The following is a 56290-nucleotide window of genomic DNA, read 5'->3' as shown; positions in this document are numbered from 1 at the left end:
GAATTTTCCTTTTTTTCTGATATTTATATATATTTTTTCCCTTTAATGAGTACACTGACTAATGCATCCAGTATGTTGTTAAACAGTGAACATCTCTGCATTGTTCCTTACCTCAGTAGGAATGCTTCCAGTATTTCTCCATCATAACATTCTCTCTCTTATCATATATATATATATATATATATATGTCATACATATATAATATGTATAATCATGTTGGGGGAATATCCATTAATTTCTATTTCATCTAATACTCTCATTAGGAATGCATACTGTATTTTATTAAAGGACGTTGGGGCATCTATAATTTAAGTTATGCATTTCTCACTTGAGAATTTTTAAGAACTTTACACATGTTAATATTCTATACACTATGAGGATAGCTTCTTAGGTTGACATAACACATGTATGTTTTCTCAGATCCAGAAAACCAACAGTATTGAAGATCATATGTTACAACTTTGAAAAACTTGCTGAACAAGCTGGCTTTCTTCTCCAAAAGTGTCTTATACCTTGCATTTATTAAGTACCTTTTATGTGGCCATTTACCCATAAAACAGTCTTGAAAGGTAGTCTTTTTAACATTACTATTTTAAAGATGCAAAAATCAAGGCTCATAAAAGCAAAGTAACTTGAATAGTATCAAACAGCTTTTACATGGAGGAGAGACACCCTGACCCTAGGTCTGACTCAAACTGTTTCTGCCGCACAATCCTTGAGAGCTGGTCAATGCTAACCGGCTGCCAGCAGAGGGAGCAATGTTTCTATTGAAACCTAGACAGACAAAGAACTTGAGTCAGAGAGCACACAGCTCATTTCAACCCTGTTTGCTGATTGGAAAATTTCAGACATCAGAATTTGTCCAAACGCTTTTAGTTGCAAATGACAGAATTAAAACTAGTCCTGCCCATCCCAGGTGAGAGGGATGGACTGAGAGTGGAGTGGAGTCTTTCCTGGAAGAGAACATTTGTCGATCCAAAAATGACAAACAGATTCTACAGCTAGAAAGTTAAGATGTCAGGAAACATAATACTCCAATGAAGAGAACTCTCATCCTAGACCATCCTCCACTCCTGGCCTGACCATCCAAAGGGTTTCTACCTTAATCTATCTAGAAAGGCACAATTAAGAACATTTGAATCCAACTTTTTTTTTTGGTCAAAAAAAAAAATGTCCAAGTCATTATTCCGTGTAGATGTTTTTCCATAGGGGTATTATTTCATTTTCCATGCGTTTGTTCTCCAAATCTCCAGTTCAGTGCCTCCACTGATTCTGTAGCTCTTTGAGGTTGCGCTGTAGTAGTGAGTATATTATACTGAAGTAATGAATACAAGCTCTGAGGTTGTTGGCTCTAAGAGCTTAGAATTAAACATTCATGGTTTAACAGCCTTTTAGGTGTAAAGAAATTTCTCACCATTTTACTAACATTGTGAATAAATTCCGCTCCCATATATGAAAAGACTATAAAAGGAATTCACCCAGAGGTCAAAACACGTCCAGAATCATGTTTGATTCTTTCCCTTTGAAACTTACTTGGGCAGATAGAGTGAGCCAGGGACCTTGAGGGGCTGAGCAAGGCGATCAAAATTCACATGCAAGAGTCCATTTCGTTTGAAAACACACCTATCATGTGTAAGTTCTGAAATTCATCTCCAGAATTACACACTTTATTATGTATACAATATCCACATCTCAAAAGGGAAAGCAAATGTGCCCAAGTATGATGTAGAATTTCGTCTCAATATGACTTAGTTTTGACTCAATATGACTACTTTCCTGACCTTGCTTAAAGCACAGTGTATTTGTGATACAAAAGTCACCACTCAAGTTTAATGCATAGATATTTATAGCTACCCTAAGGTGTGTGCTTACTATGGAGAAGGTATCCTCCCAACAACCCTTGAAGGTATTTCATTCCTGCAACTGTCCCCTATTAACTATGTGGGCAATTTGTGTATACTTCTGATTTTCATCTACAAAATGAAAATTACAAAAGTGTCCACCTCATGGAGCTGCTATGAGGGTTAGCAGTCATGTCCCATCTCCCCAAACTTCCTGCTCTGCCTCAACCACTACGAATCTACTTTCTGTCTCTATAGCTTTGCCTATTCTGGACATTTCATTTCGAGTTAATTTCTTGATACAGTTGACCCTTGAACAACATGGGCTTGAACTGCAAGGCTCCACTTACACTCGAATTTTTTTACTAAATATGCACTATAGAACTGCATGATCCAAGTTGGTCAAATCCATGGATGTGGAATACAGAGGACAGACTATAAAGTTTTGTGTGGATTTTGGGCTGTGCAGAGAGGGGGCACCCCTAACCTTTTCGTTGTTCAAGGCAACAGTATAGTATGAATTAGGGGACTTCATTCTTTTGCACCTCACTCTCTGGTTGTCTGGGCACCATTTGTTAAAAAAACTGTTTCTTCCCCATTGAGTGGTCTTGGCATCCTTGTTGAAAATCAGATGACCATAAAAGAATGGGTTCATTTCTGGACTTTCAATTCTTCTCCACTGATCTATCTATCCTTATGCTTTATCTTTGATTACTGTAACTTTGTACTAAGCATTGAAATCAGGAAGTATGAGTCCTCCAACTTTGTTCTTTTTAAAGATTGTTTTGACTATTCCGTGTCCCAGGAGGATACTTTGTTTTTGTTTTTTGTTTTTTTAACTTCACCTTAGTTGGCTGAGTGTTTCATAAAGAGGAGAGAGAAAAACTGTCCCCCGAAAAACAAAACAAAAAAAACTTCCAAGTGATTGAGCTGTCTTTCCCGCCAATCTCAACCTCTAGTATATCTCTTTTGTAGCTGAAGTTGCAAAGTCATTAACAATTCACTGATACTCAAGGAATATTGTCCTTCTGGTATTTTCTATATTACACACTTCTGTGCAGTAATAAATAGGAACAGAGTTAGGGCAATACAAATATTACTAACACTAGTTCTTAGTGACACTTCAGGCTGATTACTTGCTGTTGACCGATAGCTGCTGGCACTAGAGGCACTTGAGGAATCACAGACCCTGACAATTCAGGCCATCTTGACCTTCTAGATGCTGTGCTGGAGACCCCAGCCCACGGGAGTAACTTCAGCCCAGAGGTCGGTCACTTTGTTTTTTTTTTTTTTTTAAGTAACGGGAACTTACTTTTCCAGACCTTCATTCCACAAATACTTGGGAACTTGGAGTTAGATTTTAACAGGTTTTAACATTTCGATTTTATACTGTATACGTCTTCCTTTGGTCTTTTGTCACCTTTTTATTTTCGTTCTCTGTGTTTATCATTTAGCTTATTTTAGCTTTGTCATGATTTTACCCTTTTAAATCTTGGGATCTAGAATTTTTACCTTTTACCGTGTCTATTTTTGACTTTATAGTGTATATTTTATCCTGTTTATATTCTTTTTTATTTAGCCCTAATTTTTATCCTTAATTTGTGCTTCACTTTTAGTTATGTCCAATTTCATCTTTCCTTTTTATTTTTTAAAAATTTCAGCCAAATATATTACTTTAATTTTCTGATTCATTCTGGGCTCAGACCTCTTATTTATAGTTCTTTTTTTTTAAATTCTTTTAACTTAAATTTCTGCTCACACGTTTTTCTTTTTAAATGTTTTCTCTTGTGTCCACAGTAATTTTTAAATCTTTTATTCTTTTTTTTAACTCTCAAGCTATAATGGTGGGCAGGATTTATGGGTCTAGGAATAACATAGCTGTGGCGAGGTCCACACCACAAACAGAAATGTTGAATACTCTTTTCCTTCTAGCTGTCTCTACGCTTACCTCTCGGGCTCTGCTCGGCAGATCATCTGTCTTAGTCAGTGTTTTTCTCCAAAAACAAATGTTAACTGGGTTATACCAGAAACTCAGGAACGAGAACTCCTTCACGTGCCTCTAAACTTCCTACTTATGTAAAAAGCATATTTGAAATGCTGGAATGAGGGCCCTTTATAAGGAGTTACATGTTCTAAAATCTATGGTCTATGACATATATAGCTAGTCAATATATGGGGTAGAGATCTAGGCCGAAAATACCTCTTCTTCCTCCAATGTTCCCTTGAGCAGTAAATCAGGTACCAGATGCTCAAGCCAGAACCCCGTGAGACATCCCACAGCAAATTCTATCCGTTCTGCCTCCATACATCGCACATTTGTCCCCTTCTCTTCAACTTCACTGCTCACCTGGGCTACTGTCATATCATCCCAACTTTGCTTCTAAATTTGACCCCTTCTATTCATATAGCAGCCAAAGTGATTTATTAATGTATCAAATCATATCACTCCCTGAGTAAAACCTGTCAGTATCTATTTTCCCATTGTACCTCAAATAAATCAGTACTCTTTACGACAGCCTCCACTTGGTGACCTGGTCCCTGGCTGTCTCTTCCCCCTCAGCTTGTTCTTTGAGCTTCCTCCCTGCACTGACTCTTCCCTGACTATGCCAAGCTCTTTCCCACAGCAGAGCCTTTGTACTTGTGATTCCTTCTTCCCGGAGTGCTTGTTTCCTACCCTTTGTAAAGCTGGCTCTTTCCCATCCTTCAAGCATGGTGAGCAGCCATCCTGGTTTGCCCAGGTCTAAAGGGATTCCAGGGATGCAGGACTTTTAGCTTTAAAACCAAGGAAGTCCTGAACAAACTGTGTCCGTCAAATTGATCACTTATTTTCAAGTCTCCGCTCAAGTATCATTCCTTAGCAAAGCTTTCCAGGCCCATGATGTCCTCAGCGGGTTCCCACCCAAACGCCCATTAGTTCTCATTTCAACGTACTGTTGCCTTCACGAGGAGGACATACTGCGTATACTTTGCACTTACTCTATGTATGTCTCTATTTGCTTTCTCGTTGTCTCATTCCCAAATGTCTAAGTATCATGGGGTACCAACATGCCTGTCTTACTCCTCATAATATCTCCAGTGCCCAGCACTGGCCAGGCACACATTTGTTGAATGAAAGAATGGAAAAAGGAAGGATGAAAGGAAAGAAGAGGGCGGACCCCTTAACTTAACATCAGGCTTACTTTTGTAAGGAACCGTATCATGTTTAACCTTCCCCCAAAGCCCTATGGAACCAGGCAAACCCATTCTTCACAAGCCTACTTCTGTGTATTTTAATTGGATTTGTGTCCACTTTTTAGGGAATTACTAAAAGAACCTTTCAATGTCTGAATTTAGTGTGTGGGTTTTCTTCACTCTCCGCCCTTTGAATTCCTTTCAGAGTCAAGTAGCTCCTGGAGAGTCATTTGATTTCTTTATATACGGAAATTATAAACCCCAAATGCCCTCAGGAGCCAACCCGGCAATATACAGGAATGAAGCAGACCGAACGCAAGAAAAGTCAACTGAGGAAACACATACTCACACATATTTTGTTTTTATTCAGCTGTGGCTTAAGCACACAATCTCATACACATTTTTAAATATTGGAAATTTTATTTGAAAAATGAAATGGAAATCCAACCCAAACAATGAAACATAGAAATGTAATTATCCTGAATACTGCCACAGGTTTTACATAACTTATATACACCTAGAATGGTGTTTTTCCTTTATTTAGCTCAGTGGTCCCCAACCTTCTTCTAGGGGGGGAATGGTTCAGGTGGTAATGCGAGTGATGGTTCAGGGGATAATCTGAGCGATGGGGAGCGATGGGGAGCTGCAGATGAAGCTTCGCTCACTCACCCGCCGCTCACGTCCTGCTGTGCAGCCTGGGTCCTAAAAGTCTGCGGACCAGTACCGATCTGCGGCCCAGGGGTTGGGGACCCCTGATTTGGCTGATATAACTGTGTTCCTTGCAAACCCCTACCTCTGAGTTTCGGAAGGGGAAAGATTTACTATCCAATCCATTGTTTAAACCTTAGACCAATCCAATAACAGAAAGTATTATTAAATTTCAGACTTTTGAGAAAAATGCTCATTACCTTGTATTTCCATTGCTTTCTACCCTACTGTCATTCAAAATGGTAAAGGATTCTTGGGGACAGAGGGATTCACGTGATTTTGCACCAGAAGAAGTCATGTGACATCTGTTCTCCTGTCGTCCGGTCTTATGGCTGCTGAAGCATGCATAGTTGACTGGGACGGTCCAAGGGCTTTCTACTGGCATCTGCTACTGACATACATCTACTGCATGCATGGTCTTTTCTCTGCAGTCTCATGCTGCTCAGGTCTACCTTTGGTCATCGCTTGACTGTAGACCTGAAAGTCTCCTCCGGGTCTTCCACACAGTCTCATAGCCAGTTGGTGTCCCACCCTCAATATCTGCTGTGGGGCAATCTGCTCCTACCAATGGCAGGCGTGATGACAAGCGCCCTAGCTCTCAGCATGGAACCAAGAGAGACTTGGGGTCTAAACTAGAGCTACTGTCTTCTTGGCCATGCCCAGCAGCTCTCTTGGACGCTTTGGTTCCCCCATATTGGCATGGAGCCTCTACACAGGAGTCTCCTCCAGCATCTCAAACTGGGAGCAGGAAAAGCCACTCTCCCTTCAATTCATCTGAGTCTTGCCACTGTCCACACCAAGACCCAAAGATGGGCAATCACAACACTCTCCCTCTATCCCTCCTGATTCTTTCTCTCTGCCTTTCCGCACAATCCCAGAGCTAGCATGGGTGGGTTTCCATGACCACCAGTGCTTTCTGTGCTCCAGCTTCACCACCTCACCATCCCAGCAGTGTCTTCTTTACAGTAAAGTCTTCTTTGCAGTGTTCAGACCTTAAAAAAACTTAAACCCTTTCTCTCTCACCTTTAACTGGATTTTAAGCCTGCTGTCTGGCAGTAAGTTTCAAAGAATGTCATGAAAGGAATATTACCTTATTCTTACTCTCACATTGCTTCTGTAACAGATCAAGGTTAACCAGGGAAATGATCATATACTAGAAAAGGCACAATAATACTTTTCTCTAAATGTCACCTCTGTTAAATTACATTTTTTAAAAAATACGTTACTCCTTTAATTTGGAACTAAAATCTCACACATTTCCTTCCTCACTAAGACATCACTGTCAGGTTTGTATTTCTTGTTACGGTTCGCAATGCAGAATTTAGCCTTAAATCCTTTAAGTAAGGGAGATACTCATTTTTATTCATAATGAAATCTGCCGACCACAAAAATAGGTATTTCCAAATATGGATATAATTTTTGCCCCATGGTTTTCATATCTAGACTAACCACTCAAGAGATTTGTAAAATTCTGTTCTTCTGAAATCCCCTTATTTCTTCTTTATGATTTTGTTTAACTGCAATTTAGTAACTTCCCTTTGTAGCAATTTTCCACACTATCAATATTCAGTTAGATGGTAAAAATAACAGTTTTAGCTCATTTTCATAAAGTTTTAAATCAGAGAACTTTTTGAAATTTAGTTCTTGGTTTCACAATTATACTTCATATGATGATTTCTATTTTTGGAGACTGAATTCAGTGTAGCAAAGTGGGTCAGATTATTATGCACCAGTTGAGTTTCCTCAAGAAAGACTTCTCCAGGAATGAGTAGATTACATAATATGTTTATGTCACCACCTAAGGATGCCCAGGCAGGATAATATTCAGTGTGGTGAGTTGAAATGTCAACTAAATGACCAAGCCTTTGATCCAATCTTGCTGGTTATTTAAGGTAGGGATTCTTTTTTAAAGGCATAAAACAAGTTGGTTTGTTTGCTTTGTTTTGTTTTACATTTTAAACAGTCTCTTCAACATTTTTCAGAACTAAATCATTCAATTGCTGCTGTCACATTGTGCAGCTAATTTATTAAGCAGAGTATAGAATTCTTTGGGTATTAAGCAATGGGGCCATGTTAGTTCATAGTGATGCTTTCATAATGTTTTCCATATTTTATTTTAAAGACACAGTATTCTTGATGACTCTGTAATGGACATCCGAATGCATCAGATCCATGCAAAATATTTTGTCTCTGAATTTAAGGTTTGTAATAAGTCCAGCATTAACACCAACCTTCGCAGGAGCATAATCATTTGATCAGCTTACATTGAAACATTTAATTCACATTAAAACATTAATTACATTAAAACATTTTCACAACACAGGATTAAGTAGATAAGGTCCAAGGATTGAGCCCTGAGACACCCCATGATTCAGAAATGAAGAGGATGAAGAGGAGACAGCAAAGGAGACTGAGAAGTGAAGTAGAGGGAAAACTAGGAAGTAAAGTGAAATACTTTAAGGAGGTAGGTGGAATCAATGAGGTCAGGTGCCACTGATAAGTCAAATAATAGGACCACTGGGACCATTGGTTTGAACAATGTGGAGGTCACTTATGTGTCTAAGAAACTGATAGGTGTAATTTATTGCATTTATAAATCTAATTGGAAATATTGTTGCTCAAGAGTTGAGAAAATGCCTGAGAACTTATAGGACACATTGCATGGAAATTTTCACTTATTTGTGGTATTTCCTAAAATGGTCCCATATGACCTGGACTCCACTGATGCTCTGACCTTAACTCCAGGACCTTTTTCTCCCCCACCTCCCACTCATATTTGCCTTTGCTGTACTGGCATCCTTGATGTTCCTCAAGCATACTCCCACCTCATGGCCTTTGCACTTGCTGTTCCCTCTATCTAGAATGTTTTTCCTCCAGATATCACCATGGCTCAATTTCTTCCTTTATGTTTCTGCTCCAATGCCGTCTTATTGAAGAGGATTTCCCTGACTCCTTTCCCTAAAAGAGTACGCCTATCCACTGACCCCCCAACCGTTTATTCCTATTAACTAACTTTTTATGTAACCATTATTGCCATATTATAATTTATCTATTTATCAAGAATATAAATTCAATGAGATCAGAAACCAAAACAGTGCCTGACACAGTGGTTATTCAATAAATATTTTGAATGAACATTAATTAAATAAATGAAATGAATGAAAAATAACTGGCCAGGATATTTTCACAGTAACTAGATACAGCATAATTATTCATCTGCTAAGAACGGTGAAAACACCAACTTTGGTTAAGGGGCATATTTTTAGAATCTACAAGGCAAATGTCTTGCAAACATCCCCCCACACACACACTTTTATCTATCAAGATGTAAATGGCTACCTGAGAACATTCTCTTCAAAGCTCTAGTGTGAATTCTTCCCCATTTTCTGAATACCATCCAGTAACAACTGTTTCTGAAGTTTTTGATTCCATTTAGAATGAATAAGAAAATATATACTATATAAGCTTTTGTTTAAACACTGGTTAATAGAAGAATTATACAATAATAATGCCTATATATTCCTTTCAATTTTCTTTCTTTTTAAATGGTAATTTGCCTAAGTTAACTCTTTAATAAACTATACATCCAATATCTTATTTCGAGGCTTCACTATAATAGCTTCCCTTTAACTTTTTACTTCACTTTTTTTTTTTAATGCGGTACGGAGGCCTCTCACTGTTGTGGCCTCTCCCGTTGCGGAGCACAGGCTCCGGATGCGCAGGCTCAGCGGCCGTGGCTCACAGGCACAGCTGCTCCGCGGCATGTGGGATCTTCCCGGACCGGGACACGAACCCGTGTCCCCTGCATCGGCAGGCGGACTCTCAACCACTGCACCACCAGGGAAGCCCATACCATAAGCTCTTTTAAAAAAAGAAGTTTAAGTCAAATCCAAGCTTAGGATTTTTTCAGCCTTCATCCCATTGCCTTATTTGTGATCAAACTGCGTGTTGGTTTTCTACTTCTAAATTACACAGGATTACAAAATTACCGTCATAATAGCGGTGCTTCACCAATGGAACATTCGAGATTCTATGTAGTTAAGAGAATGAGGACCAGTCAACCTTGCTTAAAATTAAATGCAGCATAAACAACCTTAATTGTGTGCCTTATCTTACCCAGAAAATATGTTTGTTGTTGTTGTTGTTTTTTGTTTTTTGCGGTTCGCGGGCCTCTCACTGTTGTGGCCTCTTCCGTTGCGGAGCACAGGCTCTGGACGCGCAGGCTCAGCGGCCGTGGCTCACAGGCCCAGCCGCTCCGCGGCACGTGGGATCTTCCCGGACCGGGGCACGAACCCGTGTCCCCTGCATCGGCAGGCGGACTCTCAACCACTGCGCCACCAGGGAAGCCCCAGAAAGTATGTTTTTTATAAGTGTTGTCTAAAAATTTGGAAACTGCCCCATATATACTGAATCATTACCATTGAAGAACTTTTGCTGGACTGTCTCACCAGGAGAATGGCATAACAGGCAAAGGGCAGAAGTCTCAGAAGACAAAGGCCCAGTCCACACCAAGGACAGAGCCAGCCTTCTGGGTTAGTCAAGGAGGTCGCTGAGTATTTGTGATGCTTCTGGAAAGGTCCTTCTCCATCAAAAGGAAAATGAAACTATTTGAGGGTTGAGTTGAACTTGGTGTTTCTTGAAATGGAAGTCACAACCGATTTTTCTTTCTTGATGTATATTTTGCCATTCTTTTCCCCACAGAAACGTCTGTTTCTTATTCTTTATAGCTGAATTTTCTCTATCATATTTCAAAGAATGGCCAGGACAAGGAGGTTGGATCGTCATGAGGCATGTTATCAACATGAGAGCACTAAGTAAGGGGACTCTTTTATCCAAGAATAATCGGTACTAGGAAAAGCCCATTGAAGGAGATGCCACTTGAAAATGGGATCAAATTTGATGGTGAATAGTTAAGAAAGTTTTTTGATTGGGACTTTACCTTGAAAACTTTAATTATAAAGTAAGAAACTATCATAGAATAATAATTGTGGTAGGCAGGATAAGAGCCCCTTCAAAGACATTCATATCCTATTCCCTGGAACCTGTGAATGTATTAGGCTACTTGGTGAGACTCTGAAATAGAGAGACCACTGGATTATTCAGGTGGGCCCAATGCAATCACAAGGGTACTTAACTGGGGAAGCAGAAGACAGAAGAGTCAGAAGCAGGCAGATGGCGTCAAGTGGCCATTTTTGGCTTTGAAAATGGAAAGGGATTCTGAGCCAGAGAATGTGAGAAGCCTCCAGAAATTCAAAAAGGCAAAATAAAACACAGCTTGTCCCCCTAAAGCCTCCAGAAAGGAACGCTGCCCTGCCAACACCTCGATTTTAGCCCAGTGAGGCTCATCTGGGGCTTCTAACCTCCAGAATTATAAGATAATACATTTCTGCTATTTTATTTGTTTTGATTTTTTTTTTTTTTTTTTTTTTTTGCGGTACGCGGGCCTCTCACTGTTGTGGCCTCTCCCGTTGCGGAACACAGACTCCGGACGCGCAGACTCAGCGGCCATGGCTCACGGGCCCAGCCGCTCCGCGGCATGTGGGATCTTCCCGGACCGGGGCACGAACCCACGTCCCCTGCATCGGCAGACGGACTTTCAACCACTGCGCCACCAGGGAAGCCCTGTGCTATTTTAAACCATTAAGTTTGTGGTAATTTATTACAATAGCAACAGGAAACTAATATAATAATTTTTTATTGAAAGACAACATACAATTAAATTCAAAAAGCACATTAATCTTAAGTGTGCAGATCAAAATTTTGTCTTCCACATATTAATACACAACTCCCAGTTATAGAACGTTCCAGCATCCTATAAGATTCCGTCCTGCAATTTCCCAGATTATATACCACGCCCCTAAAAGTAATCAATATTCTGACTCTCATGAACATTAATTTTGTCTGATCTTAGACTTCACATAAAGAGAATCATACAGTATATATTCTTTGGGGGCCAGTTTCTTTCATGCAACATAATATCTATGAGGGGAATCCATGCAGGGTAACAATTTGAAATATTGTCAGAGCACATTTTATTCCTGGCAATTTTTATTACTCCCTTAGGCTCTTCAGAGGGGTGAGCAGAACCCAGCTACAGAAAAGGGAAACAGTGTTCAGCTTTTAGTTCCAAACTAGGCTTTTGATACCCATTTTCGAGATAATAGTTACGAAAGCCAATGTTTTCATTAGCAAGTGCTCGGTTTTATTGGGAGAAGAAAGGAATTTTATGTTCAATTGAGTCAAAGCTGCAAGACGAGATGGAGTTCATTTAAAAGTTAACTAGACACAAGGGAAATCTCAGGGTAAGATATAGTAGGACATTTTCTGAAATGCTTTTTCAAAAATCCATATAGGTAGGCCAAATACTTTTCCCCAACTGCTGTGATGGTGCATTGACACCACAGCCCTCACACAGGCAGATATCACCTTAGGGAGAGGCAGGGAAACAGCCCTGAGTCTGAATCTTGAATATTTAGTGCAAATGAAAAGAGAATCCAGGGATGATTCTTTTTTAAGGACCTAATTTTTGTGACTAAAGAGTATGTTTGCATAACACAAGATCCTTCTTTTCAGTTTACTTTTTCAGCATGAACATAAGGTGTTCTGTAGAAATCTTTGTGGCCTCAACATTTTGATCTTCAAATCATTCTCTCTTGAAGAGTCTATCTCGCATCAACACCGCTGAATTTTGCATCTTCCAATATAATCTTTTTTAACACCTTTATTAGAGTATAATTGCTTTACAATGGTGTGTCAGTTTCTGCTTTATAACAGAGTGAATCAGTTATACATACACATATATCCCCATATCTCCTCCCTCTTGCATCTCCCTCCCTCCCACCCTCCCTATCCCACCCCTCCAGGTGGTCACAAAGCACCGAGCTAATCTCCCTGTGCTATGTGGCTGCTTCCCACTAGCTATCTACCTTACGTTTGGTAGTGTATATATGTCCATGCCACTCTCTCACTTTGTCACAGTTTACCCTTCCCCCACCCCATATCCTCAAGTCCATTCTCTAGTAGGTCTGCGTCTTTATTCCCATCTTGCCCCTAGGTTCTTTACCGCTAGCTTTCACATTCTTTGAGCCACTGTTGAAACGCTTTTATCGGTTTCCTAGAACCCTGCATCCTTTGGGATTCCTGCAATTTTTTTTTTCACTCTATTACCAGATATTTATCCCAGCCAACATCCTGGCTGACCAACAATACACTCATGTGATGTGAGGCCATGGACATTAATATTAAGTGGGAAGGATGTTTGAGAGGCATAATTTTATAAGCGGTCTGCTTTCTAGTTAAATTTTTGTGTTGTATTGGGTTTGTATCCAGTAGAACCTTCTGGATTTGGTGATTGAAATAAGCAGTGCTTGACTAACGAGGACTCCCCATAGTTCACTAGTGTTTATCACAGAGTTTAAGCAAGGGAATGGTTAGAGATGAGGCTGAGACTTGGGAAACAGGTGGGATTAAATTTTCAAGAGTCCTTCATCCTAAGTGGAGGACTTTAGAGTTAAAATAATTGACTCTGTAGGTACAGAAAATATGTTGAAGGGAGCCAATAATAAGACAGCAAAACCAGTTAGGAGGCTCTTCACAAAATCCAGGCAAGCTAATGACAGAATTGTGAAGATGGAGAAAAGAGGGTGGCTTCAACGTACATTAAGGAGTTGGCAATAGTTGGACTAGGATAGGCTCAAGAAGGACAAAAGGGGTTGGGGGAATGTGTCAGTTATCAATTTGTTCACTCTCAGCCCCAGATCCACCCTTCATTGCCTGCTCCGTGAAAATGGAATGGTCCCTTTAAATGATTTTCTTTGCCAGCTGGTGTGATGCTAAACTTTATCAGCAGAAGGGAGTGGACACTTAGGTTTCCAGTGTGTTCTCTCTGCAGGTTCCTGCCACACGCACCCTATCTCTAGCACTAGGCACCTACGTGCAAGATGATCAGCAGTACCCTTTGGCCAGCATCTTGCCCTAGAACCACCTGCAGGCCATACCCTAGCAGAATCCCTCCTCTGAGACCTCCCTGTGAACAGCTTTCCCCAGCACCCTGGAGGGTGGATTTCCAGCAAGTTCTACCAGTGGGGCACCTGAGTGAGGAGTGAGGTTACTCCTCTTCCACCCCTTGGTTCTCAGACACAGCATCATATAGATGTCTCTGATTCAGTTGATATTTGGTATCCTTTTATGGACCCCATCTTTGCAGAGTATTACCTCTGAACTGTCATTTTCAGCTATGTTTTAGCAGGTCATTCCAATGTTCTACCACTCCAGCAGCTTCTGGATAGTATAGCATGTTATATGACTAATGGAGCCCATGGCCATGGGCCCATTTCCTCACTTGCCCCATTGTAAAGTGGGTCTACTGGTTGGATGCTATGTTGTATAGGACCCCATGCCTCTGATCAGGTACTTTGTAAACCCTTGGATAGTGATGCTGGTTGAGGACTCCAGGGTCAGAAAAGGGAAACCCACACCCAGAATCAATGCCTATTTGTATGAGACTAAATCATTGGTCCTTCCAAGATAGAAGGTGTCCAATTAGTCAACTTGCCCAGTGGCTGGTTGGTGTCCTTGAAGAATAGTGTCATACTGGGCACACAGCATCATTCTCTGTTGCTGACAGGTTGGGCATTCAGAGGTGACATTAGCTAGCTCAGCCTTGGAAAATGGAAGTCAATACTGTTGACACTACGCATAGCCACCATCTCTGCCACCATGGCCACCATCTCTGCCACCATGACCACTCTATTCATGTGCCAGTTATGCCAGTTCTGTAGTGACTTTAGACAAAGACAGGCAAACATCAACTGGCCAACTAATTTTAGGGTGGATGCTCTTGGGGTGTTGACATACGTACAGAAATCTTCCCACTTCAGGCCACTCCCATATGACCATACACCACTACCCCAGAATTTCTTGTCTCTGATCTTCCAGTCTTTTTCCTTGCAGGACCCTGACTACCTGTACAGGCCATTTGCCACTGTTCACGAGCCCATATGTATCATCACCTTGGGCTGTTTCTTCTTCCACATGAAGCTCAAAGATCTGTCCATCGACCACGTCTTTCAAGGCCACCCTAGTCAGATTTGCATTGCAGTCTGAAGGCTTTCCTTACCCAGCTCTGCTTTCTTCTCCTTTTATCTTTCATGAGATTCCGCCCCCTCCTCCCCAGTAAACCTCCTCCACTCCTGATTCTGTCTCAGTTATCTGTTTTCCAGAGAACCCAGCTGATGCGTTAGACCTTTGGCAGCGGGGTGTGTGAGGGAGTGGAGGAGGAGGAACTGTGCGCACCTGTAGGATGAGGCTGTATGTAGACAGTGAATAATAACTGCTGTATTTTAGGGGGCAGGTGATGAGAACTAAGACAGGAGAAGAACTCAGAATGAGAAGGGATGAAAGAATGGCAGTCTTCTCCCCTACCCTTGAGAATTTTTGGAAAAATTGGTGAGGTTGCTAAAGAAAGTTATACAGGGTTAAGTCATTTTATTTCGCTGCTAAAAGAAAGGGTAACCCTAGAGGCTAGAGAATTCCTGCTACAGTGGAGGCTAAGGAAAGCGATGCATTTGAATGACATGCCCAGGAAGAGTGTGAGGGGTAAAAAAAAGAGAAAACGTAACATTGATGAAAAGTGCAAAATCTGGGTTTGAATCCCATTTCTGCTAGTCTAATCGTGTAACCTTACTTCACCCTTCTGTGCCTCAGGGCCCTCACCTGTAAAATGAGCATCATAGGAGGAACTACCTCAGAGGTTTAGAGGGAGTTTGAAATAAAACAATCCTTGCAAAGTCCTTAGCAGAATTCCTGACCCAGGCTACATATTCTGTAAATGGCTGTTATTTTTTCAAACCCTAGGAAACTCCAGTATCACATGTGTCACACCTCAAGGAAAAAAATGATAGCGTGCATTTTCCCCCAGAAGAACTGCAAGCATGTGCTTAATATAGTGCCCACCCAAATTGTACCGCCTTTGCCCTTGCAAACAAATCTGCCAGTCCACAAAATAACTTCAATCCGTCGTTCGTCCCCCAAGGAAGACAAAGGACGTTAAAGAAGCAAGACCAGCATCCTTCATCATTCTCTCACGCATATACACAGTATCGCTATAACTCAGGCAGAACCTATAATCGGAGGAAATTTCGAAAAGAAGGACATATTCACTAAATGTCTTAGAAGGTATGCATTCTTTCTACCCTACATGTGCCACATGGCAATTTAAACATTTCATGTAGCCTCACACATCATTACTTTGAACACGTAACATAGTGTTTCATCAGTGCTCATTTAAATGTATGGACACGCCACCATCAGGAAATGGGAGATTTCCAAATTGCTTACCCTCTAGTCAAGGGCGGTGGAGGGCAGCTCATCCCCTTACTTCCTGATTTTTCTGGTTTTCATTTGTAACTGGGTTACTACAAAAGCGATTGCATTGCTGCTATGGGCTTCTGTAACAAAAAGAAAAGATATAACAAGTAAAAAGTGGAAGAGGCCCCAGGAAAACCTTGAGTTCCATCCCAGGACCTGGGCTTTCCCTCTGTTGCTTCTAATTATCCACATCAAAATTTCCACATCTTGTTCGCCTTTGCATAGACCTTGGTTTTTGTTTCCTGACCAGCGCCTTCAGATCAGGGGTGTATCTTGTCTCCTCAGTCCTCCAGGGTTCCAGGGTTCTCCTAAACTGGCATGGCTGGTGAGGACCTTCAAGGCAATAGTCTGTACCTGAAGTGGCCAAAGACCTCCAAGCAGGAGCATCTGTTACATTGTGCTAAAAATTTGCTTTGCTTAGTGATTTCTCGTCCTGGTACAGTCTTATTATATAATGATAACTTTTTTTTTTTTTTTTTTTTTTTGGATTATGTGCTGGGAACTGTCCTAAGGCATTTACATGAATTTTTTTTTTTTTTTTTTTTTTTTTTTTTTTTTGCGGTACGCGGGCCTCTCACTGTTGTGGCCTCTCCCGTTGCGGAGCACAGGCTCCGGACGCGCAGGCTCAGCGGCCATGGCTCACGGGCCCAGCCGCTCCACGGCATGTGGGATCCTCCCGGACCGGGGCACGAACCCGTGTCCTCTGCATCGGCAGGCGGACTCTCAACCACTGCGCCACCATGTAGGAAGCCCTACATGAATTTTTAATGGAATTCTTACATTTATCCTATGTGCTATTATTTGCATACCCATGTTTCTGATAAAGAAACTGAGGCTGGGGTAAGTAACTGACAGAAGGTCACCTACCAGGAAGTAGCTGCTCTGCGGCTATACCACCTTCCAGGGATACTTCTTGGGGGAGACGGAACATCTGAGAGACCCTCCCAGTTATTATTCTGTTCATTCTACTGCTGGAACAGGCCCTAAGAATGTGGCTGAACGTCCGCCTCTTCGCACATATCCATATTTCCCGCTTCTAAAACAAGAGTGTGTTCTTTTTTTGTAAATTTTTATTTTATATTGGAGTATAGTTGATTTACAATGCTGTGTTAGTTTCAGGTGTACAGCAAAGTGATTCAGTTATACATATACACATATCTATTCTTTTTCAGATTCTTTTCCCATATAGGTTATTATAGAGTATTGAGTAGGGTTCCCTGTGCTATACAGTAGGTCCTTGTTGATTACCTGTTTTATATATAGTAGTGTGTATTTGTTAATCCCAACATCCTAATTTATCCCCCTCACACCTTTCCCCTTTGGTAACCATAAGTTTGTTTTCTCCATCTGTGAGTCTGTTTCTAATTTGTAAACAAATTCATATGTACTATTTTTTATATTCCACCTAGAAGTGATATCATATAATATGTGTCTTTCTCTGTCTGACTTACTTCGCTTAGTATGATCATCTCTAGGTCCACCCATGTTGCTGCAAATGGCATTATTTCATTCTTTTTTATGGCTCAGTAATATTCCAGGGTGTGTGTGTGTGTGTGTGTGTGTGTGTGTGTGTGTGTGTGTGTGTGTATACCACATCCTCTTTATCCATTCATCTGTCAGTGGACGTTTAGGTTGTTTCCATGTCTTGACTATTGTAAACAGTGCTGCAGTGAACATTGGGGTGCATGTATCTTTTCGAATTACGGTTTTCTTCACACATATCCATATTTTCCACTTCTAAAACAAGTATACGTTCTTTTTTAAAATCAGAAAAACATAGATATATGTAAAAGTAGAATATATTAACCTATAAGAAAGATCCTCTGATCTGCAGCAGAAATACACAGATCTTATTTTTAAAAGTGTTTAACCTTTGAAAGCTCATTCCCTAGAGCAGCTCATTACAGATTGTAATATGCATAGGACATCACCTGATGAGTCTAGTTAAAACTCATGTTCTGACTCAGAAATTTGCGTTGGAACTCTAGCTTCTGCATTTCTAACAGACTTCCAGCGGTACTGATGCTGCCAGTCCGTGGACCACACTTGTAGCCACACTTTCACATCTCTACCCCACAGAGGATTCACCCAGCATTTGCCTACATCAGGAACCTAACCCCTCAGCCCCACTCAGCACACTAAGGCTCTTCTGGCTACTCCAGATCCCCTCCCCGGATCCCACACATGTCCTTAACCTAGTCTATCAACACACCCTTGACCTCCTTCTAGTGTCTCTACCCCAACCTGTGTGCCCAGGTCATTTCCATTGGATTCCTTGTTCTTGTCTAGGGTCACTAAGGACTTCTGAAAGATGTCAGTTGCTTTCCTCCCTCCTTGCACTACCTAGAGATTGATGCTCTTTACTCTCAACTGAGTCTCCAAAGTACCTCTTCCAAACCTCTCTCCTCAAGCTCCCAACAGTTCCTCTCACTCAAATCCCCCTCTGCAGATGACTTCCTCTCTTGCTTTAGAGAGATGGCAAGGGCAGTCAGCATAAGCTCTACCCTCTTTCTTCCTCATTTCCTCCTTTCTTTTCCTCTCCAGCATATTCCTACCCCCAGTCTACGATTTACAAATATTCGGTGTTCCTCTAAGAAAAAATTCTTTCACTTGGTTTTAACCAGTCCTTCGGACCTCACCTCTACTTTGATGACTCAGAGCATGCCGCATGTGAGCAAAATGAAACCCCTGATGCTACCACACCCCACATCTGCACTTCCCCCAGTCTCCCCATATCAGCAAATGGCTCTGCCATTTGTCCAGTCTCTCAGGTCAAAGACCTAGGAGTCATCCTTCATTTGTCTTTTCCCCTTATCCTAACGTCGTTTAGCAGATCTTAATTGATCATCCTACCACCAAAACATATCTCAAATCTGACCCTTTCTCTCCATTTTCAGTGCTACCCGTCTGGTCTAAACCAACCTTACCTCTTGCCTGAACTAGCCGGCAGCTTCCCATGTCTGCAAGCTTTAATTCTTGCCTTCTGTAGTCCATTCTTGATGAAGCCAAAGAGAACTTGAGAGTTGTCAATCTGATCATGTCACTTCTGTAAAATCCGTCAGTGACGTCCTCTTGCACTTAGAATAAAACCCAAGTTCTTTCCCTGTCTCTCTGATGTCTCGTATCACTTCCCCCCAGTTTATCAAGCATCAGACACACTGGCCTTCTTTTTGTTCCTTGATCATGCGGCGCTCAATCCTGCCTCAGGATCTATACACTCTCTCTTTCCACAGACTGGAATGTACTTATTCCTTGCCTTGTTTTATTTTCGTCAATAGCGCTTTCAGTATCTGAAGTTGTCTTGATTGTTTATGGACTATCCCTCCACAGTAGAATGCAAGCTCCCTGATCGTGGGGATCTTGCCTGCCTTATTTACCTAGCAGTGAACAAGCACTAGTGGACTCTAATTAATATGAGCCTGTTGAACAAATAAATGAATGAGTTACTATGAGTTACTATACTTCTGGAAGCTACAGCCCAATCCTCTACCCTGTAACGCACTGTAACAAACGTCTAGAATGAATCAATCATCTGCAACCATTGCTTCCCCTTTTAACTACCCGCCCCATTTTCTCTGTGTTGCGACTTTTCCCCACACCATCCTTCTGAAACTTCTCCCTTGAAGGTCACCATGTGCTTTCATGACCACACCCAACTGCATTCTGGAGGCCTCGGCCTTCTCACCCACCGTGTTTTGACGCTGTTGAAGGCATGTCACACAGGCCTTCTTACGGAATCACGCTTCTCCCTAGGCTTCTGACAGTCTTCTTCTCCTGACCACACCTTGATCAACCCTTTTGCTGGCCCCTCTTCCTGCTTCTGATCTCCATCCATGGCTCTTCCCAGTTGCCCGACATAAAGCTGTGTTCATCTTAATTCTACATGTTCCCCTTTGGCGAACCCACCTCCTAGGACTGCAGGCATTCTTTGCTCATGACTCTAAGCAGACCTACATCTCCAGTCTCTCTCCTTACAACAAACTCATGTCCCAAGGCCACCCTCATGCTATGATTTTCTTTTTTCTGCTAAAGAACTGCTATTCTCAGAGGATCGAAATACTACAGTCCTCTCTGAGTACCTCTCAACTCTCACCATCTTATTCAGTCACTACCATCTGTGGATTCTTCCTTTGAAATGGTTGTGTTCATCCTTATTTCTACTGCCTACACTCTAACACCTGCCATACAGATAAAGGACGAGAGTCCACTAACTGATTTCCTAGCCCCTGAGTCATCTGCCCTCAAGCTACCTCCAATCCAGGCCCCCTTGAACAAATGGCTCCCCATTGCCTCCAAAGAAAAAGGGAAAACTCTAAGTCTTTCGTTATTCATTCAGTATAAACAGAGCTTCAAGCCGGTGTTCTAGACTTTTCTCAACCATTCCACTTGCTTACTTTTTATGGTATTAAATGAAAGTATAATCTCGTCACAGGGATCATCTATACAGTTCACGCATATTAAGCTTTATATACAGATGCTGTGGCCCAGAGGGCATGACTGGGTCTTGACTCTTCTGCCCCTGCATAAGGAGATGGTCAATTAAAGTTTGTCTAGCAAGTTTCTTTTGAAGCAGAAGTCTTCTATGTCCATTTGCAAAACAGAAAAATCAGGTAAGACACAGATGTGAATTATTATTATAATCATTAATAAAGATTGAAATCTCTGCAGATTTAACAACTACGTGTACAATCAACTGAAATTTTTAAGCTACATTTCTCTCACTGGCAAAAAATTCTTTTTCAAGTGTAGGCGAAATTCAACTAATTTTTCAACTACATAAAGTCTCTCTCATCCTTAAAGGGTGTTCTCTTGGTTTTCTATCCCATTTCTAATTATCAGCTATTTATCTATTTCTCTGCACCATCAAGAGTCTTGAAAGAAGAGTCTATAGTCCTGTTTGTCATTAAAGTACTGACCCAGGCTGAACTCACATTTCTTCAGTTACCACGAAGTGGACACACAGTAAACATTGAATGTGTGAGTGAATGAAGACACGGGCTCTTGTTCTCCCTGGACATTCTCATTCGTTATTACAGCTTCAAATGTACACAGACAAGCTCATGACTCCAAAACCTCAAATTCTACTTTGACCCTTCTTCTTTGCTCCTGTCCTGTAGATCCCTAACTGCTACTGGGCAGTCATTCCTAGATTCTAAGTAGGACTTTAAATTCAGTATTTTTCTATCTAAATAGAAAAATTATCCTTTCCACTAACTAGGCTGGGTTTTTTTGTATTTCTTACACTCATCAATGAAATGATCATCTTCCAGGTCGCTAAGTCAGAAACTGGAAATCAGCTTAGATTTCTTACCTTCCTGTTGGTTCTTCCTCCTAAGTATCTGTCAAATCTGTCTCCTACACTCTTTGCCTACTAAATCTTATCCATCCTTCAAAACTTCACTCAGTTATCACGATCTCCGGGAAGTGTTCCCTAAACAGCCCATTTCCCCTTCTTTATCTGCCCATAATAGCACTCAGCAATCACAGGGTATTGAAATCATCAGCTTAGGGGCTCTCTGAGGGCAGAGAGTAAGGCTAGGCTACTTCTCATGCCAGCACAACTCCAGATATACGATGGACCTTTTGTAAATATTTGTCCAACTGTTGACTGAAATGGACTCTCACCTGCTTTACCTTCACGTGAGGCTGTGATCCAGTTACCTCTCACCTGGATTACGATAACAGGCTTGACTGCCACTGTTCTCTCAGGGATACTCAGCTCCAAATACCCTCCACACTGCGGTCAGAATGAGCTTGCAAAATGCTAATGCAAACACTTCACAGAGAGGGCCTAGAGAGCAAGAGGAATAGGAAGGGAGGCATAACAGAAAGAGTGGGCTGTTTATCCAACTGGATCACTCACTGTGGCAGGAAACAAATGACCAAACTGGGACACTGAGTCTTCTGGCCTTATGTTGACCTCATTTACTAACCCAAAGACGAGACAAGTGGAAGGTTATCTTCCTGTGCGTCAAGACACTGCCAAAAAAGAAAAATCCACACAATGTTATTGGATTTGCCATTCTCTTCTAAATGACTGCTAGACCAGAGTCCACTTCAGAAGACAAGGAAAATCCTAAAAGATTCTGACATTTCTGGTCGTTGATCATGGAGATGTGGAGTCCAAAGAAGAAAAAAAAACTTTCATGGAAATTTGAGAGGATAGGAGAGTCAGGAAATTCACTTCTGCTGCCTTTTCTTTTCCATGTTGACCCAATCAGAACAGCTAGGTTATTAATGCTGCCATAACAAACAACCCCAAACACCAATGGTTTAAAAGAGCAAACTTTTATTTCTTGCTTATACTACACATTCATTATGGTTTGACTGTAGGAGCTTCTCCATGTTTTTGACATCCGCACTTTAGGAATCCTCCAGGCTGATGGAGGAAACACACTATCCAATAAAAACATTATACACTTTGCTGTACAGCAGAAATTAACAAAACACTGTAAATCAACTATACTTCAATAAAATAAATGTTTAAAAAACATAAGGCAAGTCACATGTATATTTAAAATTTTCTCATAGCCATATTTTAAATAGTAAAAAGAAACAGATGAAATTACTTTAAGGATATTTTCATTCAACCCACTATATTCAAAATAGTATCTTTTCAATAAGTAACAAATGTAAAAATTATTAGTGAGATATTTACAAGAATTTGGGTGCTACTAAGTCCTTGAAATCTGATATGTCTTTTACATTTACATCTCAGTTTGGACTGGTCACTTTCGAGTGCTCAGGGCTTCCATGTCACTACACAGTGGCTACAGGGTGGATGTGGACGTTGATAGAGAAAAGAGAACTCCGGAGGGTCTTACACCACAATGAAATGCTCCATCCAGAGCAGGTCACATGACAATACCCAACCCCGAGGGGCTGGGAAATGGCAATCCTACCAGGTTCCTGGAAAAGAGAGAGCAGGGACTATGCAGTGAACAGCCTTCAGGACTGTCACATACGCCTTTAGGAATAATATCTTCCTGTCATAACCATAGCTACTGTAACCATTATGTTGGAAAGCTGGTCTCGTAAGAAGCAAACAGAATAAGTCTTTATTTTTTCTCTCCTATAACCCATTCAAATCAGTTCTCTGTTTACAACAAATGCTAAAGGAACTTCTCTAGGTGGGAAACACAAGAGAAAAAGACCTACAAAAACAAACCCTAAACAATTAAGAAAATGGTAATAGGAACATACATATCCATAGTCACCTTAAATATAAATGCTCCAACCAAGAGACACAGACTGGCTGAAGGGACCCGTATATATGCTGTTTACAAGAGATCCACTCCAGACCTAGAGACACATACAGACTGAAAGTGAGGGGATGGAAAAAGATACTCCATGCAAATGGAACTCAAAGGAAACCTGGAGTAGCAATACTCATATCAGACAAAGTAGACTTTAAAATAAAAGCTGTTACAAGGGACAAGGAAGGACACTACATAATGATCAAGGGGATCAATCCAAGAAGATATAACAATTGTAAATATTTATGCACCCAACATAGGAGCACCTCAATACATAAGGCAAATGCTAACAGTCATAAAAGGGGAAATTGACAGTAACACAATCATAGTAGGGGACTTTAACACCTCACTTACACCAATGGACAGATCATCCAAAATGAAAATAAATAAGGAAACACAAGCTTTAAATGATACATTAAACAAGATGGACTTAATTGATATTTATAGGACATTCCATCCAAAAGCAGCAGAATACACTTTCTTCTCAAGTGCACACGGAACATTCTCCAGGATAGATCACATCTTGGGTCACAAATCAAGCCTTGGTAAATTTAAGAAAATTGAAATCATATCAAGCATCTTTTCTGACCACAACGCTCTGAGATTAGAAATCAATTACAGGAAAAAAACTGTAAAAAACACAAATCAGTTCTCTGGGGCTAGAACTTTCCCCACCCTGGATGGACTCTCAGGCCGGTTCCATCAGATTTTCAGTCTCTGGGGTAAAGAAAAGTCCTCCAGTCACTTCAAGTCACAAAACCATCTCAACTGGGTAATTAAAATGTAGCCTTCCGTACAATACTCTAAAACGCATTTAGAGGTAAGGAGTCTGCCTTTCACGGATCAGGCCTGGGGGCCTTGAGAACCCTGCAGGAGAAAGGGTGACAGTATGGCAAGTTCTGCTCCATTTCTCTGCCTCGTACCCCCGCCCCTGCTTCTTCCAGCTCCTCCAGAAGTAAAAAGGGTTGGGAGAGGGGTGGTGAGGAAGGCAAGGGACAGGAAAGGTTCTACTTTCCTGTTACCAACCTTATCTTGTGTTACTCGCCTCTCAACTTGTGCAAGTTCAAAGCTGCCTCTTCAGGGAGGTTTTGGTGGGTTCCCAAAGACACTGCCCCCCATCTACCCCAAGCAGCATTAAGGTGCACTTCTCATGAGGCTGGCCGTGTGTGTTCCCATGGCTGGCTGCCTACATTTTCTCCTTCAGCCCCTGAGGATCCGATGGTCCATTCCATTTGTTGAGGTCATATCCCTCCTGTTCAGGCAGTCCTCTCTGGCAGAATCTTTTAAAGGCCCACGTGGCCCTCTCTTGCCTGTGAGCCACACTGGGACGCACTCATTCAAACAGGCTTTGCCCCAACAATCCAGGAGTAGAGGCTGATTCCAGAGTAGCCTCTGTTCCTTGCCTCTGCCACCAGGGCACACCAGTCACAGCCTCTGGACTTAGGCTGTTTCCAGGCGTGATCTGCCACTAGCTTCCGGGCTACATGGATTCCATCGGATACAGGTCAAGGTCAGAGACTTCTTAAAGCCTTTCATGGTCTACTTAGGCTGAAGGGAAATACCCTCACGCCACCCCCATGGAGTCAAAAGGAAAATTCCATTGCGTTGCAAGTGCTTTCCCCAAAGAAACAGTCTCCCTGATTTCCAACTGATCTCTCCAAATTCTTCTCGTTTAGGTCTTCCAGATGGGAGAAGAGCAAAGTGTCGTACATCTGGCTTTCATCCTTCCTTTGCAAGTCCCATGTTGTTGTTGTTTTTTGTTTGTTTGTTTTTGCGGTATGAGGGCCTCTCACTGTTGTGGCCTCTCCCGTTGCGGAGCACAGGCTCCTGACGCGCAGGCTCAGCGGCCATGGCTCACGGGCCCAGCCGCTCAGCGGCATGTGGGATCTTCCCGGACCGGGGCACGAACCCGTGTCCCCTGCATCGGCAGGCGGACTCTCAACCACTGCGCCACCAGGGAAGCCCCCTATGTTATTTTGATGTGGGAGTACCTGGACTTTTTAAGGGCATCAGCCAAATAGAGCAAAAAAGAATCCCATTTTAACATCTTGCTAAACTATTGTATGTTGACTATCCATGCCCGCCTAAGTCATTTTACTTCCATGATCTCATTTAATCCTCAGGTCAACGGTGCAATGTTGGTGCCAGCCTCCCTATAGTACAGATGCATATGCAAGGCTCAAAGAGGTTAGTTAGGAACTTGTGAAGGAGGTCTGGCATTTGATCTGCCTACTGACTAGGAGATAAAACTCCCTTCTGTAGTAGGGGTAGAAAAATTCACAGTCATTTAAAATTATTCGACTTCAGTGGGTTGATCTTCTGTCAAAAGTGCCCTGTTAGAAGGAACTACAGTCTTCCTTGTCTGAACATGAAGCCAACCACACTTCAATTTTAATGTGAGCTCATCAGCTAACCCATCATTTTTTCTGTCATTCTGGCCTTTCTTGGAAGTGTGTTCAGCTTCACAGATTTGCACACATCAGACAATCTATTTCCTCTGAGCTGCCATTCAAAGGGAAATTTGATTATGGGAATTATAGGAAACGCTTGACTGGACGAGACCCAACTGATCAGCACTCCAAAATAACAGGAACTTTCTTCTATATTACAGTTTAAAATAAAGACACAAGTCACAAGACAGCAGGTCAATGTAAGAGATTGGGGGCGGAGGGAGGGCATGGGGTGTTTCAGAGAAAGCTTCCTAGTGGTGCCCTGACTCCGTCCAGTTGCAACCACTTCCTTCCGCATTTGCCCATTCCCTTCTCCTGCCCCACCCCTGGCACCGGTAGCTGAAGCCCAGAAGGCCCACCTCCAGTAAGGCAAGCTCCAGAGTCAGCAAAGAGAATCTCAGGCAGCTTCACTGCACTTCTTAGGAAGGCAGGAGCCTGGCCTTACAGCTTTAGGAAGGTTATCAAGTTAAACACTTGATATTAGGAAGCTGCCCGCTTAATATGCAAAGAGCAAGAAATCTGCATTGGCCGGAACACTCCCAAAGCATTCTGGGTATCCAGATTGTACTCTCAGCTGCTCCTCGTTCCACTAGGAAAGGAAACAAGGGAAGGTGCTTTAAATTCCGCTGACTTCTGAACTAGCCCCTCAGGAGTGCCGAGAGCAGGGGGGTCCAGCTAAAAAATTCACGAGCAGCTACTCATGCTACAGGACACTTGTGTCTGCCAAACCCCAAATATAAAGCCTCTTATGTGCGAAGCATGGCTTTATTGAGATAAAACTGACATACAAGGAGCTGCGTACATGTAAAGTACACAGCTTGGTAAGTTTTGACCAATGTGTGTGCCTGCGGAACCATCACCACAATCAAGATAAATGGACACATCCGTCGCTCTAAAAAATGTCCTTTTCCCTTTGAAATTCTTATCCACCTCCACTCCTCTCTGCCCTCCTCCGCGTCCCCAGGCCACCACTGTTCTCTGTCACTTTAGATTCATTTGCATTTTGTAGAACTTTATATCAATACAGTAGGTACTCTTTTTTGTCTGGCTTTTTTCACTCACCACACTTATTTGGAGATTCATCCATGTTGAATATTCATTTCTTTTTATTGCTGAGTAATATTCCCTTGTATAAATATACATCATTTGTCTCTTTATTAACCTTTTATTGTGTATCTGGGTTGTTTCCAGGTTTTGATTATTACAGGTAAAGCTGCTATGAACATTCCTGTATACGTTTTACATAGTCATATGCTTTCATTTCTCTTGAAATATATCCAGGAGTGGAATGGCTGGCATATGTTTACGTTTCTTAGAAACTCTCAAACTGTTCTCCAAAGTGGCTGCAAATATTTTATTTTCCCACCAGCAGCCTACGAGAGTTTCAGTTCCTCTGCACTTTTGCCCATACCCGGAGTGGTCAGTCTTTGTAATTCTGGACATCCTACTAGGCCTGCCTTGGCATCTCATTGCAGTTTTAATCTGCATTTCCCTCATGACTAATGACGCTGAGCACCTTTCCATGTGCTTATCTGTCAACCACATGCCTTCAGTAAAATGTCCCCCTTTTTATTATGTTTTGCTTTCTTATTATTGACAAAACATGGCTTTTGACCACATAGCAGTTTTTCCTGTGATACACCCGGTGATATCAGTAGAGTTAGGTTAAAAAAGTTTAAATACACAAATAAGCGCACAAGTATATATGTGTGTGTGTATACACACACATATATAGACACGTACACAGTAATCAACTCAGGAAAATGGTTCGCCACATGTAACATTAGAGGATAAAATCCTCAGAAGCCTCAAAACCAATATCAAGAGGGCAGAGCTATTTGCATAGCTGTATCTAACCACAGAGGTTTCCCTTTAGATAAAGAAAAGCCTAGAGGGTGGCCCTGGCCTAACAGGAAATGTTGCTGCAGCTGACAGAGCATGCGTGGTGGGTGTAGTAAGCTGGGTGTTCCCATGGCAACAAGATAGAGAGTCAAATGGTGGTCAGAGCCAGATATATCCACGACAGAGCAGAGCACTTAAGCAGCAGGATTCAGAAGCCAGGCTGACCTGTGTTTGAATCTCATTGGGCAACCAGCTTGGGGCCCTTGAGAAATATGATTAACCTCATTTCCTTCATTTGCAAACTGGGGACACAACCCAACAAATGTCTACCCCATTTCCAATTGTTCCTCCACTCTCTGCCAACGGCATCACTTCTATAGCACGCAACTTCTCTCTTCCCCTGCCGCCCTTCCTTCCAATCAAAATAAGGCCCTCGGGCTTCCCTGGTGGCGCAGTGGTTGAGAGTCCGCCTGCCGATGCAGGGGACACGGGTTCGTGCCCCGGTCCGAGAAGATCCCACATGCCGCGGAGCGGCTGGGCCCGTGAGCCATGGCCGATGAGCCTGCGCGTCCGGAGCCTGTGCTCCGCAACGGGAGAGGCCACAACAGTGAGAGGCCCGCGTACCGCAAAAAAAAGAAAAAAAAAATGAGAGAGCCAAAGAGACAGGGAGCAGAGTGCTCTATGCCTCAGGGGTGCCCTTGGGGGTGCTGGTCTCCCAAGGACCAGAGAGAGGGCAGGTGGAGATTAGGGGGCAAAGGAGCAATCAGTTAGGAAAGGTAGGTGGAGGCCAGTCCTTGAAAAGTCTTTAAAGCTAGGCTATTGCTTCAATGTCTACACTAGAAGCAGCGGGGATTGAAGGACTTTACTGGTAGTTTTTAACTTGAATGTTGATTAAAATTACACGTCTCGTTTTTGTTGAAAAGTAGAAGTGCAAACTTATAGATCCCACTGCACACTTAGGACATCAGAATCCCTGACACTGAGGCTCAGACAAAGAATTCCACAGGCTGTTCTGACATTATTCGAAAGTTGAAAGCCGTTGCTACAGAGCCTTGAAAACCTGGATTACCACGAACAGCTTCTATGGCAGAAAGGTCAGAAGGAAGGAACTAGGATTTGCTGAGTGCCCACACGTGCCAGGGGACGGACAGGTATTCTTTCACTGAGTCCTAACAACAGTCCTATTAGGCGGATGTTATGATTCTCATTTTAGGGATAAAGAAGCCAATAGGTGGACGTGTTGCAAACACAGTAAGCCACAGACAGGGCTTTCAAACCCAGGTCCCAGGCTCCAGGATGACTGTACTTCCCACTGTGTCACCTGATTGCCCCAGAAACACCCGTGTGCGTCTTTCTCCTGAAACTTAGTGCAGGTCAAACAAAGTCCAGTAGCAAATGTGGCGTCATAAGCACTCTTCTCCCATCCTCATTTCTCTCCTCCAGTGAAATCTGAATTTACCTTCCCTTTGCCCTGAAGCTGGGCCAGAATCACTGAGGGCCATCATTTCAAGCGGAGTTTATTCTTGTAACCGAGCTTCTTCTAACTTTCTTTTTCCTCCACCCTTTCCTTTGTGGTATCTCCTAATTCACCCTGTGCAGTTTTGTTTTCTTTTATAAGTTTCAGGTGTACAGCATTACAGTGTAAAGTAAAACTCTGGAGAACATCAAAGGAAAATGGCCATGCATTTGCTCTTTAATGTTTTCCTACGATATATTAAAATAAAAACAAAGTATCAGTCTCTTCACAAGTAGTAATTTATATTCTCTGGATTTTTTCAGCCCACAACAACTGGATTCTCTTTTCTGTATACCCTACAGAGTGATCACCGTGAGTCTAGTTAACATCCATCACCACACAGTTGACCCTCTTCACCCATTTTGCCCATCTCATAACCCCCTTCCCCTCTGGTAACGGCTAATCAGATCTCTGTATGTAAGAGTTTGTTTTTGTTTTATTTTGCTTGTTCATTTTTTTGGGTTCTACATATGAGTGAGATCAGACAGTATTTGTCTTTCTCTGACTTATTTCAATCAGCATAATATCTTCAGTGTGTATCCATGTCGTCGCAAATGATAAGATTTCATTCCTTTTTATGTCTGAGTAGTATTTCACTATATATATATATATATATATATATATATATATATATACACACACATACATACATACATATACACACACCATATCTTTATTCATCCATCAATGGGCACGTAGGTTGCTTCCATATCTTGGTTATCGTAAATAATGCTGCAGTAAACATGGGGGCCAGCACCCTATGCAGTTCTGAAACTCCTCATTCATAGCAGAACACACAATGAAATCTTAAATAATTCCTTTTGTGGTTTCCTTTTTACCCTAAGGGTGACATGGGGTGGCAGCTGGCGGTGGAGGAGGGTGTGTCCATAGGAGGCTTCCCTTGAAATCCACAGGAAATGATGGGGATGCGCTGTTTAGCTTTCTCAAACGTCTACAAACAAGCACTGGGACACTGGTTGTTATTTTCAGCTAAGCAAGTTCCTCATTCTGCTTTCGAAAGCCGTTCTCCCTTTGGTAGGATTTTAGTCACTGTATGTGTGTCTATGAGACACTTAACGTCTTTCCTTAAATTAGTACTCTGTTCTCCACCTGAGTGGAAGATTCTCGCCTTACAAGGCCTCCTTCTACTTTTTTTTTTCCCAAAAGGGTGTTAGATTTATCAGAATTAATGCTTTATTTTTCTGACTTGCTATCAGTCACATGACGCAAGAAGCCATTTCCCCCCTTTATATATTCTTTCCTAATTCTCCCATAAATGATTCTCTTCCAATTTATTTTTCTCCCCACTCTAAATTGGAACCCTGGGTAAATGCTGAGCAGCCCTTTTTCCAGCTTCTAATGTTCTTCAAATGGAATTGACAGGTAGTACTTTCCTTGACCCATATCACTGAGGGCAATCTCTGTCTCTCTGGGGCTCGGCCCCGTGTGGGTTTGCTTATTTCTGTGCTGAAGGGGCCTGAATATGATTTCTAAGCCAAAGGGGTTCAGACATAATATCTATACCTATACTGTAAGTATTTACTTTGGCAAGCGACACCTTCATTCCAGTTGCCCCTGTTAGGAAGCCATAATGATGCTTTGAATTCTCTGCAGACCACAATATATAAATGTGCAGATTGTACAATGCAAATCCCAAGAGGTGACAATCACCTAGACCACAGTGTGACTAATGCTCCCTGGAGTTAAGCAGTGCACACCCTGCACAACCATACTTAGCAACATTTCAGTGGGAAACTTCTTTTCCTCTAATGTAAATCATTTTCTGCATTCTTAAACATAATGGTCATTTATAGACTCTTTTGCTTGCCTAAACATTATAATCAAGGTCTCATAAATTTAAAATTACTGATAAAGACTTAGGGAATAGGAAGATATACTGTCTGTATATCTTCCTTTTCCCTATGCCTTATCTTTATTTTCCCCATATTTTATTTTCCCTATAATCTTGCTCCCTAGAATACACTTTGTTTTTTAAAAAATTGCAAAGTCATTGGCTTAACTTGAGAGATGACAGACGGTGTTATCCTCAGTAAGGGAAAGTAGGTGGTAAAAAGGGGGAGTCACTAATGTCAGGCAAAACATCAGAGTCATGGTACCAAGAAGACGCTAAACATGGTAACATTTATTTCAAAACTCAAAACTAACTCCATATTAATAAATACTTTTAACACTGAATATAGAAAAACTACAATGCATGTTCTAATACAGTTTACTAAAGAATCAGAGGAAAGGTAGTCTTTCATCTCTCGGCCATTGAGAAAACAGTCTGGAGGTAGGAATAGCTTCAAGGATATTGTGTAGAATTGGGGGAGGGAAAGAGAGGAGCTGATAAAACCAGGAAGAATTTTCTACTCTCCTTTCCTTACTAGGGCCTTAAAATTAAAAATCTGAAGTTGGAAAATACACCTGCACAACATACCAGATTTCCTTCTCAATTTTGGTTTAGAATCACTAGTTGGTGGACGGGGTCAAAAATTGGAAGCAGGTACCCAATTTGAATCTAGGTCAGATCCCGCTGGCTGATGATCGGTCCATGAGGCCCCTCAGAGGCCAAGCAGGAGACCGGACAGCTTGTCCTTAAAGCATCTGCTTTAAGGCACAACCACAGTATCTTTAACTCAAGAATTGAAGGCATGGCACAATGTGATGGCCACCTCCACGTGCTGTCTAGATGTAAGTCCTTTCAGAGCTGTCTTTGTATAAACTCATCAGCCAACCAGCCGGCCTGTGATCCAGCCCCTCCACCCTCTGGAGCTGGGGGGACACTTCAGGCGGGCAGCTGTCCAGCCCCTTCACCCATGGAGAGACCCCATAGAGAAAACCCGTCTGGCCACTTTTTTCTGTAAACACTCAAATGAAACAGAATCTTGCAGATTTGGAGTTCCTGCTCCTAATTAGAAAAAATGGTAGAGAAATGCTCTGGAAAGGGACAAAGATAGCCCCGAGTCAGATCAGTCTCCAGTGCGAGTGGAACACGTCTGCTTTGGGCAGCTTCAGGACGTGGAGAGGACCCTGGTTTCCTCGGGTCTTTTTCTCAGAAGACATAATTTTCCAGGCTGTCGTCACAAGGCTTCAAGCTAAAGCCACCACTGCGGCGCTGGCTCTCAGGAAGTTTCTGGGTAGGGCAAGGAAGGAAGAGGGTTCTCCTTGACCGTGATATATGATCTTGTGGCCAAGAGCAAGGGAAGGCAGCAAAAGGGAAAAACAGAGGTTTGTACCTAGTGCTCTTAGTACAGGTGGGCAACAGTTTTAAAGGGAAGAGTTGTTTCAGGTTCTGAAGGCCACAGAGGGACTCCGGCTGCACTGCCATGGGTACTAGAATTGCGGGGCTTTTGAAGCTAGGGAGGACCTCAGGGCTCTCCTAGTTCAACTCCTTCATTTTCCAGAGGAGGAACCTGAGGCCTGGAGAGGGTAAGCAACGTCCCCAGGCCACACAGCTTGTCATATCTGCCTGGGGGACACAGAGAGCGGCAGAGAGGCTTCAGTGAGCAATGCGGTCGGTGTAGGCGAACATCACGCAGCACGTGGTTAGTTACATTCAGGACCCCCGAAGATGACAATGTCCCACCCCTGGGCCCTTTCTCGTTGATCTGTCGCAGAAGTGGCCAGGTCCTGGACCGAGCTTATCCATGAGGTTCCCTCGGGAAGCGGGGTGGTGCAGGTCGCCGGTGTGTCCTCACTTCCCCGTCCGGAAGGCCACCTGGATGGCTTTGATCCACTCGGTACGCTCCTTGGGGGTGGCCGCTTGCAAGAAATAGTGAACTTCATCAGCCGTGATGATCTCAAAGAGGTTCTCGTCTTCACTCTTCTTGCCTGGTGAGAGAAAAAGTGACGGTGGCAATGAAGTCCCCATTTTTCAAGCGTTCCAAAAGAATTAAATATGTGATTTTCAAACTTACTATCACTGTATGATCATACATATTCATGATATGATTATCTATCTAGTGCTTATATATACAGGTATGTAGTATGATTTTGTGCTTGTGTGTGTATGTGTGTTTAAGAAGTAAAACATTCAAGGAGAAACATTTTATAGTTTATAAGCAAACTAAATTTCTCACTTTTGCACACAAATAGTGTTTAACCCTGTAATAGTGTCCAGTGAGTATCTTTCCTCCACTCACAATATAAACCAAGAGCTGACCTCAATATTTTTTTTTTTTTTTTTTTTTTGCGGTACGCGGGCCTCTAACTGCTGTGGCCTCTCCCGTTGCGGAGCACAAGGCTCCGGACGCGCAGGCTCAGCGGCCATGGCTCACGGGCCCAGCCACTCTGCGGCATGTGGGATCTTCCCGGACCGGGGCACGAACCCGTGTCCCCTGCATCGGCAGGCGGACTCTCAACCACTGCGCCACCAGGGAAGCCCCTCAATATATTTTTTTAAAACATCAAAAAAAAAAAAAAAACCCAGATTCACCGCCAGTGCCATCAGTATAGCCCGAACTGGTTTTTATCAAGGGCTAAGTGAGACTCTTTGCTGAAAGATCGGAAGGCAGCACACTTTCCAGTACTGTGACAAGACTTAAAACACATCCATCTCAGATCGCAAAGCAGCACGCTCTCCACCCCAACCCTAAGGAAGACCCTACGGGGAGAGGCGAGTGAGCAGATCCAGGAATAGTGCAGGTGCAGTGTTTTCCTGTCAGCCTCTATAACCTCATAAACCCAAAATGACAAGGAGAAACCAGGGTCTGGATGTCTGAACCACATCTTCCCACTGACACCACTCCTCCCTACACCTGAGGAGACACGGTCATTTCATCACCAAATCATAGACTTGTGATCAGGACCCAAGGGTCATCTGGTGCGACTCCATCATTCTCGGAGGAGACGGGAGAGCCCAGATGAGTTACGCAACTCAGCGCCAAGTTGTGCCACTCACTAACTAGCCTAGACCTAACTATAACCCAGGAGCAGTTCCTGCTCCCCACACTGCCTCACGGCGCCAATGTTCCTTTTGTTGTGGGATATTTCCTGGTCTGTAAAAGGTCCCCTTTAAGGAACGTCATGGCTCAGTCTCAGGCATCAGGAGGTAACAAGTGTCTCCATCTAAGCCGGTTCTGAGGTGATGGATTTTTCTCAGCATTGCACTAGGATTTATTCAAGGCATCCACAAAACCACTCCAAGTCCCCGAAGCCCGGAGAGCCAGTGCAGCAGTTGGGAGAGAATAGCTTTGGGTCTCTCTAAAGTTTTCAGACAGTAAATTCATTCATGCCTGAGTGAGGGAGTGATGGAGTGAGTGCTGTTGACTCAGGGTGCCCAGGTGTGGGAAGGGAGCCTGGGTAGACACACCTCTCTCCCACAAAAATTCATTCTTACCATCTGGGTTGCTCTCCACTGAGGTCACCACACAGCCTCTCAGGCGAATCGCTCCCAAGGGATCTTCCCCCTAAAGGAGAGAGGAGTCCTTCATTATGTTTCCAAAGTAAAATGTATGCGTGTACTTTATGCTGTTGGTGCAAAAGCCACACAGACTCACTGTGGAGTAGATAAGAGCAGAAAGAGATGAAAGAGAACCCCTTCTGGAGCCTCCATCCCTCAGTTCACACAGCGGGGGGGTGTGGAAGCTGGAAGACGAGACACAAGTCAATCTGAGCTTCACATCTGGAGGAAAGTGACAGGCAGAGGAGGCAGTGAGGCTGAATCATCACGTCCCATGAGAGAAGGACCACACGTTTCCAGAGCCCTTCGGCCCCAGGCAACAGGCGTAGTAGTATAACCTCCACAGGAGGGAATCGAAGAGCCCTGCACTGCAAGCAGAGGCTGAGGACCCAGTCCAGATAGACATGCTCATTGTACTGAGGAAAAAGCCCTCTTCTGAATAATCAACAGCCCAAATGGCTGGACTCAAACAATGTTCTCACTGAAGTAGGCCTAGAAGAGGAATTATCACTTTTTTGCATATTAAGCGAAGAGCACAGTGTTGGATTGGTTGAGTTCCTCTGAAAATATCAGATTGGGGCAAACAAAGATTCTGTTGAGTTGACCAAATAAATGACCATAGAGTGATATTTTCTTCCATCCCTGTGATTCTGCTGGCCTCAAAGCCTAAGATCTCAGATCTTTGCAATAAGAAGGGGTAGGAAAAGGTAGAGGAGGGTGAGGAAAAAGAAGAGGGGAGCGTGAAGAGGAAAGGGGCTTCAGCAGAGCAGAAAGGGGCCTGGGAAGCCCAGTGGATAGAAGCAGCAGAGGCTTCTAGTGGGATGGGTTTATCGAGCACAGCCTCTCACCCCAGCAGGGTCATAGTAGTGCAGATACGCAGGGTCTTCTCTCAGAATGAATTTCCTCACTTTCCAGTTCTTCCGCCTATGCCCCTGTATCCAAGATCAACACAGAAAAAGAAAGGATGAGTTCTTCGCATCAGTCAGTACCCCTAGTACCTACGTGATAAGTCTTGTTGAGTTGAAATAAGAAAAAAATAAAGATGAAATCCTAACTCCAGGAGAAACCAGGCTACAACCCAGACCTTTGTCAGAGAGATAGCAGTAGATAGATGTTATTAAATCATGGATTAAGTTATTTCTAAGATGGTCTTACAGCTTTAGAATTATATAAGACAGTACTATGTACAGTGTACTGTGTTAGGTAATGGGGCGCTATCAAGAGATTTAAGACATGGCCCTGTGCTTCCAAGAGTTTATAACCTATGTGGAAATATAAAATAGCAAATGTTCAAATCAAATAACATGTATAGGTAATGAGTTTCAAAGAATTCTTTAAATATTTATTGTTTATTATTTGGAAAGTTAATTTGGGTTTTTTTTGGTTTGTTTTTTGGGTTTTTAAAATTTTTACTGAAATACAGTTGATTTACAATGTTGTGTTAGTTTCAGGTATACAGCAAATTGATTCAGTTATGTACACACACGTATATATATTCTTTTTTAGATCCTTTTCCATTATAGGTTATCACAAGATATTGAGTATAGTTCCCTGTGCTATACAGTAGGTCCTGGTTTCAAAGGATTTAAATGAAGGGTATGTAATTGTGGGTTTGGGATGTCAAAAAGAGCCTCATTAAACCTGCGTTTATCCACGTGGGACACACAGGAGTTATACAGGTGAGAAAGAGGTGGGTGGGAAGACCACTGACAACAAAAAAAAGCAGCGGTGGGAATGTCCAAGGCATATTCAGACCCTGATGAGTAAGACCAGTCAGGCTAGAAGGCAGGGCTCATGAGGAACAGCAGAGGCAAGTTTGGAAAAGTGGAAGCAAACAGTAAAAAATGAAACACGGGGGTATTTTCATTGGTGGCTTTTGAGTTGGAAGCGAAAAGATTACAGTGACATTTTAGGAAGATTAATATGTTGACAACATACAGGATGGACCAGCTGGCTAGATTAAAGATAAGCCAGGGGTAAGATAATATGGTAATAAGAAGATCATCAAGAAATGATTGCAACAATCCTGGCATAAAATCATTAGGGACTAACAATGGGTAGCAGCAATGGAAATTGGAAGCAATACTGGTTGTGACAGACATGATGAAGAATAGGACTTGGCCCTTCCCCATAGAATTAACCATTGACATCATCTAGACTGTGGGTTCTGAGGCGGGATTTGTGTCTGTTTATCTTTGTTTCTCCCACGCCCAGCACCGTGCCTGGCACACGGGAGCCCCTTCATATCTGTTTGTAATTGCCTTGAATTACCCAGTTATTTCAATTCGCTGATAGCAGTTGTTTAAAATGTTAGGTTAAACCTGATCCTATGATTTCCCACAGTAAATTCAAATGACAACTCCAGAAGCTAAAAAAGTTAGATTAGAAAATACATAGTTTCTATGTTGCCAATATGAAGAATATTGTCTGCTATTTCTGAAGCACCACATGTTAAGAGGCACATATACAAATTTTCCAAAATTTTTCACTGCGCTTGTGTAGAAAGTGATGAAACGCTTGTGATTTTAGCAAACTGTGTCTCCTTCATAATGCCAGGTCAGAAGAGCCTAAAGAGAGCTTTCAGGAATGGGTCTAAGTTATTTGGCAGGTCGTCTGGTCAAGGAGCTCAGCTCCAAAGAACCTTTTACTTGCCTGAAGCATGGAGCGAGGAATGCTGTAGAGTCATATGGGAGAACAGAGAATATTTCTATCTGCAGTATCACATACGGAATGGCTTTTGTAAAGCGTCAGTTTCTAGAATTCTTGTTATGAGTGCCTGCTCTTTGCCTTAGCTGATGCTGCCCACGGGCTGAGGACACTAAGGCTTCTGCCCCACGCCGTTTCCTCCAGATCCATGGATACACAAGTCCAGTCCAGCTGGGACTCTGTCTACCCCTTTTCAACCTTCATGTTCAGTTTCCTCAGGGCTCCGCTCTAAAATAAGGCTCGTCAGATCAACTAACTCAAGAAAAGTCCTTCATGGCTGATAACAATCTAGAACTATAGAAGACATCAACAAAAAGGAAACAATGAAATTCCCCCCCCACCCCAAGTGATTCCTGCTTTAACAGCCACCTTTCAGCACCTGTGATGAAAGAGCCAGATAACGTAGGAATGTTTGTCAGAACAAAGAGAAATCAGGTGATGGACAAGCTCTGCCGATGGGCGGCTGCCAGATCCTTCCCTGTATAAGGCTGGCCCTGCTCCTATGCTCGTCCTTTAATCTAGTCAGTGAGCACCCTGTCATAAAGTTATTAGAATCGTCTAGAATCCTTTCTAAACCGTGGCTGTATTATTCCCTAGGACCTCGTTCTCTCAAAACCTGATGTGAAGGTAAGTTTTCCACACTAATACCCTACTTCCCCTAGTGAAACTCAAAAGTCCATATCAACGTTCTCCTTTTTAAGTATAAATATACGTTCAACTTTGGTTCTTCTCTCTTCGCCCTGGAAGTTCAGGGTCCTATTATAAGTCAAGTCTCTCAGTCCCACGGGACCGGTAGACAATGCCTGGAAATCTCCTTACGGCAACCAGATTCTCTCTGCTACGTACTGAGAAGTGCCTTTAAGACAGCTCACGGCACAGCCACGAGGGCAAGACCTTGGCCTTAGAAAGCAGCTTTGGCTTCTCGACGACATATACTAGCCTCAGCTGTTTCACCCTGAATATTCGCATATTTTCCTGTAGAGGTGCTGGCCCTGAGCTCTTCACTCAGCTCCGGCCCTTGTGTTCTCTTACCTCTTGGCATCCCGTGCCTTGGAGCCCGGTAACTAACCAGAGTTCTTCAGCTCACCCCAGCCCCTGCCTTCCAGACTGACAGTGGCCAGTACTGGTGGACACCTGGTCATGACTGAGTCTGTGCCCTCTGAGCAGATTTGACCTTTGTCTGCTGCTGCTCTCGCAGAGCTGGTCTGGATTTGGTCTCACTGTGACCTACCCACAGTCTGAAATGGTACTTCCGTGCTCTCAGTGGTTTATGATGTTCCTCTTCTGGGTATGGCCTGCTCCTATTTCCTGGTTACTTTGCAGGGAGGAGGGATAGGCCAATGGAAGTACTTTCACCATGAAACATCCCTGTCTTTTGAAGGCATCTCTTAGCCAGCTGATATCCTCCAGCTAATGACAGGGTCAGCATTTTCTTGAAACATTGATAGAAGAAGAATTTCCCTGTTTTATTTCTTTATTTTTAATTTTTTTGGGCTGCACCGCACAGCATGTGGGATCTTAGCTCCCCAACCAGGGATCAAACCCACACCCCCTGCAGTGGAAGCGCGGAGTCTTAACCACTGGACTGTCAGGGACGTCCCGAATTTCCCTATTTTAAGGTGCTTCTGCCCTGTCTGCCTCAGTCCTCCTGACCTAATGCCACTTTGATCATCTACTTAACTAACTATCTATCTTTCACTAGGTGGGTGTCATTTTCTAATTGACTATTGACCAAACAAACAAACTACCGTTTGGTGATTTAGAATACAAAGGACTTGGTAAGGGAGAAAGGTTAGCATGGAAGCGTAGTGACCACTCACCTGCTTCAGTAAACATCCCTGCTTGATAATGACCCCTCTGAACTCTTCTTTCAGAATCACATCATCATCACTAGAATTCTCTTCACAGAAGAACCCGCTGTCTGGCTGTTGGGGAACCAAAGAGAAAGTTTATTTCCCCAGTCTTAGGCATATTGCTACGTATACCATCTCCACCTCCCTCTCCCCTCCAGCCACTCCTTCCCCCTGTGGTTTATTGGTTTATTCCAACCCGAACTTTAAAGTTTCTGGGTTTTTTTTTTGGCCTTGCAGCGTGGCATGTGGGATCTTAGTTTCCTGATCAGGGATCGAACCGGCGCCCCCTGCAGTGGAAGCTCAGAGTCTTAACCACTGGACCGCCAGGAAAGTCCCATCTAGATGCTTATTTCTTGTTGCTAGATGCTCTCTTGTCTCCGCTCAAGTGTGGTTTTTATCAATATCCTTTCATTTTCTTGAGTTCCCCAAGCTATATTGGAAGTCTAGCTCAGCACATCTTTTTTCAAAGTCTTTCTTCTCTTGGGATCTTATGGCCAAATCCCTGAAAGCAGAGTTGGCTAGTTTATAAGACACTGTGCACACGACACAATCTCCTCCACTTTGAGAAGACCAAGAGCACGTGTCCAGCCACATCCTCTGAGGTCAGGAGGGAGGGAACTGGGCCTTGCTCAGCTATAAGAGAGCAATGAATCACACAGAGGAAGAGGAGCCACTGTGCCGGGTATTTTTAGAGTCCCACATTTAAATGGCTATAAACAACCAGATCAAAATTCTGAAAAAAAGAAAATTCTGACAGGGGAATGTCCCCAAAGTGAAATGAAACTCTCTCTGTGACAGTCACTTCATTTTTATAAGCAGCTTCCTTACTTCTGTGCTCTGACCCCAAATAGAAACAAAATTGCCAGAATTCCCCTAGAAATCCACTTTGCCAGATTTCTCATGTAACCCAAGATTAAGTCCGTATTGTGCAACAGAGTGTTTCCCAATCTGTGGTAAGCATGCCCCCGGGGATACTCATGGTGCAGGGGGAAGGAACCTGGATGAACACATTTTGTATTGAGTCACATATTTTAATGTTTATTTGGAAATATAAAACTGGCCCATTGGGATTTTACACATCTCCCTCTAGAAAGGAAGCTCCCAGAGGGCCATAATTTTTGCCTGTTATTTTTCTTTCCACTACTGTATCTCCTTTGTCTAGGTGGGTGCCTGTCATGTACTTGGGCCTAATAAGTTTTTTGTTTTTTTGTTTTTTTTTTTTTTTTGTGGTACGCGGGCCTTTCACTGTTGTGGCCTCTCCCGCTGCAAAGCACGGGCTCCAGACGCGCAGGCTCAGCGGCCATGGCTCACGGGCCCAGCTGCTCCGCGGCATGTGGGATCCTCCCGGACCGGGGCACGAACCCGTGTCCCCTGCATCGGCAGGCGGACTCTCAACCACTGCGCCACCAGGGAAGCCCCTGGGCCTAATAAGTTTTTATAAAAGAATTCTTGCTTAGAATAAGAATAGATATAGCAAATTTTTAAAAGTAAATAAAGAAAACTATTCAAGTGAACAATATTTTCCTTTAAACAATCTCACTGGATGTGACAGGCATGGTGGAGGGGGACAGCTGTCAAGTCAGGGACATGGATCAACGCTGTAGGGCTGGGCTCTTTCTTTCACGGTGGATATGAACCGAGACCAACCCAGAACCCGCCCAGAGCAGCCCCCAAGCCAGGAGGAGTAGGTGGGGAGCTCCCTCACTCACAAAGTAGTAGAAGGCGTCGGGGTTGTCGAGGAAAGGGTTCTCAGCAGTTCCGTCCACCGCGTATTTGGAGAGGTCTCCAGCAGGCTGCAGGTACCCTTCGTTGAGCAAGGAGGAGGCTACCACCAGGCCCTCCTGGCGATTCCGAACAGATTTATTGGAAACCAGCCAGTCGATGACACAGTTACCTGGATGGGACCATCAGAGGGAATGTTAGCTCTCTTTACCAAAGAACAAGCCACTGACAGTTGCCCCTGGAGAGCTCCGGATGACCCAAGTGTCGGACTTGTCTCATCTTCCCTGTTACTCCAAGAAGGAAAAATGAAATCCGCGGGACAGATACCTGGAAACAAAAGGAACCATGTAAAATGTTTTGAAAAACATCTACATGCTCCTCAAGGAACAAGGCGTGCATAAAGAAATGGTTTTTACTAACCCACTCATTTATTCCATTAATGACCTAGAACTTCTGCTAGGAGCTAAGTTCTGTGATGGGTACTGGGGAGGCTTCCTCAGGGAATCTAAAAAGGGGATCTGCGTGATAAGTGTTGTGACAAGTGCTTTGCTGTGGATGGATACAGGGAGCTGCTGGGTCAAATCTGCAGGAAGGCGTGGAGGGGTGGGTGGGGGAAGGGCTACCGCGTGCGTGCGCGCCATCAGGAAAAGTTTCACAGAGGAAGTGACACTGACTGGATGCTTGCCAACCATCTACTCAGGCAGGGGCCGAGAGGAACCAGCAGGGGCTGAGGGAGCTGCAGTGTGAACAGACTCACACAGGCATGAAGCAGCCCCGCTGGTGGGTGGGGGAAGGAGTTGGTGGAAAGAAGGCAAACAATGACGAGAGAGAGAGAGGAAGGCCCAGTGTGAGTGGGGAGAGCTTTGATGGTACATTAGGATATTTGGCAGTGAAGAGCTATTGCAAGTTTTTAAGCAGAAAACACCGTGACAGTACGTGTATGTCCTAAATTCGAATTTGGCGATGTCCCTTGCACCGAATGTCACACCTTAGACAAGGGTCTAGCAGAGACCTTGAGAAGCCATTCAAACAGCCTTCTGCCTCAAGAGAGGATTGCAAGGAGCCATCAACTGGATTATTAGCAGGTTATAATGAAACTTTTTATGAAAAATATTCTGTACAACCAACAAGGTCCTACCACATAGCACAGGGCACTATACCCAATATTTTGTAATGACCTATAAGGGAAAAGAATCTGAAGAAGAATATATATATATATGTATGTGTAACTGAATCACTGTGCTGTACACCTGAAACTAACACAATATTGTAAATCAACTATATTTCAATAAAAATAAGTAAATAAATAAAACAAATTTCTTTCAAACATTATACACACACACACACACACACACACACACACACACACACATATGTAGTCTGTACAAATGTAGCCAACCAGGGAGCCAACGTAACAGGTCCCAGGTCATCAAAGCAAGAGCAGTAGGATATGCCATCCTTGAAACAAGAGTGAAAGCAGTTGATTAGTGTACCTTCCATGAATTTCATATACAAAATGCTTTGCCCACTTTTCTTTCTCTAGAAGGATAAACTAATTAATACTGCATTTCTGACTTTAATCCTTGTAGTGACCCTGTAAAAGAGGTAGGGCGGTAATTACAGACCTCTTTTAAGAATGAGAAAATTAAGACTCAGAGGGTTTAAGTGACCTTAGGCCCGAGTTAACACCTGCCATGGGGGCTTCACTTACGTGTTCTAATCCTAGATTCCATATGTGTTCAGCTAGGCATGCCGAAGCTCGAAAGACAATTTCAGTCTAATCTCCCCATCACCTGACATTCAAGGTCCTCCATCACATGTCATCAGTGCCTGGGTCCCAGTCTCTGCCACAGACTTGTCTCTCCGCTGAGACCACCCAAGTCCCACAGGAAGGCTCACGCCACCTGAATTTCTAGAATCCGGTATGATCTTCAATGGATAGAACTTAAGTAGTTCAAGCCCAGTACTCTGGGACTCAGTAAGACGTTTCACAGGAAATAAGTCTGACCTGGACCTTGTGCCCAGATCTATATCAGAACTTCCCCTTGGTTTCTTTTTCCAGAGGCTTTGTCATAGTGACCTCGGTCCTACTTGAGTTAGGGCCCTGCCTTATTCTTGGTATCTGGATTCCAAATCTCAACCCTGGCTCTTCTCATGCTAATGGACTACTGCCTCGACTCTCTGAGGCTGAATTCCCCTGGGATACTACCCACCCCCTCCCCCCCATTACCCCAGATCACACCCTTTATCCTCCACCTTCATAACATTGACCTCTACCGTTTTTGTGCATTATCTATTGATTGGACAGCCCTTCGGATTCCATCTGTTGTATCTTCTCAGTGTTTTCCTCTCTTGACCTCTATTGCCACCATAAGTCAGCCATGTCTGACATCTGACAACCTAGTCCCGAACTGTACTTCTCATTTTTTTTCCCCTAAGGAACCATCAGTCTTACCAGGCTGGTCATTTTCTTTCCCTGATGAATATTCTGGAAATCTCAGCCCCATAACTTTGTCCTCACCATCTGCTCAGCCTAACTATCCTCATCAGAATTCCTTCCCACAAACACTTAAAGAAACTCTACCCATCTTTCAGAGTAGAATTTAGGCACCATCTTCTATTCATCCCAACTACCCCTGAGTTCTTTCTCTTTTCTGAACACACAGAATTGATTGTCTGTGCAGACGTGTGACTCCTTAATCATAATAACTGCATTGAGAGCCTGTACCATATAGTACTTAGAGTGTGTTCTAAACACATTACAGTTACAGCAAGCCTTAATGTAGGTGCACTACGAGTATCCCTATTTGATAGACAAGGAAAGTGAAGCACAGAGAGGCTAAATTGTTGGCCTAAGCTTTTACAGCTAGTACGCTGAAGAGCTAGAATTTGAACCAAGGAAGTCTGCCTCCAAAGAACATGTTTTAAACCACCACACCACCTCCCTAAACCCATAATGCATAATGCCTCACGCTGTGCAGCCTCAGACATCCCGAATGTTTCCACCTAAATTTTACATCGGGTATCTTGATTCCTGTTTATCACCTTATTCACCTCTGTGTCTATTTCAACATCCTGCCATTTACTGGAAAACAAAATATGACCCTTTGATTGATATAGCTGGAACTTCTGAGATTTTTATCTTGAACGACAAAGTTTTGTTTCACCCTTCTTTCTCCTTCCACGCTGGGGAAGTTCAATGATCATGTCCACCAGCCTGCGTTCCATGACCCCACTCCCCGCCCCCATGCTCTACATCCATCACCCACACGTGAGGCTGAGCGAGGCCTCCATACCGCCTGCCCCAGAAGCCCCACTTCAGACTCACAAGGCCTTTTACCTGTGAAGCAGTGATTGAAAATCTTCTTGTCCTTCTCTAGGTTCAGCTCTTTTACTCCTTTTTCAGTGTCTTTCATGGACAAATACAAGGCACTGCACAGATGAAAACACATGGGTGAGTAAGAGCTTTTCAGAACGGCCAGTCCTCTCTGGGATTTGCCCCCTCGAAGGGGTGGCTCCTGAGTACGAGCCTCCCCCTCCCCAGGTGAACCCTGAGCCTAATCTCTCCAGTAGATCGTAAGTACATCACTAGAGGGCAGAGTTCATAATCGCATAACTTTGTGGCCTGAGCAACATTCAGCAAAATGTACTGGGAAGGTACTTAGCGTCTCTGAAATTCACTAAACTCTGCTGGTTTAATTTTTAGTGTCTGAGATGAAGAGTTGCCCCCAGTTAGGTGCCAAAGATGAAATGTTCTTGGGGCTCAATCCTCATGTCCCATTTCTTTGTGTCCTTCAAGAGACCATCTGGTATAGACATTTGCCTCCCAGAAAGTGAATGTCTTGACTAAGCGTATCCCTTTATCCTAAAAATTAGGAGATACAGCAAAACAGCGAGACATTCTCATTTTTGTCCTTGAAGTAATAAACTAAAGATAGCCTTATCAGAGAAATTGCAAAGCAGCAAAACCCAAGGCCACGTTCATGGATCTCGTGGCTCCACATAGCACAAGCATCATTCGCACTTAGCTCTGACAGCTGTGGTTAGAAATGTGGTCACTTGACCACCCCACCCAGCAGCTACAGCTAGACTAGGCAACTCCTCTTGGGTCTTTACCAAAAAGCTTTCTTGGTGAGAGAAAGTGCTCATTCTCTCTAAGCTCAATGCACAAATTTCATCAGACTCCTGTGACCTGCCACGTCCTACAGGAGGCATGCAGAGGACTTTTTGCAGTCCCCTCCTAAGGACTCCCCTCACCCATTTTGTAAACCAATATGGAATTTAAGTAGCCAATATGGAATTCTTCCTGGCAGGGCTCTTGTTACAGGATATGTTCCACATAAAAGCAAAAACCAGCAAAAAGTAAAAAGACTCCTAGAGAAAGGGGCTCATGTGATATCAACCTTTAGGCAACAACCATCCCCTGCAATTCCAGGCCAGTCAACATCAGAGGTCATTAATCTAGGCCAAGGCACAAACGGCTTCCTGCTAGGAGAGGTGTTCACCCTTGCTGAATGTGTGAACTTGAACTTGAAACCTTACCTGCTAGGACACACAGCCCGTGCCTTTTCCTACCTACCTATAGACCCTGAAGCTTTCTTTTAAGAGTAATTTATTATGGCTATTTCATATATACAATGATGCATCTCTCTCTCTCTATCTCTCTCTTTCTCTCTCTCTCCATCCCCCATCTCTCTCTCTGCCAAGATTACCCAAAATGAGGGAACTTAAATTCCACTGCCCCCTCTCCTCAGCTGCTAGACCTTAGAGAAGCCACAATCACTCCTTCAGACCCAGGTAAACATCTTAGTATACCAAGTGCCAGTACTAAGGACCTGGAAGGGTGGATACAGCCTTCAGAGGTGACCAAAGCAGGCCTTGGAGCAGGATCTGTTGTGAGATTTCCTCAAGAAGCAGGGTGGGAGGAGGGAAGAGTGAAGGGAAGCAAACATAGAAAATCACCCTATGGAATGAAGTGAGAGAGTGGCATGGACATATATAGACTACCAAACGTAAAATAGATAGCTAGTGGGAAGCAGCCGCAGAGCACAGGGAGATCAGCTCGGTGCTTTGTGACCACCTACAGGGGTGGGATAGGGAGGGTGGGAGGGAGGGAGATGCAAGAGGGAGGAGATATGGGGATATATGTATATGTATAGCTGATTCACTTTGTTATACAGCAGAAACTGACACAACATTGTAAAGCAATTATACTCCAATAAAGATGTTAAAAAAATAAAAAATAATTTAAAAAAAAAGAAAATCACCCTAAGTCAATGGTTTCTGGCAGTCGGATGGACCTCCTGGTAGATTTCCTGGCAAACTTCTGACCTCCTTCAATGCATTTAATGGCCTTCTTGATGTCCCGAACCCAGCCATCTCTCTCCTCCAGGAAGGCTGCCTGGAAGAAGTGGTCCTGCTGTTTGGTCGTAGTGATCTTAAACACAAACTGCAATCAAAACACATCCCATTAGGAATGACTCCTTTCAAGGGGCTGAGGTCTCTTATGAAGCACAGCAGTTGAGCCAACCCTGTTCTGGAAGTGCTTGGCCAAGAAAGACCCAAATGCCCAGGGTAGAGGGTGGGTGGTGTGGAGAGGGACTGTCCCAGGAAGCTCCATTCACATTGCAGGCTATGCATGGTCTCAAGGGTCAGCCCCTGACAAGGTATTCATGGTGGTTAACGACATCAACTCACCATCCTTTTGCCAAAGTCCTGGCAAGGGCTAGTCAGAGTGCTTCCTTTCAGAGGAATCATTCCTTTGGGGCTGTTATCACTTTTCTTCTTATAGAATTCAACTCCGTCTTCTAACAATACAACCCACATGGGTTTCCAGGTGTTGAACATGCTCCCCTGTAATGACAACAGAAAGAGCTGGGTAATGATGTTTTCTAAAACTCTTCTATAGGTGGCAAAGGGCTTGATAAATAGCCTACCTTTGGCCAGTGTGGACACAGGCGACCCCCATTTGTAACTCAGAGCACAGCCTTGTGTACAGGCATGGCTAAGAGGTATGAAAATCACCTGCAGAACCGTCTCTAATGCCAGCATGATGCTGTCATGTCAGTGTAGCCTTTAGGAATATCCTTACTTAAAAAGTTTTCAGTTTGGGTTAATGCCAACTGTCCCTTTATCAACAGATAACCGTTCTGACTACATCAAGGAAGTCTCTCTTCTTTATCTATATTTTGGGAGGGTTTTGGAAAAGGAAGAGAACAGGGTTCTATGCCTCTTATCTTTGAACCCACGATGTCACCCTGTCATGACTACCACAAAATGGGGTTATCATCCAGTTCCCAGAAGATCCTGTTGGTTATCTTAAAATACAAACAGCCTCTATATAAAGGTCCAGTTTCCCAAAAGGAAGACTATTTATGCAAAGAAGATAAATACTTGTGGGACTATCATTTTGCTTGTCCAAGTGTTTCCTTTGTTTTAGTGACTGAAAAAAAAAAGTCTTAAATTAATACACACTATCTCTTTTCTGAACATGCAGAATAATTATTCATGCTAGCACTGAATTATTTCGCTTTTTGAAAAAATGGGCAAGGTCAGACACTATGCCAACACATGAAATAATTTCAATCAAATGTCCTTCTGTTTTACATCTATCAGAGAGAAACTCAGAATATAAAGAGTTCCTGCAAATCAATAAGAAAAAATACAAATAATCTGTTTTTTTTAATGGGCAAAAGACTGGAAGAGGCACTATATTTAAAAAAAAATCTCTGAAAAAGTGTTTAACATCATTATCCATCAGGGAAATGCAGATTAAAACCACAATGAAATACCTCTGTACACCCACTAGAGCATCTAAAATTTTGAAAGCTTGAGAAGAGCAAGACTTGGCAAGGACGTAACTGGAACTCCCATACATGGCTGGCAGGAGTGCAAAATGGTACATCCAATTTGGAAAACTGTGGAGAACGTTCTAATTCTTAGAAGATATATTTTGACATATTTAGGCATGAGGGAGCATGATAAGCTGACTTATTCTCAAATATCTCAGCATAAAAATATGTGTGTATATTTATATAGAAATACAGAGATAAGACAAATGTAGCCATGCGTTAACAATTCATAAACCTAGGGAAAGAGTATATAGGTAGTCATACTATTTTCTCCACTTCTCTGTGGGTTTGAAAATGTTCAAAATAATTGGGAAAAATTAATAAATAAATGAACAACACATGATACTACTACATACTAAAATTTGGGATGTGCTTTTAGGGAAATCTATAGACAAGTCTAAAAACTTTTAAATAAAGGAAATTAATAAAAGATCTATTCACAGAGCTAGGAGTAAGAAGTTGGACTAGATGACTGCTGAAATGCCTTTCAAGTCTCAGATTTTATATTCCACTTCTGACCTATCAAAGATTTATAACTGCCAGAGTCACTCAGGGCTTTTGACCTTGGAACCGGGATAAAATTAGGAGACGTCAGCCAGCACTACATTCCTTCCGTAGACCATTAAAATAAAACTGCTCCCGGGCTTCCCTGGTGGCACAGTGGTTGAGAGTCCGCCTGCCGATGCAGGGGACACAGGTTCGTGCCCCGGTCCTGGAAGATCCCACATGCCGCGGAGCGGCTGGGCCCGTGAGCCATGGCCGCTGAGCCTGCGCGTCCAGAGCCTGTGCTCTGCAGCGGGAGAGGCCACAACAGTGAGAGGCCCGCGTACCGCAAAAAAAAAATAAATAAATAAAATAAAAATAAAATAAAACTACTCCGGAGCCAACTATTCAAAATGAGTTTGTGCTTTACTAATTCAAATGCAGCCTCAGGGTCTGACAGCTCACTGGATGGAGGATGTGTCATTTGGGATTCAGGGGCATTGAGGAGGCTGATACTTGGTAAAACAAGGGAAATCGGACAGCTTATAAAGTGGGACTTTGTTCCAGTCTTGGTAGTGGTTAGTTAGGTTAGGATGATGGAATTCTGCGTCATCTCTCTCCTCTGCACCTGCTGGCTTCTCCCTGGATAACCTGACAGCACCTCCTCTCCATGACCGCTATATTTACCCTTCTCTGTCCTTAACCTTCTTGGTGGTCACGCAAGAGCAAACCCAGAAGTGTGATCACGGACTGCCCATGCTAGAAAGGCATTTAGGATCATCTGCCAACAGCCTCATCATACACGTAAGAACGCTGAGGCCACTTTAAGTGACTGGGCCTAGTACAACTGACCAGTTAATGTGGGACTGAGATTAGAATCCAGTCCTCCTGATTCCTAATTTTATGTTCTTTCCATTTCCCCTTAGACGCCATCTTCATTTTGGTTCTCACTGAGTCATTCTTGAATCTAAATCAATTTTTAGGCCACTTAGCCAGCTATATATATAACCTCATATATGTGTATATGTGTGTACATAAAATCATAAAACATCTAAATTGTAAATCACATCATAATATGATCCTATATAATAATATGTTTTATGATACTATAAATATATAAGGTTTATATATGTAAGTAAATATATATGTGGCATATGCCTGCTTTCTTCCATTATAGGCCAAAACCAATACAATTACATGTCAGAATGGGCAGGTTTTAAATGTTGAGTCAAATTTGAAGTTTCCAAGTGAGTCACTGTACATCATCATGGAAGTGGTTAGTTTAGTGCGTAAGAGTCTGACATTCCATGATACCAAAAGAAGAAATCTTAAAGCTCAAGATATTTGACCACTTAAAAAAATTGAATTTCTGTACAGTAAAAAAACAAATGAACAAACAACAACAAAAAAAACCCTGAACAACTGAAAAGCAAATTAAAAGGTATGAATATTTATAATATAGTATCATATAATTAAAGGTTAATATACTTAATATATATATATATATATATATATTTTGGGGGGGCGGGTACGCGGGCCTCTCACTGTTGTGGCCTCTCCCGTTGCGGAGCACAGGCTCCGGACGCGCAGGCTCAGCGGCCATGGCTCACGGGCCCAGCCGCTCCGCGGCATGTGGGATCTTCCCGGACCGGGGCACGAACCCGTGTCCCCTGCATCGGCAGGCGGACTCTCAACCACTGCGCCACCAGGGAAGCCCCTAAACCTCGCTTTCTACATCTGGCAAATGAGGATAATGCTACCACCTATTTCTTAGGATGATTGGGAGATTAAATAAAATAATCCACGAACACTGCTTAGGGCAATATCCAGAACATAGGGAGCACCCAATAAATACTATCTAGTCCCTGTAATTCTGTACTTATGGTTGCACCTGGAGAATGAACTTGACCTCAGGAAACCTCAAAGCTACAGATAAAGTGAAGGCTGTTCAAAAGAGAGTGACAGATGGCATCTGTCTTGGGGAAATTGTTGGAACTGGTAGGTTTTAGCCCAGAAAGGGACAGGCAGGGTGGATAAGGACTGTCTTCAAGGGTGTGAAACATTTCGATTGTTTTGAAGTCTCAGTAGGTGAAAGTTTCAGAAAAAACCAGTTTGCTGCATAACTTAAGGGAGAAAGTTAAATTAGTGAGTTCCCTGGCACAAGAGGTCTTCTAGCACGCTTGTGAACAGAGTAGTAAAAGAAATTCAGGCCACAGATGAGAAGTTCAATTAAATGCTTATCAAAATATGTTACATTCCTTTCAATCCTCAGATTCTACACGTCTGTTGTAAAAACGTGTTATTACTATTATGCCTTTAGTCTTCTAATTCCAGGTGCCCTTGCCTTCATCTGAACACTTGGGCTTCACCTGCAAGCAAAAACAAAACAAAACTGCAAAAAAATCCCCTCAAAAACATATTTAACATGAATACCTAAAAATGACCCCATTAGAAATTTTTTTTTTAAGTTACTATAATATGAACCCCCGAGATTTTTTTGGTTTCTCTACAAATAATGATAGATAAAGCAGCTCCCATGCTTCAGACACTGGCCTGGGTGTTGGGGTATAAACATGAACAAGACGCCATCTTTGCTCTCAAGATGTTCACAATCTAACAGGGGAGAGAGTGACCTTGACCTGCAACTCCAGGGCGGTGTGATGAATGCACAAACTGAGACAGGCCTTCCTGCGCATGTGTGGCTTCACAGAAAGAAGCCATGACTCATTGCCGAGGGAGGGGACAGCTTGACTGTGGTGCCGAGCCCCTCCCAGACATCTCCTACCAAGTGAAGACACCTCCTTTCACTTCTCCTTTTCTTCAAACTTCTCTTTTCCTATGTTGACATATAGCTAGAATTTAAAGGAAAACTATATGATGGTCAAAATGACATATTGAACAAAAGCAGAACTGTGAGTTAGTATCATCTATTCTCCCACACTCATGGGACATGTTATTTTAAGTTGGTGTTGCTTCTATGAAGTCCTTATTTCTGCTACATCATAAATTGCTTCATCTAGTTGTCCAACCTGATCTATGACATCACTTGTATAACATCCCAGATCAATGGTCATTTTGTGCCAGTTTAAATACTTTGAAGGCAAGGAAACGAATCTGTTCAGTAGAATATTTTTTACATAAAAAAACTCTTCCAGGTTGGACAATTTCCCAATAAAAACATATTAGGTTAGCAATAGAAAAATGACACAAAGTGTCTAACAGCATGTTTTCTGGAGTCTTAGGGATTTCGGTTCAAATTTCAACTTTGCCTCTTCTAAGCTGTGTGACCTTAGGCAAGCTACTTCACTTTTCCAAAACTTAGTCTCCTCACTTATAAAATGAAAATAGTAATACTACCAATTTCCCATTGTTCTAAAGATTAAATAAGATAACACACTTAAAGGGCTGATCACTATGCCTAGCTTGTAGTAGGTGCTCAAAAAATGGTAACCATATAGGCAGATAAGATGACACAGTTTTGTAGGCAATACTATGAAGTCATTCTGGCCTAAGGTTCTCCTGGGCACCACGCATCACAGCAACAGTGCTTTGGAAGAGAAAATCACTGCAATCTGAGCCCATGAGGGCCACGTATAACACGGTTAGGCACAGCTCTCTGTGACACGGGACCACACTGCTGGGTTCCAGTCAATCTCGGCCACTGAATAGCTGTGTGACCTTAGGCAAGGCCCTTTGCCTCTCTGTACCTAACTTTCCTCCGCTGTAAAGTAAGGGTAATAGTTGTACCCACTATATATATATATATATATATATATATATATATATATATATATATATATATATATATGTTGCATTAATGCATTAAATGCTTAGATCTGTCCCTGCTGCAGGGTAAGCTCTACATATGTTGGCTACTCTGATGACAATGAATCAATGTGTGCGAATCAAGAGGGATTACTTCATGGTGTCTGGAAGACAAGGTAGCCGTTCGAAAGAATTGCTGGGCAGAGACCCCTGAGTCCTGCTCTCTGTTTTGCCCCAGGCTTTCCTCCTTCTATCAGAACATCAGCTTTTTTGCAGCCCTTTTCTTTCCTGACCAAGCCTCTTGTCCTTCTCTTTCTCACCACCCCGATTCCTGTGCTTTCCCCCAGCCTCACAGGCCACCTAAATTCCTAAAACACTCCTTGGGTCAGCCCTGCCACTCAACATGCTGGCTGTTGTCATAGAAACGACAGTTGGCTGCATAAACCTCTAGGAATGAGACTGGTTGGTGACGTGACTTGGTGGAGTCTAGATTATTGGTTGCGTGTAATCTGCTCCTCTCTCTTTTTTTAAGCTATGATTATAAACATATCCAAATCAGTAGTATATTTTCAAGGACCTCCAAAATATGTTTATTAGCTGGAAGTAACCCCCTAATCAGAGGAAAAGGGAGGTTGAGGTCACTACACACACTCTTGCCCACAGTACAGTTTGTCCAGGCACCACTCTGGCTCTGCAAAGTTCATCTCACCTCCCTTTTGCTGGCTTGGGAAGCCTGCTTTTCAGAAGGCTTCCTGGGATCAACGAGATGGTGGGCTTTGTGGTTGGGCAAGCCTGGGTTTGAATCCCAGGCTGTCCTCTTACTGGCAAGCCACTTATTCTCTCTGAGCCTCAGTTTCTCATCTGTAAGATGGGGATAAGGGTATAGGGTGGATAGGATTGAATGAGATGGAGTTCGTACAGTGGCTAGCTGCTACATGGCAGGCTCTAAGTGCTCCTTTTTTTTTTTTTTTTTTGAAGTCAAAGTGGTAAGACTTTGAGGCAAGAAAATCTGTGTCTTCTTTAGAATGAAAAAGCTGCAAAATGACAGAATCATGTATTTTCCCTCCTGCTCTTAACCATCAACTCTATTTAAAGATCTCAGGAGGGAGGCAAAGGAGGAAACCTGAATTGTGAAATGTGGACAGTTATCTTGCACAGAAGAAAAGCAGAAACATTATATAGTCAATACCATTGACTACCGACCCCAAGATTACTGACTTGACAAAATCCTTGTACTAGCATGTTCTAATGTTATATTTTTTCCACCCAAAACATCTTTATATCCAATAAAATTATTTCATAAAACAAGAATAAGGAGAAATATATTCTCTATTACCACCCAGATATCTTAAACTGCGTAAGAAAAAAAGGTGAACCGAGGGAGACATATATTATCGCCTGTCGTGCTTTAACATCAATGACTATAGTCAAGGCATCTCCCAGCCTTGTCAGAGAAAGATCTTCATGCTCTTTTCTTCACTATTAACTTGGCAACCAATCCAGGAAGCAGGGCATATGACCAATAGCGTCTAGGAGAGGACTGCCTATCTACTGAAGTATACAGCAATACTGATATTAATAATCATTGTGACTTAGGTACCATCTACTGTGTGCTAGGTTCCTGACAAATACTTTTTAACCCATGTATATGAAGTATCTGAAAGAAAAAACAAAATGACGTCTAAAGAAGTTAGGAAGTTTAGCACCTTACTGGGAAATTCTGACTTCAGTTCTGCAGCTGACAAAGGGAATCTCTGAATCAAGTATTTCTTTAAAATAACAAATTAGAGAATCCTAACACATTATAACAGAGAGTGTTCAAAAGGCCCCAGAGAAAAATGCAAAAACTATGAAGATGTAAATTGTAGACATGAAAATTATGGGAGATATAAACTGGAAAAATAAATATGAAATTTCACCATGTTTTCTTCTAGGTACTTTTTCTAGACTGACTTTTGCAGGCTATGATCTGAGAGAATTACTCTCACTGATTTAAAAATTTATTAATTTAAGTCCATATGCTTGCCAACCCTAACTCTTTCATCGTCATATTCTAGTGGGGCAGATTCACTTATTAGAGATTGAGTCTTTTAATCATTTGTAATTTATAGAGTTTAAAATGTAAGTATACAATATAACAGCAATTTTAATTACAAAATGCTTAAATTGTTTTTTTAAAAAAACAAACAAACAAAAAACCTTTGCAGAAAATGTTTCCATTCACCTGTTCTTCTCAGGATACTAGCCTAAGTGACCAGGAAAGAAATGTCAACATTAATTACTGTTGGCTCTCAAGAGAGTATTAGTGCCTATTGCAAAGAGTCTGCATACACCTCTGTGTATATATACATGTGTCTTTTCCAAAGGATGTTTCAAAATATGGCTAGCTAGAAAGAATACCAGCTGAGGGCTCATTTATTCTCTGGCATCTACTCGTAACTCTCACGACCATAGACACATTACAAACCCTAACTTTGATTGAATTTACTCAATGAAAATCCCAGTGTACTGGATAGAGCTCAGTGCCAGGAGTCAGGGAGTGAGTTTCTGGTCCCAAATCTGTCACAGCCATGTGACTTGGAGCAGTCACCCAGCTTCTGGGTCTCCGCTTACTCTTGTGGAAATGAGGGAATGAGGTCAGACAGTCTAAGGCCCCTTCCAGATTTAAATCAAAACAGAATCAGGCAGCACTGTGAGCAGTTTAACCTCCTCTTAGCAGAATTTTCAGGTTAAAATGTTAAACCATGGATGGCCTAAAACAGAGTCCCATTATGCTCTCATTCAATTAAAAACTGGAGCGTACTGAGTTCAGTTCACTTCTAACGCCCTGAACTCACTTGGGTGGGTGTGAGTTACATGTTCCTATAGGTGTTGTCCACAGGATGCCAACGAGCCCTATGTGTGAACTCACCCTCTTGGGGAGTATCACAGTGACACAGCATACACCCACCATCAGGAGAAAAACCAGCAGTGCTAATGAAATTCAATTTCCTGATGCCACACCAGTGAAACCAAGCGTTTTTGAGTAAACTTGTGTCTCTGTTTTCTAATCTTTAAAATGGTGCCATCTACCTACCACCTTAACAGCACGTTATACAAATTCACTAAGAACTGTGAGTGAAGAGATTTCAGTCCAATAAAAAAAGGATGAATAAGCTACCATTACTGTATCATTATATCCGCTCATCTTTAATATTTTCTTCTTCCTCTTTTCCAAAACAAAAAAAGAGGGGAAGAAGAATTTAAATAACAAACGAATAGTTTCTCCTAGTAACCTCTATAGAAGAAGAGTTTCAGTCTTCTAGCATAACACACATGTGTGACTCTTGAAAAGGATGCTTTAGATCCTGAAAGATTTCCAGACCCTGTCGTCTGGAATTCTCAGCCCCACAAAATCAAGCTGTGCTGACGCCTGAGCTGGATTCATTCACTTTTAAGAACCACAAGGCAATGGAACACGTACTGGCTTCTCCGCACCACTCCAACCTTCTACAGGCTGCGATGCTCTCCCGTTTCAGCCCAATAGGTTCAGCAGGTAGAGAGTGCAAAGCTGGATTCCAATCCTCCCCCACCCTATCTCCAGGGACACCCTTTCAGGTGGCACTTTGCTTACCCTCTTCACAAGGTAGCCCTCCCTGATCCGCTTTGGTTCCATGTCGGACGGACAAAGAGATGGCCGAGTCCCGCCGCAGAAGTCGCCTCAGAAGCTCGCCCTCCTCTGAGAGCTGGGGCCGTTGTGGGCTGCTTTTCTAGAGCGAGGGCCCTTTCACAGTTTCCCCTCTGCTGGCAATCGCGTGATCACATCCTCTTCCCCTCACCGGGGTGGAAGATTAGAATAAGGAACTGCAGAGTGAAACAACCCATTCTTTGCTAACATTGGAGATTTGTCAAAAGTACAGTTGGGTCGAATATTTACCTAAGGTCAATTTTTATTACCATAAAGGAAATAATTCTCCTAAAGAGAAAAAAATGGTGAAAGGAAAAGGAAAATGAACAAGAAAACCCTACTGGTGGAAATTTTCCTGGCTTAGGAATTATATCTAGAAAGGCTGAATCAAAATGCCCAGAAATTCAGAACTGTCTGGTTAGCATAACAAAGGCAACTACTATTAAGTGAATGTCTACTTCTGTCCCAGGTGGTCTCCTAGGTGTGTTTCAGCCTACCTCATTTAGCATAGTTCTTATAAGAAACCCACAGGGGAAAGGATATTGTTGCCTCTATCTTAGACATAAGGAAACTCATGCTCAGAGAAGAAAGCAGTTGTCTTAAGGACCAGAAGAGTAGGGAGGGTCCTTAACAGGGTGCTGCTACCTCGCATCGGGCCTGTGATCTGTGTCACACACACCACTAACC

The 56290-nt window shown here is 42.7% G+C and overlaps 1 protein-coding gene across 1 annotated transcript; it reads right to left on the bottom strand.

Moving 5' to 3' along the window:
- Positions 1-32494: 32494 nt before the first annotated feature.
- Positions 32495-55660, bottom strand: PLEK (pleckstrin). The gene is made up of 9 exons (XM_082851682.1): positions 55550-55660; positions 46535-46690; positions 46105-46286; positions 44178-44269; positions 40825-41009; positions 39083-39187; positions 35405-35488; positions 34494-34563; positions 32495-32986 (listed from the first exon to the last, which is right to left on the bottom strand). Exons 1-9 carry the CDS (start codon positions 55589-55591, stop codon positions 32850-32852), a joined length of 1053 nt encoding a protein of 350 aa, XP_082707808.1. The 5' UTR covers positions 55592-55660; the 3' UTR covers positions 32495-32849.
- Positions 55661-56290: the final 630 nt, after the last annotated feature.

Source organism: Leucopleurus acutus, assembly GCF_964270905.1.
Source record: "Leucopleurus acutus genome assembly, chromosome: 12".
Lineage (NCBI taxonomy): Eukaryota > Metazoa > Chordata > Mammalia > Artiodactyla > Delphinidae > Leucopleurus > Leucopleurus acutus.
This window is presented reverse-complemented; position numbering and strand designations above follow the sequence as displayed.

What these genes read in the sequence shown, in the direction of transcription:
- PLEK (XM_082851682.1), bottom strand. Translation starts at nt 55,591, where the DNA reads ATGGAACCAAAGCGGATCAGGGAGGGCTACCTTGTGAAGAGG. An exon ending in AGGGCTACCTTGTGAAGAGG is followed by an intron (nt 46,691 to 55,549) that starts GTAAGCAAAGTG and finishes TTGTCATTACAG; the next exon opens with GGGAGCATGTTCAACACCTG. An exon ending in CCAGAAACCATTGACTTAGG is followed by an intron (nt 44,270 to 46,104) that starts GTGATTTTCTTT and finishes TCATCTGTGCAG; the next exon opens with TGCCTTGTATTTGTCCATGA.